This window comes from Poecilia reticulata, chromosome 10, assembly GCF_904066995.2.
Source record: "Poecilia reticulata chromosome 10, P_reticulata-male-v2, whole genome shotgun sequence".
Classification (NCBI taxonomy): Eukaryota; Metazoa; Chordata; class Actinopteri; order Cyprinodontiformes; family Poeciliidae; genus Poecilia; species Poecilia reticulata.
Genome location: NC_088839.1, coordinates 18,313,748 through 18,377,216, shown reverse-complemented (window position 1 = coordinate 18,377,216; position 63,469 = coordinate 18,313,748). Strand labels below are relative to the sequence as shown.

The 63,469-nt window shown below is 38.0% G+C and overlaps 3 protein-coding genes across 5 annotated transcripts; 1 reads left to right on the top strand and 2 right to left on the bottom strand.

Annotated features, from left to right (window-relative positions):
* Nucleotides 1–5,330: 5,330 nt before the first annotated feature.
* On the bottom strand, nt 5,331–38,707 carry LOC103471386 (neuronal acetylcholine receptor subunit alpha-7-like). Its single transcript, XM_008420351.3, has 9 exons — nt 38,363–38,707; nt 23,665–23,804; nt 22,363–22,407; nt 22,031–22,140; nt 13,105–13,352; nt 10,502–10,696; nt 9,914–10,000; nt 8,699–8,808; nt 5,331–8,606 (listed from the first exon to the last, which is right to left on the bottom strand). Exons 1-9 carry the CDS (start codon nt 38,430–38,432, stop codon nt 8,004–8,006), a joined length of 1,608 nt encoding a protein of 535 aa, XP_008418573.1. The 5' UTR covers nt 38,433–38,707; the 3' UTR covers nt 5,331–8,003.
* Nucleotides 38,708–45,193: 6,486 nt separating this feature from the next.
* Nucleotides 45,194–50,060, top strand: LOC145553068 (uncharacterized protein C3orf85-like). Its single transcript, XM_081611530.1, has 5 exons — nt 45,194–46,955; nt 47,070–47,105; nt 49,124–49,248; nt 49,428–49,513; nt 49,736–50,060. Exons 2-5 carry the CDS (start codon nt 47,072–47,074, stop codon nt 49,812–49,814), a joined length of 324 nt encoding a protein of 107 aa, XP_081467656.1. The 5' UTR covers nt 45,194–46,955; nt 47,070–47,071; the 3' UTR covers nt 49,815–50,060.
* Nucleotides 50,061–50,171: 111 nt separating this feature from the next.
* Nucleotides 50,172–62,948, bottom strand: LOC103471384 (neuronal acetylcholine receptor subunit non-alpha-2-like). 3 transcript variants are annotated; one of them, XM_081611529.1, is made up of 6 exons: nt 62,557–62,948; nt 61,181–61,329; nt 52,757–53,043; nt 51,268–52,183; nt 51,166–51,195; nt 50,172–51,084 (listed from the first exon to the last, which is right to left on the bottom strand). In XM_081611529.1, the coding sequence occupies exons 1-6, from the start codon at nt 62,618–62,620 to the stop codon at nt 51,028–51,030; spliced, it is 1,503 nt and encodes a 500-aa protein (XP_081467655.1). In that variant the 5' UTR covers nt 62,621–62,948; the 3' UTR covers nt 50,172–51,027. The 3 variants fall into 3 exon arrangements, with proteins under 3 accessions (XP_081467655.1, XP_008418569.1, XP_081467654.1); XM_008420347.3 differs by having other exon boundaries at nt 50,172–51,195; nt 52,757–52,866; nt 52,999–53,043; nt 62,557–62,932; XM_081611528.1 differs by having other exon boundaries at nt 50,172–51,195; nt 62,557–62,941.
* Nucleotides 62,949–63,469: the final 521 nt, after the last annotated feature.

The window sequence follows — 63,469 nt, the reverse complement described above, 5'->3', positions numbered from 1 at the left end:
AGGATAGGATTGTCCATGCTATGGTAACGTTTGACAGCTGTTCTAAAACCTCTCTGCTCGCTTGTGCTCGAACTCGGAACAAAAAAAAAAAAAACACCGTCTCCTGGCAACCTCTGAGCCAATAGAATGCAAGTGTTAAAGAGGACACATTTGTTTCCCCCGCCCGCCCGATAGCGTCAGAATTTGAAGTATCAAGGGTTGTCATGGTGACTGGCGAGCATTGATCGACAGCGTTAAGCCCAGTTCACGCAAAACGATTTTAGAAATGTCGGCCGATTTTCAAAACCTGAGAGACCACATACTAGCCGACCAAATTCGTAGGTATTCGCAGGTTCGATCGGGCCCGATCGTGCAACATCTGTGTGAAATTATGATTAACACACATCAGTTGTTGTGAGGGCATGCTGGTAATTAAGCAGATGTGCACTGATATTACCAACTGGGGTATAAACAAAAAGACTCATGCAAACATCTTTATGTAATTGCCAAACAGCTAACACTTTGCTTAAGAAAGTTATATATATATATATTCACCACAATGAATAACTGACTTAATCCAAGGTCAGAGCCAGGAAATGCTGGTGTTTTTGTCCTTACTCCTGCTGTATTCTTTTTTTCAAATTTCTACTATTTGTTTCTACTATAGTTGTCTACTATTTTTCCTGAGACATACTCTGCAGAATAATATTTTTATCTTCCAGTTCATGCTTGCTTAAGTCTGAAAAACAAAAGCCAAACTAAAAAAAACATTTCGCTCTCTCTGAGCGAAATGTTTTTTGAGGTTACCATGGCTCAGAGACCATTATTCATTTCTTTTGTTAAGACTCAATTACATAAAGGGAAATAAATATTTGATCCTCTGGTGATACTTATTTAGTTTTCTCCTTTACAAAGGAAATAAAATATGTAAATTATTAATTGTAATCTTTTATTTAGAGAAACAAGATAACAACCAAAAATCCAGAAAATAATACTTGACATGAACGTTAAAAATTGAGTTGCATGCCACTGTGGGAAACCAGAATTTGATCTTCAAGTAAAGCATGGAGATCTCTATTTGTAAAATCTCTGTTTGCAGACACGGCACAAAGACATTTCTGTATCTGAGTTTGCCCAGGTTTGCCTACATCTCAGAAGGACTTTTGGCCCACTCTTCTTGATAAAAACTCAAAAAATTCTTTATATTTTCTGGTTATCATATTTCAAAGCTTCACCTGCCTTCACAGGTTTCCTGCAGATCTGAAGTCTGGAGACTACATGACGTTAATGCAGTTTTACTTCATTAACTTGGTGGTAAATTTTGATGTCTTTGTCTTGATGGAAGAAACGATTTTTGTCTGAGATTTTATGGCACATTTCCCTGTCCCTTGGTCTCTCAATGCAGTTAAGTCCTTCTTTGCCTCCAGCAGAAAACCAGCCCCAAAGAGTAATGGAGCTTACCACAGGGTCCGCATTTCATTGGCTAATGCCCATTTTACGTCACAGCGCAGCTATCACGTGGGTTACCGGCTCACAAACTCATGCTAATATACATTGTGGACTACCTGACCGACAGAAAGTTTTTGCGTCAGGACTCGAAAAAAAATGGTTTTCCATCAGTGGGGTATCTGTACAGGCGATGTCAGGTATCCTGATCGTGTTTGTGGAACTAAAATTTACAGATTTCCAAAATCTGAAACGGAAAGCCTTGCTTGGATTAACACTTGTGCACGACCGCATTTGCAGCTCAACCGTCATAGGATCAATAAGAACAAAGTGTCTGCTGGCGTAAGTACTACTGCTTTGCTTTCTTTGTGTTTAGTGAATGAAAACAATAAAGTCAATAATAAACACATCCATTATGAAAACCTTTTAGCCAAGTACAGCATTATGGCAGTATCGATACAACTTCTACATCCTGAAGCCTGTCTGTTACAGTCTTACGTTAGTTGAACAGCTCAATATGCAATGTGTACCGTATCTGACATACATTAAAGATTTTATTTCACCTGAAAAGGCTTTTTACTAAACTGTTAGCCATGCTAGCTTTTACTAAGCTGTAATCGTGTTAGCCACGCTAGCACAGAGTACCGTGTATTAGGCGTAGGCACATTTGAACCCTCAAAACCATGAATGTCCGACTTACCCAGCCTTGCAAGAACAATAGGCATCAGTGATCTTGTCCACAGCTATATTTATGCTGAGGGTCTGAGGATCTGCTTTCCTCATCGACTGGTAGCATTTAGCTGCAACTCGCACAATGTTAGAGGCATCGCGTGGCTAAAACATCTTGATGTCGTCCAAAAAAGATGACATGAACTTGTTGGTTCCCTTGTCCATTGTCGTGGCTGATATTTTGTGAAAATCCAGCAGAAATGCTAAACTAATCGACTCAGAAATACTCTGCAGAGTCAGTCGAAACGAAAAATCCCATAGAACCTAAGCTCTGCGAGGAGGTTAATGTGAGACATGAAGTCAGGTGGGACTTTCGAGGGGCGTTTCTGGGCGGAGCTTGGTAAGGTCCATGTTTCTTTAATTCTTCAGGTCACAATCAGCATTCCTCCTCCAGCAAGCATGGTGGGTGAAGACAAAGGGTTCAATCTTGCTCTCACCTGGCCACAGCACTTTTTCCCAAGCATCTCGGACTCATTTAGATGTTTAATAGAAAGCTGGCATGCCAGTGCTTTTGTCTTGCCCATGAGATTGGAATTAAATAAATTATTGTAGGACAAGTATGCTTTATACACACACACACCCACACACACGCACACGCGTACACACACAATAATGCATTATTATTTATGATGTGATTTGTGTCACATGGACATTTAAAGAATTTGCACTAACCCAAATTCTGGGCTGTTACTGAAATACTTTTCGACGTATTGGTGTAAAACGTTTACAATTCTAAAAGCAAAAGTGACAAAAGGATAGAATGAGGACAGAAAGTTGTTAACTTTTCTGTTTTCTTTCAGAGCAGACAGGTGGCCAGAGCACCTTTCAGGGTTGTTTCTTCTCTCCACCCTCAGAGAATAGTCAGGCTGCTGGACTGATTGGGGTTGGAATGAGAAAACGTGAAGTGGGAGCAAGAGAGGTTGTAATGACCTCAGGTGACATGCAGCATCTCTGTTTTGGGAATGCAATAAGATTTAACTGACAATAAGCACATGCAGTTTCGGTCTCCAATAGAATATCTGCCACTCACAAACAGATACGAACCGAGAGCTTTATTTTACCTTTGAAAATAACGCAGGGTCAGCAGTTCTGCAGACAGTGGTCAATGCTATTTGGAGCTTCATTTTGAACTTTGAAACAGATTTCGATACTTTCTTGCCTTTTCCTTGTTTCCTCCTGCAACTTCAAGCATCTACCTACATGGTTTGCATGTAAGCAAGCAGAGTTCACCTACATCAATCATGAACCTTCACAAGCAATATTTCAATCGGAATTGCTTTAACAAGGTAATGTTTGTTTTGGTTTCTAACGTTTTGAGCCACTGGAAGGAATATTTAATCTGTGTGCTGAGCTCAGCAGTTTGCCAAATAAAATCTGGTGTCACTCAAAACGCTACTGTGCATGGTTAGTGTGTGAAAATGGCTCTGTTGGCAGTGCAAAAGTACTTTTCATTAACCTTTAAACATAAGGCACTCTGACACTTCGATTTAAACTCAGTACCGTGTGTCTCCATTTCCTAATGAGATAGAACTGAAAAAAACAAACACAGCCATGACTTCATCATCAGGTGAGACAATTTCTTTAACGGTCTCTTGGTTGGAGAGTTTTAAGCAGCCGTACCAAGTAGCATGAGTCCTTGTTTTCTGCTGGGAGTTTTTAAATGAATGCTACAATATGTCTGGTGATACTCGTGTCTACTTTTTTGTTTGTGTCAGTGATTTATTCAACCAACAACAGCAAGTATTTTTAATGATGTACGGTGGGAAAAAATAAGTATTTGATACAACACTGGTTTTTCATGTTTCCCCACTAACAAAGAATGAAGAAGTCTGTAATGCTTCTTATGGAGCCACTTTTAAGTTGCTCTGGAAATGTTTGACGTCATTCTCATGCCATGAAAACCCACAACCCGTCTTCAATAATCTTACTGAGGAAAGGAGGTTGTAACCTGGAACCCAAAATGTAACAATGGCCCATCTATCCTCTCCTCAATATGGTGCAGTTGTTCTGTCCACTCTGCAGCAACGAGGTTCAGCAAGTTGTTCCTCATAATGGCCAACGCTTGCATAATTGGATTTTAATGGACTTGAGAAGTTTCTGTGTCAACTCTTGCATTATTTCTTGGTATTTTGCATAACAGAAATGCAAATCAACCCTTTGTAATTGTAAGTGTGCAGAAACATGTGTCTTTAAAGTATTTCTCTGAATAAACAGTACCAAAGGTTAATTGTTTTTGATACTTGTTTATGCAAGACAGGGATTCTCCTCATTTGTTTTGCTTGTAGAGTATGTATGTGGCTGGGGTAGTACTAATACGGGGGATGTTGTTTTTCATATCCATATTTCAGATGTGGAGACAAACCTTTATGTGGGAAAAGAGGAAGTCCCGTAACTTAACTAGAGCAATTTGGACTATTTCTCTACATGTTGTGTGACCAAAAGCAGAAGCTGTTACTAAACAAAAAGATATTTATTAACAATTTTTTTTTTTTTTGTAAAACAATTTCAAGCTATACCGAATGTTGTATCTCTAACCTTTGCAATTGATGTCTAGATTTCAGTTGTATTTGAATTAGTTTGGTGAAGATTACAGTGTCATGAGGGAATGGGCTATGTTTACAAGAACATGGTTGGTGCTCCAGAAAATGTTTTTGGCTTGTAAAAAAGAATTAGACATTGTATTGCCTGAAGTCTGTGTCTTGCTGATAGAGGCTCATCCACTGTTGCAAAGATGTTTTTCTTGGTTATGTAAAAAACCAAATCAAATCATATTTATTAGAACAAAACAGGAGAAAATGATGGCCTATATTAATGTTCTTTTGGTTTTTGTTTAGTTGTTTTGTCCTACTTTACCTCTTCCTTTCCTGAGCCACTATTGCACTTTTCTGACTGCAGAGTAGTTGTCAAATTTCTTCTTCTCTTCCAAATTCTCTTTTGTCAGTGATGAAACCATCCAGTTTCTTTCGGCGTGGCACTCTGTCGCAATCAGCATGTCTCTGAATCTTGGCTAAAATCGTCTCATGTTACTAGCAAAGTTCTTACCATTAATACTACTTTAAATACAACGATGACATGCACTTTAATACTTGCAGAAGGGGAGCAATCCATCTATCGTCTCTTTTTATGTATTAGTATTCATCATATTGTATATGTAGGACACATTCACCCAGAGCCTGTTATAGACAGAATAAATACCCTTTATTGTCACAGTGACGAATGCATGGTTAGAATGACAGAGATGAACAGAACAAGGATCGCAACCACAACTGAAACTACAGGGTGGAGATGGATGCAAGCACATTTACAAACTTCACTCATTTTTTACTTTCTCAGCTGAATTTGCAAAACAGATAAATCATTTAAACTCCAGAAAGTTTTTTTTTTATATGTACAATATATGGTGCAATAAGAGAGTGGTACGTTTTCTGTCTACTGTTAAGCCCTAAGCTATACTGTCTGTTTTATTTAATGTTCAAAAGTTAGATTACTCTTCATGTCCAGAGACCATTTAGAAGGCTTGGTAAGTCATGTGTGTCCCCATATCATAAAGTTACAGATAAATCACACTCAGAGAAGCATTGAAAGGGATAATTGCACACTGCTCTGCTAAGCAATTATAAAAATTACTCTGAAACCCTGAGAGCTACATTTATTGGCACCCCGTTAAAAATGTGTAAAAAACAAATAATTTTTTTTTTTTTTTAATTCCCGTAGCCTAATCTCACGTTGAAAAATGTAGAAAAATACAAGCTCTAATTAGTTTAAGAAATTGCCTACAATTGTCTACATCCATGATTGTCCAGCAGTCCTAAACCCTTTGAAATTAAATGTAAGTGACACATTTTTATATTCACAAGTTACTTTTTCTGTTAATTTGAACTTCTAGAAACTTCTCATTATTAATCCATGACTTTCTGCCTCTCTCGATACGACATGACAGACGGTCATTTCTTTTAGCCACTGGCCACGACGCTGGATAACGAGGCATATTTATCTTGCCTCCATGCACAATGAGTAGGATGATGAGGGAAGTAAAAAAAATAAAAAATCCACAGCTCAGTGCTGCAGCAAAGAGATACATTTATGTTGTCAACCACACTGCAACCGTCATACCGTCATATCTGCTGTATGTGCTAACAGATTGTTTGGGGTCAGAAAAAGCTTTTTCTATACGACCAACACAAACATAAAAATGTAGGGATTGTTAAGCTAAGCTAGGGTTAAAATTAACTGGGAACATTACTTAGAACTCATCGTATCATAATAGATTAATTTATCTAAGGCTTTTTACACATAATAATTCACCATGGGTGCCAATAAATGTGAAGGCCCTGGATGCATTTTGCTGTTCTTCGTCCGTTGTGAGACTTTTAATTATTCCTATTTGCAGAAAAAAAAATTGATACTTAGGACTTTAACTTTAAAAGTCAATAGAGTCCCATTAGATACCAGTATGTTGTTTAATACCATGTGTGTTTTAAGACCGTTTCCCATTGGATATCTTTTTAAGCCAAATTTATCAACCAAACTGGATTAAGATCGTCGTTATGGATTCTTTCAATAATTTAATTGTTCTTATAGATGCTTTTTTTCCGCACAGCTATGATATTTGATTTGAACACAATTATCATTCTAAAGTGAAATTATTAGATTCCGCTATTTATTTATGAAAATGCATAATCACAGTTAGTTTCAGTGGTTAAATTAAAAACTTGGTGAATTGACTGATTTTATATTGTGCCTTTCAAGTCAAGCACACAAATATATATAGAGTACAGACACATTCACTGATTCATACTCACACAGTTATACACCAATACATGGATCAGGAGGCAACTTAGGGTTAAGTACTTTGCACATCAGCATTATGACAAGAGGAATCTGAAATCAAACATGCAACCTTTCGATTAGAAGATGACTGCTCTACCACTGAGCCACAGTCACACTAATGTGCTCACTTGTTATGATACATTACACTGGGAAACAATTGCATAACTTTACTAGATTTAACACAAATGTTTGTGCATCCTGTGTTATGGCCAAACATTTGAATTATTAATAAACATTGTCAAAGTGGTCTTATGATATAGTATCTATGTTTTGGCATTGCTTGTTGCGGGAGCAAAGTCTGATGCAAAACACAAAGTGGAAAAGTCAACAGCTATTTGATAACCCAAATTAAAACCATACAACATTCACAGTGATCTGATAGTTTCCTTTGTTTCCAGTCAAAGTCTTTGGTCTTCTTTTCTATCCTGTGGTAGCCTGGTAAAAATCTGACCATCATTCCACTCTGAATCCTCTGATATAGACACATGATTGCTTGCCTAAGTTTTAAAGAGGGAGTAGGAATGTCAATTCATCTGATCAGCAGGGCAATATATCAATAAACTGAAGCAATAGCTTCAATTTGTTTGAAGCCACTGCCATATTTCTGTAAGTTGTTGATAATATTAAAATTGAGAAAGCAAAAAATGCCTAAAAATAATTTTTCCGTGTATCAACATTGCATTTAAGATTTACATCATTTGCAAACAGCTGAATTTTATGTCTTAATCTTACGTACATACTAAGTTTTTAATAACAGGATTGTATTTTGTTTATATCTTCTCATATGTTTAAGTGTTTACATTATTTAACAGTTGCTTATTATGACATGATTTATTTACAAAGTTGCTGAAGAAAATATTATTTTTCTAATGAAACACTACAAGCCCATCTCAAAACAAATGGCTGCCAAGTAGGTGGGTCAGGGAATACATTTCTCACTGTCTTTGATTTCCTTTCCAAATCTCCCTTTAAAGTCTGATTATTTACACCTCCTTCCTTCTCTGTCTTTCAGCAGCCGGTTATGTGAAGTCCTTGGAAACGGCCTCAATGAAGTTAGGAGCTGACATCAGGATGGTGAAAGTGCAAATGATGGAGAAGAGAGAGAAGGCCACCAGACACAGTCGGTCCACTACGGCAGCTGCAAACTTCCACTCGCTGCAGATTGCCTCAGCTTCGTCCTGGTCCCGAAACCTCTGTGCAATGTACGACACCTCCTCCAAGATGCGCACGATCTCCGGTGGGGGGATGCCAACTCCCATCCCAAGACTTCCAACACCACAAACTCCCCCCGGCGGCTCAGCCTCGTCACCCAGAGAGCCATGAGTGCGTCCGCCCAACGTGACTCCTGAGTCACTGGAAGGTGGGCAGTGTGGACTCTCCATGGGATGGTAACTCCCAAAGTAGAGACTCATGGAACCATTGGAAGTGCCTGTTGTGCAGGGTGGGCATGACGCCTGTGACAGAGGCACCGTGAGGCTTGGCATTGTGCCCATCTCAATGGAGCTGGTGCTGGAGTGATGCTGGGAGGTGTGGCGATACTTGTACTGTGGCCTCTTGCGCTCATCACCAGGTTGTTTCATGCGGAGGAACCAGGCGCACCAGTTCAACAGAACCACACGAACCTGAGAAGAGACAGACAGTATCAGCATTTTTTTTTATGTCATTGATATCCTAGTGCATGATTTAGCAGATATGGTTTGCTCCACTCACTCACCCACTTGGGCATCTTGCCCCCATGAGGGTCGTGATGATGAAACTGAAGGACTATGACAGTCACCACCACAGACATTCCCACAATCATCATTGTGCTGGCAAAGTACTGAGCTGTTGGGTAGAAAAATAGTTCTATAAGTTTTACTGCAAACTGTACAGTATAGTAAAGTTTTTCCCAATTCTGGTTCTTGTGACGTACCACTCTGGAGACTTCAGATACTTTATTCTTCAACACACGAGTTAAATGTTATATTTTAAAAGAGGCTTTTGCAGATCTTGATACCAGACGGCTGAATAGATTTACTCCACTAAATTAATTACTGAATTTGGTGCTGACGTTACGGTGCACCTTAAACAAAAATTAAGGTGAAATTTTACACTATAGATAAAAGATGGACATAACTCTAGCCACAGCATTGCTTGAATGCATTTGTCAGCCTAGACTTAAGCATTTTACTGTAGCCAATTGTGTATTTTCTGAGCCAAAAAAGAAGTGCAGAGTTTTATGCCAGAACCCAAGGGCATTATGTACTTGGGCAGCAGTCCTGAATTAAAAACAGACCTGTCCATGATAATTATTTCATCTAGGCTTAAATTTAGGTTTCAGGCCAACCTTTACTTTAGTAAATTATTTAGTTTATTTAGTAAACTAAATAAATGTTATGCAAAGGTCATGCTGTTTCCATCGGTGACAACAACAAATATTGGATGCATGAGGTGCATTTTTTTCTTCTTTTGACCCAAAAGGAGACTCCCAAGATATATTGACTGTAAATTTGACATTTAAGATATGATCAACTAAAAGCTAGGTCCTCAAGAACATCCTGAGTCAGTCACACCTATCAGTCACACCTATGACTTTCAAAAACTGTTTGTCTGCTTTACATATTTGTTTTTTGACTACAACTTCCTATTCTTACCTCTAAGAATAAGAGGTAAGAATGATAAGAAGCAGAACTGCACAACAAAATGTCAAGTACCAGACTGAAATTTGTGAAAAGAGCTCATGCTTACATTAAAATTATTGCTACGTTGAAACAAAGTATAATGAAGAGGTGAATAGTTTAAAAGCTTTGGACAGAACTACAGAAATATACCAAAAATACCAAAGTCAAAAAAAAGTCTCTTTCCTTAAATTTTGCTTGATTCTTTCCATTCTGTATTTACACAGATGTAAAAACACTGTATGCACAAGCAGACATAAAATGAAACCCACCGATAAGCGGTACAGAATCAGATGTGGCGGGCATAATCTCTGCTACCAGAAGCATGAAGACAGTGAGCGAAAGCAGCACAGTGATGCCTGTGTGACAAAGACAGAGAGACACAAGGGAAGAGAACAAGATCACAGCAGCTGAATATGTGATCGGGGTCGCTGGTGTGTGAAAGTCTTCCTGTAATTACATATTAATGCAATCGATTTTCATGACAACAGTCATTTGTCAGTTTGTGGCTACTTGATGTGCCCAAGGTTGCTTAAAAAACCCCAGAAACACTAACATGATGTTTATGCTGATGATTTTCAGAGAGGATTTTACTGTGAAATGACCACCATTACTTATAATAATAACAGTAGCTATTATTATTATTATTAGTAGTAGTAGTAGTAGTTGTACTATTCGTTTATGACTTTCTGTTGAACATATGTTCACAATGTTTACACTGGACAAGCAAAGTGGTAAGTCTTCATTTGTAAGTTGCTTTGGATAAAAATGTCTGCCAAATGCTCCAACATAAACATTATCTGATATGTTCACCGCATCTAAAATATGGTTCATTTGTGCTTCCAGTAATCTCCTCTCACCCAGAGAAATCTTTTCTCCAGAATCTGCTGGCAACAGGAAGACCAGTAAAGCCAAGCCAGAGATCAGCACACAGGGAATGAGCAGGTTTAGTCCGTAATAAAGAGTCCTGCGGCGCATGGTGACTGTGAAGGTCACATCAGGATAGGGCTCCTTACAGCACTCGTAATACAGCTCATTACGCTTGGCTGGCACACCTGTGGGAGAAGCACATCCACAGAGGTAACGGTGTCTTTTACAGCTGTGGTAAAGTCATTTAGGTCAAACATTTTGAAATAAATAAAAATTGAATCTAAATGTGCTAGAAAGACCAGCAGAAACTTTGAAACGGAGAACTAAACTGAAATGCATAACTTGTCACTTTTGCAGTACCATTGTGTTTAGTGTAATGTACCAGTTTAAATTGGTGGAAAAAAATATATAACAAACATATATGAAAGTGCAGCAAACCGTTAACCTCAACATACATGACTTTGGTACATGTGAGAAAACACGAGAGTTTGGATTAAATTAAAAAGCAGGCAGAGAACGTGTATTTTAGTAGGTCTGTTGTTGGGGATTGAACCAACAGTCTGAAGGTTTAAATGCCAATTATCCGCCTGCTATCCAGCATTTTCCACCAGGAGTTAATCCTTTCTATTTACCTACACCTTAAGGTTATTATTGATGTAATAATGGATGTCTACCCAGAGAGAATGTTATATTCCTATACATAAATAACAACCCTTCATACAAATTCTGACCTTAATCGGATAATTTTTAAGGACACACTGAGATATTGGCTGGTGAAAGGAATCTTCTGAATCATTGCTGTCCTAATCGGTGCACAAACAGTCTGAAACTAAAAATTTGATGTTTAGTCTCGTCAGAGAAAGCAACTCAAACTACGTGTTAATTAGAGGCATCAGCAACACCATGCTTTAGTGGGAAAGACTCAAAATGAGCGTTTCCAGTATCTCAGTATCAGAAGTGGCTATGTATAATTTATGGTCAATATGAGAAACCCCTCCCTCAGATCACTGAGCTGAATCTTATTTCCTTGACCCTGAAAACTTTCAAGTGAAGAACTCTGAGTCTGTCAGTGATGTAAGCTTCACCTTGTCCTTATTTCAACTTTGTATTAAAAAGTTATAGAGAGAGAAAAAAAGAAGTGGCTGAACCATTTCATTTTTGATGGAAGAACTCTCTCACCTTCAATGCAAACTCTTGAGATGGGCAGTGCAGAGCTCACATATGGTGTTGCTACATGCCTGCCTGAGTGTCACAAAATCCCATTGCATACCATCTGCCCCTGTCTGACACCCATTTCCCGCTAATTGTTACAACAGGGGGTCTTGACACAAGGATCATCTTCTGAATTGTCCAGGGTGGAAAAAAAACAGCATGGAGGGTTTTATAATTCCGGTCATATTCATTGTTTGTCAAACAAAAAAACCCAGCACTAACACATTTTTGTGATGAATACTAGATATGTGTTATTTTGATTTTGAATAAAATGGCTTTCCACAACCCACACTTTTCCAAGCATGGACACTTTGGAAAGTGTCCAAATCTCCAACCATTTCTCCTTCCTTTAGATTACATATTGAGAACGTGATGCTGTTTTTCCTCCTCTTAAGTATGTGATGGAAGGAGTTTGTTGTTCTTCCTGAGCAGTGAGGCTATAATGAAGCACTTCACAGTTTCATGATTTAAAGAAGGGGTGTACCAAATGTGTTTCATCCATCCATCCATCCATTTTCTTTCACCCTTGTCCCTCAGTGGGGTCGGGAGGGTTGCTGGTGCCCATCTCCAGCTAATGTTCCGGGCGAGAGGCGGGGTACACCCTGTACAGGTCGCCAGTCTGTCGCAGGGCAACACAGAGACACACAGGACAAACAACCATGCACACACACTCTCACACCTAGGGAGGCCAATTAACCTGACAGTCATGTTTTTGGACTGTGGGAGGAAACCAGAGTACCCGGAGAAAACCCACACATGCACAAGGAGAACATGCAAACTCCATGCAGAAAGACCCCAGGCTGGGAATCGAACCCAGAACCATCTTGCTGCAAGGCAACAGCTCTACCAACTGCGCCACTGTGCAGCCTCAAATGTGTTTCAGTTCCAAATTTTTAAAGACCCATTCCTTTATTTTAAGTTACAGAATTATTCAATCAGATGCAATAAATTTGATTTTATATGTTACTTTTATTTCAGTAGGCAGTAGGGAAACACATTATGTAATTACACACAGATATTATCATATCTGTTAGTTATGATAGCAACATTTATGGTTAGGCTACTTATATCAAAAAACATTTTTAATACAGAAATATAAGCCTGATCATAAATATGTTTATATCAGCATGAAGGTTGTTATTTTCAAAACATACTTTTAAGCTGAAAACGATCCTCGCTGGAATGCATATTCTAATTTACAGATTGTGACTGTGCAGAGGGGCTGATCTACATTTATTCTTTTTGAAGTCTCACGTTGCATTTTGATCTGTGTTGATTTTTATTCAAGGCTTTGGCCCGTGTAAGAGTTTAGACAATCTTTAAAATTATCTCTCCCCACTGCTCAGCTCCAGCGATGTAGCAAACATCGATGCCCACTTACCCACGAGGTCCCACTCTCCGTTGGGTATGTAAGTGGATGTGTCCACATCGAGCATCTGCAGGTCCAGTAGCCAGCCGTTGTGAGTCCATGAGCCGAATTTTAAGTCACACTTCTGCACGTCAAAGGGGAACCAACGCACATCGATGTAACAAGTGCTCTTCAAGATGCCCGGGGGAATGTACTGACAGTGACCAGAAGCATTCACCAGGACATTGGTGTGAAATGTGGCATCAAAGCGCTCATCCGCACTGAGAAAGGACAGAAGGAACCTTTGTAAATTTCCTGTTAGCTGATGTTCAAGGTGAAGTTCAACATATTTAACCCTGCAAAAACAAGATGTGCCAGTCATCCGTTATAAATAATAAATTTATTTAGTTTTTTTGTGCTTTAGGACAGATATTTGAAAACTCCAAAGTAATTTTTGTTCAGATTAAACAAAAATGTCATTATTTGTTCAATGAAATCCACTGTAACCAAATCAGCAAAACCAGATACAAAAAATTTCCCCAAAGAGCTGCTGAAACAGTAAAGGGTTAAAACTGATCTGGTCTCATTTGCATAATTTTAAAACATGAGCCAAAATAAATTATTTACCAGAACAGCGACTAAATTGTATTGGTATTAAATTAGCAAGTAAACAGTCTGGGTTATGCAGTCGCATTGGAGAAAAGCCTTCAGATTCCCTCTGCTCTGGGACTCTGGTTAAACTCTAATTTAGCTTTAATGAGTTGTTCTGCTGTTGCCGGTGAGAGTTTGAACCCTGAAGAACCAAAGAAAAACTCTGAACTTCACAGTCCACAGACTAGAAAAAACTTGAAAATATGTAAAAATTACATCACATTTCTACTTTAAGACAATAATGTCACCAGGGGAAAAAAAGCAGTGCTGGAGTATTTTGTTCTATATTACTATTTTTCATATATTTGGGTGTACTACTATGCTGAAAATAAATATTCCAACTCACTGTTAATTCCCTATCAAGCAACTTTTAAAAATAATATGAATAAAGTATGCTTTGAATGGGCAAAATAAGAAGGTCAAATGTCTATATTAAGGCAGTAAAAGGTAAACAAGGTTATTCAAAATTAGTAACAATATTGATTTGGATACTATCATTAAAAACTGCTGCATATTTGCCAATGGCTGTATGAAGACATTCAAATCTGATACTATTTGTCTAAACTCTGCTTCTCTTGCCATTAGAGGCATCTTTTTTATCTGCAGTGACATCTTGTGTTCATAAAGAGACTGCAGTTAGTGTGATTCTCATGCGGAAACAATATAAAATGGCAATTTCAGTTTCTCAGATGACTGGCTTGAAACATTGAACTTTTACGCAATATTTTAATTTTAGAGATTTTTTATTTCCGTTCAAGACCCTTGGGTTTCGACATAAAGTGCTTTTTTTTGCAATGTACACATAACAGGTGTTAGAAATGCAAATGGACAAGTGATATCCCTGAGAGAGTGGGGAGCCCAAAACCCCCCACAGACACACTCACTGGAGAAAGAGCACTGTGAAAACCTCAGTGTGGAGGAAGAGGGAACCAGACGCTGATCCACAGTGACAATGGTGGTAGTGATGGTATCCTGCACTGTGGGACATGAGTCACCAAACTCCTCTCTCACTCACTCAGCACTCGCTGCTATCCACACACACACGCACATGCACACACATGCACGCACGCACATGCACACACACGCCCACACACACACACACACGGTAGGATGTCTGGAAAGCCAGAAAGGTAAATTCATAACAGCCTTTTCAATTGAATACACACTTTCCAACATTTCTGTGATCCAATGTGGCTCAGATGGTTTTACAGAGACGACCATAAAGAGTCTTAATTCAGTATAAAGACGGCTTTGCATTATTGACCAGTTAAGAATAATTATAATAACAACAGTAGTATTAATAGATTTTAAAATGAGCTTTCTAAGCTTATTTTATCATATATATGTGGGTTTGTATATGTGTGTATATTAAGCTGTAATGATTCCTCAAATGATTCAAGTATCTCGATTATTAAAACTCCTCAAGGAAAATCTATCTGGCTTGAAACTTCGTTAATTTATGTTTTATTATTTGGCGCACCATGTCCAACCGGGTATTATTTGTGCTGCGCAGCGCTCTCACTTCCGCCTGAGTTGTTGATGAAAGCTAAGTGTTAGTAGCATAACATCCAATTTTCAAGTTTTCAAGGATTTTATTGATTGATAATAATGTTTGGGTTTGTATCGTTTTTTGAGGGACCTATAAGAATGATAATGTTACGAATATCTTTAAAAGTTACCCTTCTAGCATATTTCTTAACCATGTAAGCCCTAGAACGGTGGGTTTCTTTTAACACCGTAATAGATTAACGTTTGACAAAACAGAGGTCCATTATGTACAAAATTTCATATCACCCTTAATTATCCAGTCTGTTAACATAGGAGGGGAAGCATTTTAATTTCTGAGCTTGTCAATATCTGCATCCCCTGTCTATTGTCCTATTGATGTGAAACTTATACCAGTAGCTCATAGAACAAGTAAGATTATGTAGCAAAGGTGAAATCCCTCTTAACTCTTTATTTCTTCAGGTTAGCAGGAGGGTGAATTTTTTGGCAAAACAAATTATTAGCCTCCCAATATCTGCATGCCCTGTCTATTTCCCCCAAACATTGTCCTACTGGTATGAAACTTATACCAGTAGCTCAGAGAATAAGTGTTATTATGTAGAAAAAGTTATTTCACCCTAAACTCTATTTCTCCATGTTAGCAGGGGATGCATTTTGACAAAGCAATTTATGAACCTGCAGATATCTGCATGCCCTGTCTATTTCCCCTATTGATATGAACTCACAGGGGATGCATATATTGGTATGCTAATAAATTGCTATGTCAAAAAATGCATCTCAAAGCTAACATGTTACATTGTTACAGGTTAATTTTATAAACTATATAAAAGTAACTGTTATGGATGCTCGAATATGAAAAATTGGTCCAATGTTGATATCCGATAGTGATACTGCTGTTATGCAGGATTTATCAATATTTTATTTTGGTACATTTTTTAATCCGATTACTCAATGAATCATAAGAATAATCGATAGAACACTCGATTACTAAAATATTTGTTTACAGAGTTTAAAAACTTTAGACGTGGAGCAGATTACCAAGCTAATTTATTTTACATAATTTCTATTATAGTAATACATACTAAAATTTACTTTCTTATTTAATGTTGTATCTGTTTGAAAAAATCTGTGGCAGTTCTTTTCTCATTAATGTTATTTATCTTTTGAAAATGTTTTCAGTTTTTTTTTATTAAAAATGGGGGAAAAAAAGACAAAAAAGAGGGTTTTATTTCTTCCTGGGAGCTTCCGGTTTTTCATAGCTGAGAGCACCTTGAGGTCAGTGCCTCCAACTCAAGGCTGCGGTTTTGTCAGAACCATCCATCCATACATAACTCAAAAACTAAACGGCCCTCTGGGAAACATGATGTGAGGCATTCTGTCTGACAGCCTTACGGTGGCAAAGTTCACTAGCTGCAAGAACAAACTGCATAGACAATGAGAAAAATGTTCCCAACTTAAAGTAGGAAATATTTAATCCTGTAGATACAGATCCGTAGAGCTGAACGGCTTAGTTTTATCTTAGAATCACAGAGAAAGAGCAGGAAGGGAAAATAATGATTAGTCAGGGTAAAGATCTGTAAAAGTAAATGACCCACTCTTTTCTTACGGAAATCCCCATTAGGAGTGCTCATGCTATGACTAAAACATGAGCAGCAACTTGTGTATGTATCACAACTTCTTGTGTGTACTGCAAAGCTTTTAGATACAGCCATTCATCCATCCATGCAAACTTCATGCAGAAAAAGCTGAAGGCAAGATTCAAACCCAGGACCTCCTTACGTCGAGGCAACAGAGCAACAACTGTGGCGACAACAGCCTGATTATATAGTCAGGCATAAACTCAATTCTTCTTTTTGGTGCTATAAAAAGCACATTCCTGACCAACAACAAGCGTTTTTTGATAAAAGAAAACAAATTGAAATAGCTACCTTAAAAATTTGTGAGCCTTTTGCCAAACCTTTCTATCACCTGAACAGAAATAATCTATATGCTCTACCGGAGCTCAACGTCCTTCATGTGCCTCATCGATCTCCAGTCAAGTGAAACCATTGACCACTGACATTGGAAAAGGACATGAGCAGCTTGCATGACTGTTTTAGAAGCATATACTGTACTTTGTATGCAAGCATTTACTCCTGACACACACGGGCATTCAAAAATAAAAGTCCAAGCATGGACTCCCGGACATCAGGAGCCAATGTAGGGTTCACTGTTAGATCTATTAAATGTAGTTGAAGTTGTAGTTGAATGTAGTTGCCAATAAAACCCAGAGGAACCTTTTTCTTAATTCATAACTGGATCTCAAAATGTAGGCTGCTCAAATCTGTATTATAATATCACATTTGCATCACTCAGTCGGGAAAGAAAAACGAAATATCTTCCATTCTACTTGTCAAACTGAGTCATTCTGGCATCAGATACACAGTAATTACTGAACTGGAACATCCTGTTTGATAATCGTAAAGCAGAAAAGATGCAAACATGGTGATTAACAACATATTTTCCCCAGGCAGTATGTATAGACTCGTGGTGATTAGCCATATGATTTCTCCAGGCGGTACATGGACACAGTGTGAATGGTAAATGCATGACTCCATAAATGCGTTAGAACCTTCCTTGCATTAAACATCATTGTGTTACTCATAACAACACAGCTGTCACGTCAGGACAAAATAGGCAAAAATGAATCAAAAACATTATTTCCATCTCGTTCTGCTTTTAACTAAAACAAAAGGCCTTTATTGGGTCTTTATTGGGATCGATTCTAAAGTTGTACTGAATAAGCTAAAGTAAAATTCCTTTGTCTGGGGTTTGCCTAATTAAATTAAAATGCTTACTTTTTGTAAATACAGTACAATGTAAAGCATGAGTGCAAAAGTCCAGTCCTGCCATTCTTCAATTTTTAGATCTCCAACAAACCTGAATCAAATGAACTGCTCGTTATCAGCATTCATTCTGTGCCTTGAGAAAATTTAGATATTTGATTCAGGATTGTTGGAGCAGAGATGCATCTAACTCTATGTTGTAAGACAGTAGCTCTCGAGAGCTGGACTTAGGCACCCCTGAATGTTATAAAGCTTAAAGATTATTCACAAGTACCCATGACTTCAGAACTTTACAGTCACAAGTTTGCATTTATGTAAACAATAATATTGTGATGCCTTGGCACTAGCTGGCAATAACACTTGCATCAAAATTTCAGGCAAATAACACATAGAGTATGACTAAGGTTTCTGAAAGAAGAAAAGGAAGAAATAGAATATACTGTACATCCAAACTATTTGGATAATTTTGAGTTGTTTTCAATTTAGTACCGCTATCTACTGACAGTTATGGTTCTGTGGGGTTTTTTTTATGTCAATAACCTGACTGGTAAATAAAGGACCCGTTTTCAGGTGTAGGCCCATTTCCACTGAAAGCTATTACACAAACAAACTTGAAAACAGAGCTAATAGATCAGTTTTCAACCAATTTTCTGCACCAATTAGTTAGAAAGCACATTTTTACAGAGTCCTACATCTTAAAGTTCTACATCTCTGCAATCTTAAATACTGGAACACATCAATAAGATGGAAAAATCCCCACTCGGGACGGCATTTTTAACCTTTCTTCGCCTTTAACAGTTTTCTGTATAGTAAATAGTTTTGCTACGTATGGGCAAAATGTGTAATTTTAGCTTTGCTAATATTAATGAGAGCATAGTGTGTGGGTATGCTCTCACTAGTTCAAAACATCATCACACATTGTAATCACTTTAAATGCACTTCCTGAATTGATCTCCAAACTGAGCTCTATGAACATCATTAATTTCAAATTAAAAGCGGATCAATGAGTAAACTGATTGCGAGTTCTCATCTGAGCAGCCTAACAACAAGTACATCTGTCTGTTGTTCAACACAGTCACACTCCTTGTTATTAGTTGCATTCACTGTGTAATGATGTGTGGTGTGTTATTACCTCCCGTAATTGCGTTATAATTCATTTGTATACAAGGAGCAGGTAATTAATTTGTTCCATGCAAAAAGCTTCTTCCACATTTCTGTTTATGTGTACAATCAGATTTTAAGTGTGAGAAGAGTTTACAGTGAGCCTTCATCAACAGCCCATATAAATGCTGAAAACAAAAAAAAACTTTCATTTTCTACTAATGGGAAGCTGTGACCTCGCTGGCATGACTGTAAACTAAATGTCTGCCTGTAGTCTCAGTTCCAAGCAACCATTTGGGCCAAGAGGTTTGGCCAAAACCAGTACTAGAACCTTCAGAGTCAAACTGAAACTGTGCCTGTGGGATGAGGTCATATTTTCCAAATGCGAAACTAAAAACGTTTGGCAAATCCAAGACTGAATGAACTAAAATTATTTATCTGGACTGACAAACACATATGCAGTTAAGGGGTTAAATCAATCAATAGGTGAGTCACGATGACAGTAAGCTGCTTACAGGCATTACATAAACACACGGCAACCAGTTGTCCCTGGTCAACATTATGATTATCACCTTTCATATCTAGACTGTGTCATGAGCAAAAAGCACCCAGGATGTTATACTTGAGACATCTTTACATACTTATATAAAAGTTTAACTTAATTAAACTCGCTGTAATGATTATGAGCAACATAAAAAAAAATATCTGCTGCCATTTACTGAGAAGGTCAACATTTCCTGAAGTTTGATTTGTTCTTTTCACATCCAAGAAGTTAGCAGAGTAACAACACAACAGAAGCCATCTGTGAAACAAGAAAGGTTGACCACAAGAGGAGAGCAACAGTAAAATGCTGACACTTTGATAGGCTCAGTTAGATGAAATGATTTATAAAGGTCAGAAAGAATAAAATATGGCGCAAAACGCGGATTGAATAGAGTGATTTATAGCGAGGGGGTGATTCATGAAAGAGAGAAGGAGAGAGACAAAAATAGATTGTGATGAAAAGAGAGATGGCGAAGGAGGATGGGCAGAGTGGGAAAGTGAAGGCTCATGGTGAAAGGCAGGGATGGGACAAGAGAGGGGTGTAAGCAGAGAGATTATGGTAGGTAATCCTCATAGGTCTAAAAGCTTTGCTTTTAAATGTGGGTTAATACTCCCCAACCTTTGTGTTTTTCCATGTGATGTGCATGTAGAAGTGTGTTTGTTTGGGGGAGATGCAGACATGGAGAGACTAATCTAAGGCATCTTTCATTCACTCAGCAACATCAATTAGGACCACCTGCAGTGAACTCTCTTTCAGCTTCAAATGGCTTCTTCAAGTTGAATCATCTTTAGTCATACAATTTCCACTCAGCTAATTGCCAAACGCTTCATTTCCTCCTAGGCATACGCTGTGTGGGAAATACCATTAGCTCTTTTGGAGGAAAATGACCTCACCTGACGAAAAGCACCAACATGATCAGAATCTCAAAGTGAAGGGAAAACTCAGCATCATTAATAACAATAAGCATATTCCTTCCTTCTTTCCTTCCTTCCTTCCTTCCTTCCTTCCTTCCTTCCTTCCTTCCTTCCTTCCTTCCTTCCTTCCTTCCTTCCTTCCTTCCTTCCTTCCTTCCTTCCTTCCTTCCTTCCTTCCTTCCTTCCTTCCTTCCTTCCTTCCTTCCTTCCTTCCTTCCTCCCTCCCTCCCTCCCTCCCTCCCTCCCTCCCTCTCTCTATAACTCCTTGATAATTCTACTGCAGTAAATACATAGTTTTCATTATTCTGGTTTTCATATCTAGCAACAGTAATATTCACTACTAGTTTATTCAAAAGGAATAAAAAAACATAAATCATGCATAAAGAATAATGATAATCAGGCAAGAGGATCTTAAAATTGTTTCATTTAATTTAATTCAATTTATTTAAATTGTTGCTTGTTTTCTCTACTGAGTTCATATTGTCTTTCCCTTTTTAAGCTAAATTAGACTAATTGTCTACAGCACTAAAGCACTGTCCCATTTGCATGTAATTTACATAAATGTAAATTTTCTACAGATTCTTAAATGCATTTCTCAGTGGATTTGATGCAATTATTTATCGCCTCAGATCTAAACTATACACATAATGTTAATGTTTGCGTTCCAAATACTTGCAGAAACCAGCAAAGAAAACTGATATACCACCAAAGAATAAGCTCACACAAATATTGCATCCACAAAGTGATACTTTTCAAAGATATTGTGAAAAGTTAACAATTCAGTGTTTTTGGATTCTTATTGAATCCCGAGTAACTGCTTAGATCATCACTTTGTCCAATCCTCTGAATTTCATTAACGAGCAAACAATTTCTGCGACAAGTAATTAGCCCTCAAGACAAAGACACAGCATTAAAAGGTGGACAACTTACAACTGACCTCATCAAATAATTCCTATCCTACTTAACAACTAAACAACACAAATTTAATAAATAAACACCAAACAAACGCCAGTGAGTGTGGATAGGAAGAGGTCACAAGGTCATCATAACATGGCGCAGGACTTCACAACTCATTTGAGATAGTAAAATGAAACAGGACATGTAAATGTAAATAAATCATAGTAAAAAGCTAACAGAGCATTTTGATATGAAGGCTCTCACTCTATAACAATGAACATCTAGGTTTCACACATCTCATATTTTCAATGATTTTGGATTGTACTTCAAGATTGCAGCTGAGCTGTTTTGCCAACCACAGGGTGATGAAAACTGGAGCAAGAGCTCCTGACATCACACTTCATTGGCCTTTTCTAATTCATTACCAAGCAAATATAATAGTAAATAACTCTAATCACATTTTTGTACACTAAAAAGATTAATTGTAAAGAAACAAGGGGTCAAGAAAGGGTGGTCCTGACCTGTTGTAAAGAAGGATGTCAGGGGTCCAGATCTGGTCAGACGGGAACCGCAGGTTCTGGACACCAGGGTAATTCTCTGGATTCCAGCTTAAGTAGACGTCTGTCCAATACTGAGAAAAACAGAACAAGTTTCACCAAAGGCAGAGAGGAAACGATATTGTTAAACGTTTTTAAAGAATGAAAACATGTTTGAATTAACACAGATTTCACTAACACAATCTTCATGAGGTGACGGCATGATCACACAAAGCTCTTCAAAATTATTGTGTCATAAAATGTAACTGAAGCACATTCAGATGTTGGTAATGTGTCCCTAAGAAACTCTGACTCACCAGCTGCAGCCACGCATTGGTCATGAGCACTTGGTTTTTCTCATCCTGTTGATGGGAATAAAAGCAAAAAAAAAAAAAAAAAGAAAATAGATGATTTGTACAGCAAAAAAATGCCATCAGTAAGTCAGCACATAGTTTCTTCAGTTCTCTCAAAGACAAACTGTTAACATGGCTGCTCTGTTTCTGGGCATTGCAATGAGCATTGCTGATCCCAAAGGATCTAAGCAGTAACGATGAACTGCAGCAGTTGTCTCCACAGTAGCTAAATAATAGAAAAAGCAATATTCCAAGGATAACAACAGTTTCACACATGAAAAGCACAATGCTTATGTCACTTATGAATAGAGTTAAAAATATGCATCTGTCCCTTTGGCACATAAAAGTTTTACATTTTCACTTTTTTCAGCATTTTTGCAGCATACAACATCAGTCCTAGGAATGCAATGTTTTCCAGATTGTTGTGTCTTTACTAGCCTAAATGGATAGTTTAGTTCAGGCTATGAAATAAGTTAATAATTTACACATGGCAGATATATCTCTCATATCTTTACTTTTCATATATCCACCTTCCTAGTGGCAACATCATGCTGTGGGGATGTTTTTCAGCAGCAGGAACACTGATCCGAGTTGAGCCATGGCGATAAATTCTTGAGCAAAACCCGTTTCAGTCCATCAGTGATTTGAGTCGGAGTTTCACCTTCCAGCGGAACAATGACCCAAAACGTTCTGCTGAAGCAACACTCGAGTGGTTCAAGGGGGAAACATGTATTGGAATGACCTAGTCAAACTTAAAGATTGCTGTTCACTAGTGAAAACAACGTAACTTGAAGGAGTTGGAGCAGGTTTACCTCTAGGAATGGGCAAAAATCTCAGTGGCGACTTAAGGGGAACTGACAGAGATTTATCCAAGGCAACTTGCAGCTGTAATTGCAGCAAAACGTAACGTGGCTCTACAAAGTACTGAAATTAGGGCAGTGGATAGGAATGCAGAGTGAAGCTCTCTGTTATTTTGGTCTACTTGTTGTTTGTCTCAGACTAAATAGAAAATGAAATATTCAAAGTTGTTGACATGTTCTGTCGGTGAAACTATTCAAACCCTAAAATAATCTCTTTTAGTTCCAGGTTGTGAAAACACAAAAAGTTGCCAACGGGGTGAATATTTTCACAAGGCATATTCATCTGACAATAATAAATATATTCAATTCCTAAAAATTTTCACTTTAGACTCACATTACAAAGCTGATCTTTACTCTAAACTGGCCAAACATCGTTTCACATACACAAGCAATCAGTTTTCCTCACCACGTCTATAATCTGCAGCAGCGTGAGGCCGAGCTCCACCAGGATAGGAGCTGAATCATTAACAACAGGTCTCTCTAATCGATTGTAGTTCGCCAGCAGCTCCTTGTAGAGCTTCCTCTGGTGTTCCCCCTGCAAGGAGCCTGTGAAAATAAAAGAAAAATGAAGTGTGATTGGAATTTTTGCACCCATTGCATTTTCAAAACAAGCTAATCTATTTCAATAGAGCAACAAACGGCGTTATGACTACTGACTCTTCTGTTATGGACATCGCTTAATTAGCTAATTCCTAAACCAGTAACCCATACCCAGATCAACAATCATTAAGACGATGATCGTTTTTCTAAACTCTTCAGTGTTTTGGCTTGAATTCTGCCTCTGTTTCCCTTAAAAAGCTCTGCTGCTTAATTCTAATCCAGAAAAGTGCTTTAATGGTTCTTTAACCTTTTATCCTTTGCTGTCATGCGCCTCCAGATGGATTATAAATTACTTGGTGAATTTTCAAACAAGCTGCCACTTTTACTCCACCTCATCACTTAATCTATAAAGACTGGGGCAGGATGGGTTTTGATGTTCTATTCCTGTATGTTCCTGTATGATGAGGTCTGTATGTGTTGAGGCAGAAGTTTTGTTGAATAATGAATAAATAAACACATGCTGACATTTGCACTAATATCTGCTGACTGTAGCACCTACATGTGCACACAGAGTGGCAGGACTAAGAGTTAATATAATCTTACAATCTGTGGCGATCAGGATGATGTGTTTGTTGGCTTGCCTCTCATCACCCCAACAGATCCTCTTTTGCATAACTTTCCATACTGTATTTAGCACCATGACAGACTCACACACACAGACTGTTTTCTGTTACACAATGCAGTATGCGTCTGCGCTCTTACTTAAATCAAGGCTCCCAGACAGCACTGGAAAAGTTTTTAATTTGTTTTTATTGTTTTCCAGTATCCAAAGCTGCATTCGATGTTGCTTATGTGTGGAAATATGGTCTAATAAAGCAGCACATTACGAAGCATTTGCTAAGATAGAGCGAGTTCATTTGTATTTTATTGTCAACGTACTGGCAATAGAGCGGCACGCCTGGTGCCATCTACGAGAGAACAGAACCTGTTTCTCAAACGGGTGGTAGCATGATTAAATCTGCAGTGTGTAACTTTTATGAACAATATGTTTTTAACACATTTGTTCAAACAATCACAATGTCAAGACACTACTGTATAATATGAGACAGATAATCTGTGAAAAAAAAAAATCGAGCTGCCCTGTGGTCCTACTGTGATCTACAGAGAGACACTGTTAGAAACAGCCAATCAGAGGCAAGAGGTTGGCCTTAGCACTGCCAATCATGCTCATGTATGCAAGATTTATGGATTTATTTCATAGACACACTATATTCATCTTTATATTTTAAAAAAATAAACATGACTCAACATGAGTTTATTATTAATAAATATGCTAAATTTAGCCTTAGAGGCTACGTGTCCCTGGTAGGTTGGTGATATAGGACAGGATTAAACATTAATAACATTATTGTGAAAAATACAAAATAGTACCAATAGGATGCAATGCTTCTGAAAAAATGGTCAACAATTTCCAAAAAAACACTGCCAAACACTGCAGAAAGCAAAGGACAAAATCTGAGATAAGGAAACACATAGATGTTTTAAATCTTTAGATATATTATACAATATCTGACTCTTTGTTCTAAATGGCATCTGAATTAAATGTTTTGATGCTCGTGCAACATGATTTTGGGAAAATATCATAATCACAATTATTTCTGGCATTTCTACATTCACAGAGCTTCAACACAATGGCTAATTTAATTTGGAAAAACACTGCTTTTAATTTGACTAAATCACAAAAACCAGGGACACTTATAACCCAGAATGAGGCTAAAATGTTTACTAATAATTATTATTAGTCGACTATTTTGTTTCTGTTAGCTGTTCCTTAAACTGAATTCCAAATCTGATAAACATCATATATTCCCAGATTCTATGACACGAAGTTGGGTGTATCGCACTCTGTTTCCCCCCCCAAAGACTAAGAAGTTTGTGATTCAGGAACTGGCTCTACTGGCCTGCTACCAAATGGCCACAAGTCTTATGGCAAGAACTTAGACTTGCATTGCTTTGGCATGCCTGAGGATTTTAATATCGCTTAAAAAAAAACTTCTGGGTGTATAATATGTAATCGATAGGCGGACAACGTCGGCTCTTGATATTAAAATTACAGTGCTTCCTGCACACACACATCCAGCGAGCATTTTGTTGATAAATTGTGGGTGGGAGGAAGCCAGCCAATCAAAAATAAACAGGATATCATAGACAGATAACAAGTATGAATGGGAAATCTGGGCAAAGAAATGAAAACATAGCAGTGAACCTGTGGAGAAAAATGTGAAGAGACATGTGCCTTTGGCCTGCGTGGTGCTGATTGGTCCATTAAGATCGTAATGAGGAGGGTTATAGCAGAACAGAGCCTAAGGTCAGAGACAGAGGAGCTATGAAAGGCTGCTGAGCACAACAAAACCTCTCTGGAAGCTCTTAAGAAGCCACTAGGTGTTCTGTGGAAGATGGATTAAGACAATTCACAGAGTGATGCAGGAAGATATTTTTGCAGCATTTTCCTCGGTCTGCCAGTAAACATGGTTGGGTTTGCAATAATGGACAAGTCCTTAAGACAGTTTCTCATTTAATTTTTGGAAAGACAAAACACAATTACAAGCTCTCAGCAGAAGGAACAATCATAAATTTGCCCATAAACGCAGAATAAGATCTGCGAAGACACATCTACACAAATTCTAATGACACCTCATCAACAGTTGCCATCCTGCCAACATCCCTCCTGCGTCTCTGTTGTGTTTTATTACTGTGATATGTGAACTGGGGGCCAGGAGAAAAAAACCCCCTAAACTAATAAAGTCAGTGGAGAAGAATTGAAAACTCAGTCTCTGGAGCCGCTTGTATCATAAAACTGTGTTCAATGGGAATTAAATAATTGGATAAAATCAACCACGACAGCAACTTTAATTCAAAAACAAAACGTGTGCGCCAGAAACTCAGGATGAAGAAAAAGATCTTGGAGTGTTATTTTTAATCAACCCTCTAATGAAGCATCTAACATAAAACATGACCACAATCTCACGTGCATGTTTACCAAACCAATAGAGCCTAATAAAAAGCAACAAGCTAAAGTCAATGAAGATACCATTTTAACTACAAGGACTCCCAGTGAAACATAATAGATCCCAAACATGCCAAAATCTGGTCCATACTTTATCAATGATTTGAAATTATTCAGAAAACATGTTAAGATTCTTAATATATTAAGGTCATCTCAGGAAAAAAACAGTCTTTAAGTCAAATTGTTTCCACACTTTGAGCGTAGAGTCATGACAAAACTACAGCAGAGCTGCTCAGGCACAAGCTGTAAATGTGCAGAAATGAGCTCTAGAACTTTTATCTAAATTAAATCTGTCTATTTTAATGAAAAATCTACTTTTTAACATTTAAAAAGTCTTGAAAAGATGTTTTTTAATGAAATATTAACATAGCAGAACTTTATTCTTTGCTTAATAGTTTTGGATCCATCACTGAAACATCTGGGTCAGACAAGTAATTTTAAACAGTTTAGATTGCTCTTTGTGGATCGTTCGGCTAAATGAATTTTTTTCAATATTGGCTGTTAATATCAATATAACTGTGAGAAGCCAAAGCTGTGACCAAGATTATAATTCAATTAACAGTGCAGTCCAGTGTTGGGGGCAAAGTAATAAAACAAAGTTCTTCTGTGTTTCTCCAGAGAAAACTCACAGAAACAATTAATTCAGCTTCTCTGGTCAAGTTTTTCTTAACAACTGGGGCTCCAAAAAGACCAAACAAGCTAATTGATCTCCATACATTTTTAATAAAAACTGGGCAATGTTTAACACGATCACTATATCATCTTTTATTGTCATAGTACAAAGTGCAACATGTATAGATGTCAAGGTGGAAAGCATTCTTTCCAAGCTTTGCATTCTAAGGATAAGATCATCTGTCCAGCTAATTGCTTCTCTTTTTATCTACAACTTTCTAAAACAAGCTTTAAGGCTCGAAATAAACAGCGTATAAAGGCACAGAAATATTTTATCTTTTATAGACAATACAAATTGTCTGTAAACGAAGGGGGAAAAAATTTGAAAAAAGTTTTGACTGACAGCCAAACTACGATTCCCTTCCTTTTTTGTTATTATTGAAATATTTTAATTATTTGATAACGTCACTTTGCATAAACCTTCAGCGTAACTTTATCCCTGACCTGTTTTCATAATATTGTTTGTTCTCTGTTGTTCTCTAATACTCTTTTTTTCCAAAATCTCTTTCTCTTTCTTACTGTTTATTCAATGTCACACGCTATTTTTATTTTTTCTTTAATTATGTAAAGCACCTTGAAATGCCTTGCTGCTGAAATATGCTATACAAATAAAATTTGATTGATTTGATTGATAATAAACCCGTATTTATGATGAGATTACAAGCAGGTGTACTCAATGACTAATGAGCAGACTTAAGAGGACATTGGTCAGAATAAAGTCTTTAGATTTTTATTTGTGAAGAATTTTGAAATCCATCCATCCTTTTGCTTTCGCTTCACAATTATGGGCGCCGTCAGAATGAATAGGAAGGACAGGCAGCTGTGTTCAAAGTGAGATACAGATGACAGCAGCAACCTTTAAAGAAAAAAAGCATTAAATCCATATCATAAAACTTTGATCTATTACCATCTGAAGTAAGAATAAGCACAACAACAAGAAGATGGATGGATGGATTGAAAAAAATCCTTACCTGATTCAAAACTCTTGTTTATATGATTATATGAACAATTACTAAGGGATACAAATAATCTTTAGCATCTTTAAAGTGAAAATCAATAGTGGGTTATCCCCATCATTTCTCTGTTCTATTTCTGTCAAGCTTCCCATCTCTCACCATCAGTTTTTTTTTTATACCATCTTTATTGCCACTAACCCTCACTCGCCATGAACAGTAAATCCCTCTTTCTTCTTTTTATTTTTACAGCATCCCTCCCTCTATCTCAGGGTTTCTTATTCTCCTTGCACACACTTTTATGTCAGCTCTTCAAACTTTTGCCCTTATTTGCAATTGATGGGAGCATTCTATGGGAAAAAATAATTACCAAAAATATCATAGCTAGAGCTTGTAGGAAAAAGTAAAAAAGGTATACGGCACTATCAAAAAATGGTCTCATGCCATTTAAAAGCCGAAACTGCATTCTTTCTTTTAGGGGGCATCTGCGTATGCACTGACTTCTATCAGTCACACTCTCACAAGAAAACAGATACTGAGAAATCCAGCTTGGTGATTTGGGCCAATTTGAATATTCTTTACTGGGTCAGTGCATTCAGATGAGGCTTCTAAACATGCTCATCAGGCAGCCTGGGGGACTTTTTTCCTCTCTTTTTTCTCTCACACCACATCATGGATAAACACCCAAACAAAAAAACAAAACAAAAAACAGCTATTGAATGCTATTTTAGGGAGAGCACTAAATGACCATCAGGGTGTTTTTGTGCACCCTGAAGCTCCCAGCTGTACCCATCTACACAATTACAGGATGTTCTTTTCTTCCTTTCAGTACAGGTGATGTGGCACGTTCATTTAAACCAAGTAATCCAAACATTATATAAACCTATATAAAACAATATTTTCTTTATGCTTTGGGTAAATGAAAAGATTGCCACCAGATTTCTAATGCGGATAAACGCTTAAAAAGCTGCCGAGCAGAAATAAGGGAGTTGTTTTGATTATGTAACATTAATATTTTCCGTTCCTATTTGAGATATTCAGCGACTACTAATCCGTGTTTAACGAAACCATTAATGATACAGAGATTACATCTTTTTAAAGATCTTTTAAGTAGGTTGACTGGTTCTTATGCAAATTAGTGATTGCTGCCTCTCTGGGCTTGATATTTTCTTTAAAATACACATCGACAGTTATTATTCACTAACTCTTTCGTTAAACAATATTACTGGTATTTTTAGGTGCATATGCATTGGTGTTTACTTGATAACGCCTGCATCTGATGCACAATGCAGATAATAACCCTTATAAAGCTGATAAAGCGGTTTGACAGGCTCTAAAATATGTTACATGTCATTTAGTTATTGTGAAGATGCAGGTGGTGAAGAATGAATAAATAACGGTTTCGATTCCTATGGAAACCATATCGTAGAAATCTATATGCCACATGAAATTATGTCCAGGATGTACATACATGTGCCTTCTTTCCACACTACTGGGGTTAAGAAAATTGAACAGATGTCTTATTGTACTTTGAGTCACATGTCCATGTTGAACACATGGTGAAACTTGTGAAGCTGGTCAATGAGGAAGGCCGCTACATCTACAAGATCAAACTGATTTTTCTTTATACAATAATTGTACAGTATAATTCTCCTATCATAACATTATAGTGTTCAAAAACATTTTTCTCCCAGTCATAAACAAAAAGAAAAGCAGCAATGACTTCATTGGTCACTATCAAAACTAAATCTAAATTTCTCATCTATCTATTCAATATTTTGTGCAATCCACCACTGCTTACATCTGTTAAAAAAAAAACAATCTGTGCCATGGCAACAAGACATACAGCAACAGCAGTAACATGGTTTTTGTCATTTAGTGCTCTGATGCATGTTTTCAAACCTGAAAGAAGCTTTTAGCTTTGCCATATTTGAACAAACAATGAACCCATTTGTATCCATTTGGGGGATGTTACCACCACTGGACAACAAGAAACCTAAAGTAATTTTGTATGTCCTATGCATTGTTTACTGTAAGCAAAGTGATTGACTCCAATAAATCATATCTACCATCAGATGAATGGCAGATATGACAGTTACTTAGAATTTTTCAGGTCTCAAGCATTTTAATTGTCTCCATAGTTCAATGTAGGCTGTGAAATGGAAGTAGAACGGGATGAAATGGCGACTTAAGATGGAAAGTAATCATGAATAATAAGGATAATCTTTAGGCCGTAACGTTTTTCTTAGTTACTTTGGTTTTGCATATTTAGTTTTCACTTACATTTTGCTTTCTAATGTGTTCAGTCTAATTGTAATGTTTTTCTTTTGTTTGGATTTGAGCCTTTTTGAGTTCTCTAAGTGGAGGAATATAATGTGTCATGTATTATTATTCTTCCAGGTGTTAGAGATATTTTCTCATTTGTAATCATTCTCTCTTAGCACCAGTGCTGCCAAAAACCTCTGCAGCCAGGAATTACATAGAGGCTCAAAACAAATTTTTCTAAATTCAAAGGAATAAACATAAACACAATACAGATTAAATGACTAAGGGCTTTGGAAAATTGGAGAGCTGAATTGCTTTCAAGGAAACACATTTGCTTGATCATTCAGCTAAAGATCTAATGTGCTTTCAGAAGTCTTCCTTTTTAGGTCGACCTCAGAAAACAACATTAGAGACCAGAGAGGAATTTCACGTTTTTAAAGTCGCTTGATGAATATCAGGAATAAATGCAAAAGTCAAATCTTTTATGCAGTTTGGAACATGTAAGCAGGGGTGAAAGTAAGGGGGTACAGTCGGGTACTGTGTACCCCTAAAAGATTTAGCGGGGGTACGCAGTACCTGCAAGAGAGAGGAGCGGCTGTCTGCTGTAAAACATGAATGGGTTCACTGTGCAGCCGTGAGTTCACCCACTAATCAGCCGTGACTGATTAGATTTCCAAGAACAATCTAAAACACAACTTAATCAGTTAATAAATAACTTTTTTCCCATATGTCGATCGCGGAATGTTTTGAGTTGACCTCGGCATTAGGTGACAAACTGAATGCCGCCAGGACGCTGAGACCAGCACGTCCTCTTCTGATTGGCTTATCAAACCATTCATAACTTTAGAACAACAACAAAAAATAAAAATAAACAAAACATGTTCAAATTAATGACCCAACAGCAACAATAATCTCAGTGATTATTGTTTCAACAAGGTGTTGCGTAATTCTGTGCGTTTCGGTTCCATTACCAAAATAACCAGCAGAGCAGGAGTTTAAAATTAACTAATCAACCACCGCTGTGTTCATGAGAGGTTTATTAATGACCGCAAAACAAATATCAAGCCTGAAAACCTGATATTGTAACGGACTGAATGTTATATTTTTAGCGTAATCTCGGGTTGGCTTGTGGGGCGCAGGAGGTTGCCATGGAAACGGGTGTGCTTAAGTGAGAGAGAGAGAGAGAGAGAGAGAGAGAGAGAGAGAGAGAGAGAGAAAATGTGCGAGTGGTTTTGAGTTGATCATCTGTTCGGGTTGTTTTACCTTTGCTGTGGCTCTTTACAGCCGCTGTAGTTTCTGAACGTTCAATGAACGACAAACTTGGACTAATTACCTCGTTCTTTATGAGTATATGTCATTTACAACAAACATCAAACACGGTAAGTATGTTTTATTAAATATTTAACAAACAAATGGCTTCTACCGCGATAATTGTGTGAAATTAAATTAATTGTCTAATTATACAAAAAATTGTTTGGGGCTGTCAGGCTCAGAATCTAAGAGGCTTTTCCTTAATCAAACAAAATTTTTTTGCCTCTTTTTTAGTGGAAATATTGATGTTGATGATACTTTCTCCAAAATAACTTTTTCTAACTTTTATAGCTCCACTGTTGAAAATAAGGCTCTAACAAATGACAATCCCAAATGACATTGAAATAAAATACAGTCCAACATCTGGTTTGAGGTGATTCCTCTGGAACCTGTTGGAGGAAAAATATCCCAACTTCAGAAGATGAGCTTTAACCTAATAGAGCTCTGTGGTTCCTCCTGTCAGTGTGAGAGTCAGGATGAGGAGTTGCAGGATCTTCAGAACAAACAGGTCATGATGCTGGGCTACTGATTATCCCTCTGTCTGGACACTGGATCAATATAACCAGTTTAAAAGCTAAAATGAATGGTTATATGCCAGACATGGAAAACTGGGATGCACTCAATGCCATGATGTTCAGGATTTAGGTCTCATGGCATCTCAAGGTGTCAACATTGCAGCCAGTGGGCTGAAGGAAATACAGCTTTATTTTGTAGCAATTCAAGAGTAACCCAGCTTATATATATATATATATATATATATATATATATATATATATATATATATATATAGGACTCTAAGACTCTAGGACTCTAAGAGCCTTCATTGCAAACTCGATGGGGCTGTGGAAAACCACCCTTGAAGCCAACTGCAAACCACTTGCACAAGTGTCCATCAAATGTGGCATATACCAAGGAGATGCTCTGTCCCCACTGCTGTTCTGCATAGGCCTGAACCCTCTCAGCCAAATCATCAACAAGACTGGCTACGGATACCGACTCAAGAATGGGGCTACGATCAGTCACCTCCTCTACATGGATGACATCAAGCTGTACGCCAAGAGCGAGCGAGACATCGACTCACTGATCCACACCACCAGGATCTACAGCACTGACATTGGGATGTCATTCGGACTAGAGAAGTGTGGTCGGATGGTTACAAAGAGAGGGAAGGTCGCCCACACAGAAGGGATCTCAATCCCAGAAGGAACAATAGCAGACATAGAGCACAGCTACAAGTACCTGGGAATACCACAAGCAAATGGCAACCTCAATGAGGTCACAAGGAAAGGAGCCACAGCCAAATACCTCCAACGAATAAGGCAAGTACTGAGAAGCCAGCTCAATGGCAAGAACAAGATCCGTGCAATAAACAGCTATGCCTTACCAGTAATCAGATACCCTGCCGGAATAATTAGCTGGCCAATGGAAGAGATAAAGGCCACGGATGTTAAGACTAGGAAGCTACTAACCATGCATGGAGGATTCCACCCCAAATCCAGCACCCTGAGACTGTACACGAGCCGTAAGGAAGGAGGCAGAGGACTAGTGAGTGTGAGAGCCACTGTCCAGGATGAAACATCCAAGATCCATAAATACATCAAGGACAAAGCCTCAACGGACGATGTGCTCAGCGAATGTCTCAGGCAATGGGGAACAGAAGACAAGGTGCTGGAAGTACCATCATGGGAGGACAAGCCCCTACATGGGATGTACCACCGACAAATAACTGAAGTGGCTGATGTCAGGAAAACCTACCAATGGCTGGAGAAAGCTGGACTCAAGGACAGCACAGAGGCTCTCATCCTGGCCGCCCAGGAACAGGCCCTAAACACCAGAGCAATAGAGGCTCAGATCTACCACACCAGACAAGACCCAAGGTGTAGGTTGTGCAAGGAGGCCCCTGAGACAGTCCAGCACATAACAGCAGGGTGAAAGATGCTGTCAGGGAAAGCATACATGGAACGACATAACCAAGTGGCGGGCATAGTGTACAGGAACATCTGTGCAGAATATGGACTGGAAGCCCCGAGATCAAAGTGGGGAACACCCCCAAAGGTGGTGGAAAACGACCGAGCTAAGATCCTGTGGGACTTCCAGATCCAGACAGACAAGATGGTAATGGCGAACCAACCGGACATTGTGGTGGTGGATAAAGAACAGAGGAAAGCCGTTGTGGTGGATGTAGCAATACCAAGTGACTACAACATCAGGAAAAAGGAGCATGAGAAATTGGAGAAGTACCAGGGCCTCAGGGAGGAACTGGAACTGGAAAAGACCTGGAAGGTGAAGACCACAGTGGTGCCTGTGGTCATCGGGGCCCTCGGGGCAGTCACCCCCAAACTGGAGCAGTGGCTCAAACAGATCCCAGGAACAACATCAGACATCTCAGTCCAGAAATGTGCAGTTCTAGGTACAGCCAAGATACTGCGCAGAACCCTCAAGCTCCCAGGCCTCTGGTAGAGGACCCGAGCTCAGAGGATGAAACAGACCACCCGCGGAGGGTGAGAAGGGAATTTTTATATATATATATATATATATATATATATATATATATATATATATATATATATATATATATGATGTAAAATAAAAAATGTACATGTTGTCACCAATCAACATGTCTATCACCTGTGTAATACCACATTATGATCGTAGGTTAAAATCCAGGCTTTAAGATATTTGTAATTTGAAGTTATTAAATAACCAATCAAGATCCAGTGTACTAGAAACGAATAAAAGGTCCCTTTTGTTTTTTTTAAAAAAGATTTTCAAAATGTTATTTTTTAGATAATTACAAAGATAACATTGAAATTTAGCACCAAAGATATTTTTCAACCTCCAACCTAGAATTTGTCATTCCTATATACTTTACATTATTTACATTACTTTGCATTCTTATTGACTTTGTTGGCTACAACTTTATAGATGCAGGTAAAGCTCTGCACTATCCTCTAGCTGAATCAGTGAAGTACTGGATAGTGCTGAGTGTCTTCCACATCTGTGGTACTGCCATGCAAATGTTGACTATACATCTCAAAGTTTAAAATGAAAGTCTGAGGTGAACATACACTAGAAAGGGATTTATTCCATCCAATCTAATAGAGACATTTAAAGATGCATATTTGGATAAAAGCTAATAAATGTGAGTTTAATTCGTAACTTTACAAAACACAAAAGGCCAACGCCTTGGCAGGATTAAAGAAATGAAACTGAAGCAACAATTTATATAATTCTTTACTCGTTTCTATCTGTCCTTCAGATTGTAAAGCCACTTAATTATTGGTAACAGAAGTTTTAGCATTGAAATGTCAATGGGATTGGAGCAAACATATAAAACGTGTCCTTTAGTGTGTGGATGTGTGTAACTCTACAGTTTTTATGACAGCAGGAAACAAGTGTTTAACAAAAAGAAAATAATCAAGAGAAAAGAAAAGTGTTTCCTTTTCATTTTAGAATTCTAGTTATCTGTTGTAGACAGATTAAAGTCTACAATAATTTAGACGCCATGTTCTAGCGCCTCATTATTTCAGTCATAATCATTTGGAAGAGGAATGAGTCTGTCGGGGGAAAACAGCACGGAGGCATACAGATGTTCAGATGGTAACCCAGGTGGTCCGCCCGTTACCCAAACCATTTTAAAAATACAGCATGAGACACGGAAAGAAGAGCAGCCTTAAAGTTCTGGTTGACTGGAGCCGAGTTGAATGGACAAACTGAGTGGAACCACACAACCAGAGAAGTGATGATTCAAAGTTTGACTGTGTCATCAAACGTGATTGGAAATCTCAAATGTTTGGCATAGGTTTTGTTAACCTTGTGTACTTCAAAAAGCAAAATATTAGAGATGCACCATCGGGAGACACAGTATAGTCCCTGTTCATAAGCTATAATCTGTTATTGAACATCCATTGATTCTTACCACCATTTTTCTGAACACGTCAACCTTTTTTATGTCTTGTATCTCTTTGAAATCAAATCAGAATCAGTAAGGCCTCAGAAATCAGCACCAACAAGGGAAAAACCCGATTGAGGCATCAAAAAGGTGTAACAACTACACTAAAGCTTAACATACTTTAGCTATTTGCTATCAGACTAATAGTTAGTGTACTTCTAATATGTTTGAAGATTAATATATGTAAATTTTTTCTTTTATCTAGTCTCTCCCTGCAGAGTAGAGCAGGGTGGAGCCCGTCACCAGGCCATCACAGAGACACAAAGGGCAGTGAACATGCACACTCTGAGCTGAGGGCAGTTCAGTGACCTTACCCATGGGTGTGTACATAAAATGAATAATTATGATAACACATTTTGAAATGCAAAAAAAGACATTTTAATCAAGGTTTAAATTAATATTTGTTGGTAATTATACAAAAATGTAATATGTCAAAAATGTCACATGCATATTTTGTGTACCAAGGTACACAAAATATTTAGCTTTGGAACCAGGTTACTTAAAAAGAAATCTAAATACATTTAAAATTGATTAAAATAAAAATGCAACAAAATAACACAATAAAAATTACTGATCATTAAGGTGGTTAGTTGTACAGTTTATTATTTCTTTCATGAATATTTAATCCAAATAAAGTTTCAAAATTAAAACTGATTTACTAATTTACAACTACTATGAAAATTTTGACATTAAACTGAGTCATGGCCATACACTTTCCTCTTCTAGATGAGGCAATAAAAAAGTTCAAGTCTCACATAAACTAAGACAAAATAGTGTGTAATGTTTCTTAGAAAAAATAAAAAGTGGTAAAGTCAGTAATATTCATCCATCTATTTTCTTACACCCTTGTTCCGGTTTTGGGAGGGAGGAAGATGATCAAAATCTTTCTTTTGGGAAACATGAGATAGTGCTTTGTTTTTGGTCATCGATGGTTTCTGCATTGCAGCTTCCCAATGGATGCTATTTTTGCCCATTTTCTTTCTTATTACTGGATCCTGAATAATGACCTCAACTCAGGAAGGCCTGTGGAGCTTCAGATGTTGTTATGGGTTCTTTTTGTGACCTTCTGGATGATTGGTTGATGCGCTCTTAGAGTCATTTTGGTAATTTGGCCATTAAAGGGAAGATTTATCACTTCTTCATGTTCTCTCCTTTTTTGCATACTGCATCTCACTGTGGTTTGCTTTACTCACAAAATCAAAAAAAAAATAATGTTTTTGCAACCCTTTCCAGACGGATCATTTTCAGTCTTTGACTTTATTTCTTACCATTTTTTTAATTTCTTAAGACTGGAGCATAATGTGAACCATTTTTAGATCTTTTACTCTACTTGATATTATTAGACAGGTTTTGCTTCTCAATCTCTGGCATTAAAGTGCGGCGTTATCACATTCCCAGTTGATTCATAAGTTAACATAATTCAACATATTACTTATTCACTTAGAACCTGGCTGGTTTGGATAGCATTTTCGTATTTACTTATCTGACAACTAAGTATGCTCTTGGTTCTTATAGCTTTGTCACTTTTGTAAAAATGAACACAAAACCTCAAATGTACAATATTTGTGAAACTTTAACATCTACTAATATACTCTATTGAAAGTTACCTCCAGGTATGCAACAGAAAGGCCTGTTGACATGAGTTTAGATGTGATTTGTGTCTATTTATTTTGTGCATTCGCTTCCCTCCGTCTTCCTTCCCACAGATTGGCCACTGACTGGGTTTAACAAGGTGAGGAATGAGCATTGGAAGGTGTGAGGACCGGTCAATATATAATTTTGTGGGTGGCAACGCACACTCACACATTGAGTTTGAAGGTGGAAATTTAATAAACCTCTCTACTACAAAGTGGGAAGAAAACAGCCCAGATGTTGAGGATGAGGATGCTGCTGCTGATGATGATGGAATGGAGCTTAGTAGAGAATTACAAACCCATGCATGCACATCAATTTACACATGAATAACCAAACCCAAATGTGCATGTATGTAAGCAGACGTGTGCACAGGGTTTGAAAATAAACTACTTGTGATAATTATTTGCCCTTGTTTAAATTAGTTAAGACCAAACTGATTCAAACTGTCCATGTAGAGACTCAGAGAGCATGCAATATAAAACTAAGCCATATTTTTTTCAGTTAACTTGATAACTCCTTAGTAAACGCATCACAACACAAAAAAGAAGCTGCTAAAATATCAAATTCTAGTAAAACTTGTAGCTTCCCAGCCGCAAAAACTACAACAAGGCTCATTCCGATGAACAAAATATTACCTTGGGTTTGAATTAAAACTCATACAGCGCTATTTAACCAAAAATAATCTAAATTGACTCTAATTCAAACCTACCTTTAAAAAGCATGGCAGTACAAATATAAAATCCAACCGAACAGGGACCCCAAAACTTGTGGCACCGCATTCTCACGCTGTACTCCGCTGCCCGGCCGCGGGCTCTCCGTGTCGGATCCTCGAGGAAGGCGCTGCGGCTCTCCGGCGGAATGAACGAGAGGCAGAGCAGAGACAAAGAGGAGGAGGAGGAGGGAAGAGAGTGTGCGGAGGGGGGAAAGGCTGACAGACGGCAGAGTGGAGTTCAGAATGGCGCCGTCACGCAGCACCAGGTACAGATTCACTCACACACACAAGCTGGTTAGCAGTCTGTCTCTTTGCAGTCGTGCTTTTGTGAAAAACACGCAAAACTTTGAAGTGAAGAGAGATAGCGCTGTATGAGCTGTTAGTGATTGCACTCACTTTTCAACAGAGAAAAATATTTTCGGCTTTGCTTTGATTATTATTATTATGTTGTAATTTCGGTTTACAATTAATGACAGTTCAGCCTCATAAAACCATTTAAAAAGATTTCTAAAATGAATTCCTAAAGAAGATGGCTGTTCCTGTAGTAGTGTGTCTAAAGATATTAATAGAAAGTTGAGTGGAGGGAAAAAAGTGTTGGTGGAGGACTGCAAAGCAAAACCCGCTCAAGAGATGGAGATCCTTAAAGGCTTGGGCTGGAAACAGTTCCCATTTCAGATGGAAGTAAGTTTTAAATACTTTTGGAAATCAAAGTCCCTGAATCTGGAGGAAGAGTAGAAAGGAACAGAATCTATGTTCATTTTTAAATAAAAAATTTAAATCCATTGTTTGATCGTGCCTCTGTTTCCAAAATGATTGGACACATTTGGCTAAGCTACCTAGGATCCTGAAAATTTTTAAATTGTTCCATATCTGCCAGACCATTTATTCTTTAATGTGGGTAATTCTCTATATTTCTTTTGCACCACTGATAATTTAAACTCTAAAGATTAAGAGTTTTTATTTTATTTTACACTATTATCGCACTGAGAGGCACCAAGAGACATATTTGACCTAGAAACATATAAATTACGTTAATGGCCTTAAATGTATGGATTTTCTTTTGTAGCTCCAGCTGAAGAGAGCTCCCCAACATTTCCTTTTGGTTCCTTCTAAAGGTCTATATTGCCAAAGTAACAAAGGAGCTCACTAGAAACAAGTACACAACCTCATACGCACAGAATATTTAGATGTGCAACAGAATAAATTATTCACCTGCAGAACATCAGAAAATCTTTTTAAGGTCAGGAAGACAATGGCAACTTACAGAGAAGTTTGAGCAAAGACTGGAACCTGTCACATTCTGTCTGGAGCACAATGACACTCTGACAAAGAGAGTCTAGGTTTTTTTCACTGAACATTAAATTTAATGAAGGAATGCAGTAAAAACCCTTGTTTGTGATAAGCAGCTATAAAATGTAAAGTCAAAGTTGTCCTCAGTGCACAAACTCTGCATGCAACGGCTGCAGCTTTTCACTGTTATTGTTTATGGTGTTCATGGACAGAATCTGAAGACGAAGTAGTGGAGAGGATGGTGTCTTTTTGGGAAACTCATATTTTTTATAGATGATGTGGTTCTGTTGGTGCATTCAAAATATGAAATTCAGCTCGCAGTGGAGAAGTCAGCAACTGAGCAGCCCCTGGTTGAGAATCAGTTCTTATAAGGCTGAGCTTATGTTTCTCAAGTAGGAAAAAAAAAGGACAAATCTCTTCCTAGATGGAGGATTTTTATTACTGATGGAGCAGCAAATGGATAGACAGACAATAAGAGGCCTTTTCTGCAGCATTACTCTGTGATGGATTGAAGGAGTCGAGCCAATATGTCTGTATTCATGACTTCTTCTTCCCATGTTTATAAGATATCAACATGAACAAAAGAACCTAAGCTCAGAAGTGGATGAAATAGGCTGATTGAACTCAAACTTTATTCACTACGCTTTCTCATTAAAAAAACAAAGTTGAGATGTAGCAGTTTCTGGTTATAAAGCTTCTTATGAAGGTTTTCCAGCAAGTGGAGACTCTGGAGACCCAGAACTTGCTAGAGTGAGCATTGATGGGAAGAAACGCCTGGGTTGTATGTATGTAATGATGTATGGATGGACAGATGGATGGGTGTATGGACATTTAACCCTACTGTTGTCCTCGGGTCAAAATGACCGAGATTTGTATGTGTTTTCCCTATACACAGAAAATGAGGACAACAGGATGGTTTTAAGTATTTCATAGTGTTTTCTTTTACTTTACTTGCTCTTCACCAGGGTTTGTTTAAAAATCTGGTATATATGTTTTTTTTTGTTTGTTTGTTTTTTTAAACAAATCAAATGACATTTTCCTGTCAAAAACAAATCAAAGTCTGTTGAGTGAAAAGGTCAGAGTTGAAATCAGGTTGGTGCTCAGCCAGCCTGGAGCCAGGAGAGAACAGATTGTGCAGCTTTCTGCAGTTTGTTTCTTGACTAATTGGCTTCATCGTGCTTGTTAATGAATCAAAACAGCCTCCATTCTGCAATGAAAACAAATGTATTTTACATAGTAACTGCATATGTTCAACACAGTCTGAAATAAGCCCAATTAAAACGGCAAAGGACCATTTCATGTACACTTAGCGTGTTGGTAAACAAATAGTATGTAATGAGTTTATTGCAGTGAGGTAAGAGTCCTGTAGTTCTGGACAGCTTTACTGAAGAGACGTGATATAATTATATTGGCACCACATATAGAACAGAATAATTATTTGCCGTTAAGAGTAAAACACTTACTTATAATAGCTACTCTTATTGTTATTCATTTAATCAAAAAAGCTGAATGAACTAAAATGTGTGAAAGATTATTTTGAGAGTTAATTTAAAAATAGCTCCTGTTGATTTGTATTAGAAAATAACAGAAAATAAAAAAGGAGAAAAAGAGAGAGAGAGAGATGCATTCTCCATAAGTTCTGTGTAATGGGCAGAATTAGTGTCTCCAGTTCATAAAGCAAGCAGCCATCACCAGCCGACCCTGCTTGTCGCACAGCTGTCGACTGTTTTTCTATAAACGTGCCATGTGTCGCTTTGCAATTTCACACTTCCTGGTGTTACAATGAGGTTCATCAACTGCATTTTTGTTGTATTTGTCTCCGTTTTGTGCCAAGCCGGCTCACAATCAAGTGACCCATTTATTCCAGTCCATAAATAATTTCAGATGAAAATAGGGCCCCACAGGCAGAGAGCAAGAATACTGACTATCCTTCCAAATGTTCTGTCTTATCTGTCTCCATGTTGTCACTCTTTCCAGCAGAATAGGGAGTTTTATCTAAAACGACGTGTTGAGTCTGTGGTATCTAATTCATTCATATCCATGTATTTTGCCGTGCCTTACTTATTTATGATTGAGGAAACTGTATCAAAGGACTTTAATTTGCATGATTTCACTCCAGACTGTAGATCTCCTAACTCATAGTGAGCTCAGCCATTAATCATCTTCATATTTTCAAAAACATCTGTTGACTTAGAAAAAGAAAAATCCAAAAGGAGTTGTTATACATTTGGAGGCTAAAGTAGCAGATGTTTGTAAGAGCTCGGTCTCCTGTGCATTATTTAGTCATTTAATGTTATGAGTTAAAAAAAAAAACAGCTACCTAAGGAGCCCAGAGTATTTGGCACCACATGTTGTCATTACACAAGTCCTATATTCACTCCCAAACCACATGTGTTTCTGTTTCTCCATAACTAAGCAATCAACATTTTTTGGCTGTGTGAGTAAATAGAGGGGAAAAAAAATATGCACACATAACTGCAGGATGCAATGTCAACACTGAAAGTCCTATATAACCTAGTCATGAATTAAACAGGAGACCTACCTGCAAGGCATTGCAGCAAAAATATTTCATTACCATGTTGTAAAACTTCAAAGGATTTCAAACAACTTACTCTTTTCTATTTAATTACATTGACATATCTGCTTACTTTTATTTTCTCTTTGCTGTCAAAACTTGGGTTAAACCCTTTTTTGTATGGGCGCAGTTTGTTTTGGAGTCCTTGCATGTCACTCTGTCTTTCAAGACACATTGTTCCGAAAAACATCTAAAGGCCAGCAAGGACATTTTGCAGTGGTCAAGAGAAAGGAACCCAAAGATCAAATCTTATCAAACACGTTTGCATAACATCAAGAACTTAACAGCCTTGGTCACAAGAGACTGCTGTTAGTTCCTCCGACCCCTTTTATTTTAGTTTTCAACCGTTGTTCTCTTCTCTTTTTGCAGTTTTTGCATTTCAAAATTGTATTTGTATTTCATTTGTTTTTCCATACTTTGTGGTTTTCCTTTATGGATTGCTGTGTAAATATTTATTGGAAAGCTGTACAGAAATAAGTTGTATCTTTTTAAAATATTTACACTTATGCATTTCTTTGACCACCTTATCGGCTACATATACAAAACCAATATTTCAGAGTGGAAGCTGCAAACATGAGAGGTACTCTGCAGTGACTCTATACATGCCCCACTGTAGCTTATTTTAGAGTCACTGGAAGACTTTCCTCCTTGACTGCTCTGTATGTGACTTTATCCCCAGAGGAAGGAGTGGCAAACAAATCCTTTGTGTTAAAAAAGTATTTCTGCTCTAAGCCAGATGAAGAATAAAAACATCTCTCTCTCTCTCCAATGTTTGTTTGGCCCCAAGCAAACTCATAACTGATGAGGCTCTGTGGCCTCACTGCTTGTTTAAAGCACATGGCAATTAAAAAGAAAAATAGCACCAAGAACAGCATCAGAGAGATTCCCCCGCCCCCCTTATGTTTGTGTGAGCACAGGTAGAGAGTTTTATGGGCGGTTTTGTAAGTTTTTATCTTTATAAATTAAAACAAATCTTGTCAGCAGTAAAATATTTATAAGACAACGCAACAATGAATGTGTTGAGAGTTGCAGTGCGTCCGGAAAGAATTCACTGCGCTTCACTTCTTCCAAAACTTTTTGGTTTAAGCATTATCCAAAATTGTCATAAATTAATGTCATTCTTTGAAAGTCTATAAATAAATACCTCATTTTGACAATGTGGAAAAATACTTTTGACAAAATGTATTGAAATTAGAGAACCAAGAAATCTCATTTACATAACTAATCACAGCCTTTGCTTTGTGACATGTTGATCCACCTTTGGCAGGAAATACAGAATCGGGTCTTTTTGAATACGATGCAACAAGCTTATCATACCCATTTTCAGGCAGTTTTACATTTCCAAGCAGTAAAAATGTTTTTGGGCCTTCCCCAGATTTGTCTCAGAGGTCATTCCTTTGATTTCATGCTTTGTGTTTGACCTCTGACCTGCCTTGTCAAACATGGGACCGTATATAAATAGTTGAATGCCTTTCCAAATCAAGTCCAATCAACAGAATTAACCCAAGTGGAATCCGTTTAAGGTGTCACAACATATCAAGGTTAATGTTTGTTAACAGCTCAATGTTGAGCTTCATTGCAAAGGCTGTGAAGTCTTCCATGAATGTGATTTCTTGCTTTCCATTTTTAATACATTTGTAAATATTTCAAAAACCCATTTACCCAAGTAATAACTTCAAGTATTAGATGAACAGTTTATTCATTTTGTTGCAGGAAAGCAGGTCAAAGGCAGGATTAATAATATATAAATAAAATAAAATAAAACATATGTATAAATAATGTATTAACCGATCCAAAGCCAACATTCTGTCAACTTGCTCAATTGAAGCAGAAAATGTGTGACATTGCTTGTTTGCTTGTGATACATCTTTGTTAAAGTGGTGAGAGCAGATGGGAATGTGGAGGGCAAAACTCACTGTTGATGCCCTTTATAAGCAAAGTATTCTGCTAATGTTCTTCTTTGTGTATGTTTTTTCAAACCATAAGAAACAAGCAGATGCACTGATTGACATCTGTATGTGTGTCATGTTACTGTGAGAATGCATGCAAGAACCGCTGTAAAAGCAAACAGCAGAGGTTAGCCTATATGTTGGTTCTATTTTTATCTCTGAAAAAAAGATGACAGAATAACTATTTTAAGCTTTCTGCATATTATCAGAGACCCAATCGCATCTCTCCATGTTTCTAAATTAAATATTTGTTTAAAAAAAATGCACCCATCCCAATAGGGTGCATATGTGTGCAGGTGTTTGATAGAATGAGGTCAGAAGAGTTTTAGTTCTAGTTTGAGTTTGAGCACCTTTGATGTGTGAAAGACACCAAGGTGTGTTTGTGCATTTCTCTGTGTCTGTTTGCATATAACATTTCCTGAAACATGTACATATTTGACTTTTATTTTTGGCAGGAAAGTTTGAAAAAGAAAAGAAAATACAGGATATGGCTTTATTGTCAAATCCGAGTGAAGATCTCACAAGTGACGTAGTGCTCCTTCCTAGTGGAACCACATCAAACTAGTGCAACCTTAAGGGTTAACTTTAGCAAACTGCTTTAACCAAATGGGGGAAAATTTCTTTAGTTTAGTTTAGTTAGTAATGTATTAATTATTTTTATATCCACAATATTTACATTGAAATGTTTTCTGTCACATTTCCAGACTAATGAGTTTTTCATCACCCTGATGAATATTTACACAGAAGCCCAAAAATGATCTGTTTATAGAAAGTCTGAGTTAGGCACTGATTTTGAAGATCAACATGCAGCTCTCTCACTTGAAAGTCATTCTTTATTTTCTGTCCTATTTTAAAGTGTGATTATTAGGTCTTATCTGTCACATCACATTTATACCTGAGTAATAGGAAAACATTGATTCTTATTATTAAATAAATCCTCAGACACTTTGATTTTTCTAATTTATAAATTGAGAAATGTTTCAGTTATTTTGCATCAGATGTGTAAAACTTTTTTTTTTTTTTACATGCAAACAATACAGGTTATTGTGGTTTTATATTTTTAATCCTTTTCATCCAGTTAATATCTGTACAAAGTAGATTTGGTCCTATTCATTTTGGCACTAGTCCCATCTTCCTGGAAATGATGTCTCATCTCAACAGTAATGTCACCTAAAAGCCTGAGACTGGCACGTTTGTCTTCCAGAGACGGCGTCTCCTGTGTCCTCTCACTGCAAGTCTGCAAATTTGTTAGTCTGTGCAGGTACTGACTCTGTTTTTTTAATGGAATGTCAGTGAAAGGTCAAATCTCTCACACATACTTTAAAATTAACTGTGGAAAAGGTCAGCGGTGCCGTTACAGGTGAGGAAGGTGTCAGAGTCAACCAGTTTGGAAAACACAAGCAGATCTGCAGAAAGCGATCTGAGAGTTTAGTGATTGTGTGGGTGGATTAAAAGAACTAGGAATCTTCAAAGAGCGACTCTTACAAGTGTTACACCACCCCAGGTCATCGTATGCACATTTAGCCTTGCTTAGGTTCCTATTTAGCTTGATTTAATATTCAGATTTTCTCTGTCCTGTGTTTACCACTACTACAAGTGTGAATTAACTCTGATGGCCACTTCAGTTTTCCTACGGCTGTGTTTATGCAGCTGCAACAGCAATTTCAAAATGCTGCAGATGCAACATGATGCAAATGATTCATCTGAAATCTTTGGCTCGTTTTTAAAGTCTTTGGAGCTTTATCTCAACAAGACGTAATGCTGAGACCTCCTGGGACTTACTTTGATATTTATTTTAAGTCTTGGCCTTTGATTTGAGCACAGATTTTACATCCCCCCCCTTCATGTGTTAAGCCTACATTATGCAGTTTAGCCTCATGATAAAATCATGCACACATACTGTGATTTAGTTTAGTCAAATGGTCAAACAGGTGAATAAAAAAACCCAGCATCAGCCACCAGTTCTAGGTGGTGAATTCTCTTTTTTCTTTTTTTGCAACAGCAATGTTTAAATTAAAGCATTATGGCCAACTGTAGGAAGATTAAATTAGTTAGAAATAAGAATTAGGGGCGAGTGGTAAACAAAAACTGAACCACTTTGTCAGACATACACAACGTTTTAGCAGATAATATATCCTAAACATAATATTGTCTTGGTTCTACTTTGATAAGTTTTACTTTAAAAGAAGTCAGTCGTGTTTCACTCCGTCAGCGTGGATTCACTTTCATCTCTCGAAATGTAAAGTAAACTGACCAAATCCCTCCAAACAAAGAGTTTGTCCTGTTTAGCTTGACAATTACCCCAACTAGTGGCAACATTAGTAAAGTGCACAAACGAGACCAGAATAAATGCTCTTCTTCTGTTCAACGCTGAGCAGAAGTTCATAGTGAGCAGATTTTCTGCACAAATGCAAATAAATAAAAAAACACACTTGATTAATGTATCCTTTTGTAGAAAGTGCTGAAAATGTGAGTTTGCTTTTGCTAATGCTTCCTCCAGCCAGCAACACCTTTCTGCTGAATCTCACGGCCTGACTTGTTCCCGTAAGTCTCCAAAGTGTTTATTTGTGTCTCTGCCCAGAAGGCCTGAGCGATCACTGGCAACATATGAGTGCTGACTTTGGGTGAGCGACTGTGCCTGATGCTTGAGTCCTTTCATTCCTCTCTCATCGCTGCTAAAAATCAGTGAAAGAAACTGCTGTTTCCTCCAACATGCTGACAAGCTCTTAGCTCAGAGAGCAGGCATTCAGCTGCCAGCTTCACACTCGGCCTGCAGGTAAATCTCACTCTCTGCCACTTTCTAGACTGTGTGCTTATTTAGAAAGTCCAAAATATTTCTTGAATTTTGTTCATTTTTGTTCTGCTATAATTTGTGTTTGATATTTGTTAGTCATGAAGTATGTGATCCTGCTGGTGACTTTAAGTGGTGAGTGATTTTTTTTCTTTGTTGATTTTATGTAATAAAGTTGCATAGAGATTTAAAGCTCAGACTTCATTTCAACACACACAAACTGCTATTAAGCTATTCAGCTCTGAATGAATTTAGATTCTTGCAACATTTAGTACTTCTGCACGTTGAGCTTTTATCTTCAGCCACATTTATCTTTTTCTATTTCACCAGAAAACTCTCATTGAGATTAAAAATCTCTTTTGAGAGAGAATCCTGGCCATGACTGGCAGCAGCACGCAGAGCTTTTATTGGGACTTTTTGTGTGTGGCTGATCAAAGTTCAGTAGCACGTACTTATAAAGTGGAAGAAATTCAATACATGTGCTTCAAATTTTGTTTCAACAAATAATTCTGAAAGCATATCACTATGTGGAGCCACGTTTTACTTCATTTGCAGCTGACGGTATTTTGGGGTTTACCACTACCAGCTTTGCACATAAAGATTTTTTTTTTTCCTTAAATAACTCAAACTCAGCAACAGTTAGATGAAGTGCATCTGTTAACAGCAGTTTTCAAGTCTTGCCACCAAATAGCATTTAGCTCTGGTCTGTCGTTGGACCATTCTAACACCTAGCTTTGCTTTTATTCAAACCACTCCAATGTAGATATTCATATTGTGATCGTTGTGCTGTTGGTACATGAATCTTCATTCCAGACTGAACTATTTTGCAGCCTCTGAAATGTTTTCTTGCAAGATTCCTCCATATTTAGCATCATCTCTTTTTCTATTGAAACATCTTCCCTGTCCCTGATTTTTTTTTTTTAAAGCATCCTCAAAACATGTCAACATGTTTCACAGTGGGAATTGTAGGTTCAGGGAAAACTCTGATCTCAGTGCTAATTTCCCATCACATGCAGGGAAATGTTTGTTTTTTATCTCTCCATGAAATAAGCACCTTGTCTGAAGTCGATTTCTTATAGCTTTCTTGCAGAGAAAGCTTTTTTTTTTTTCCTTTACCAGCTTTGCAAGTTGCACAGATAAGCTTTGTCATGTTAGGTTTCCCTCACCTGAGCTGTGAATCTCTACAGCTCCCCCAGAGTTACCGTAAATCTTTGGCAGCATCTCTGATCAATGTTCAATTCACAGTACATTTGCAGTTGTCCCATACTCTTAATTTGTGGATGGTAAATTGAACTGTGCTTTGTGAGATATTGAAAGATTGAGAAGTTGTTTCATAACCTAACCCTGCCTTGCATTTCTCCACAACTTTATCCTTAGTATTGTTATTCTAGTTGTTGACTAAAGTTATCTTACAAACATCTTTAATTAACAGCAGGGTTTTACTGAAAGTTGATGATATTGGGATGGACAGTTTTAATAAATTAGGTGACCACTAGGTGACCACCTTTCTTTTGCCCCCAACAATTAAAATGCAAAAATTTAATTATGTGTTAACATAATTTGTATCTGCACCACAGCAAAGGGATGACAACTCCCCATTGTCTGCTCATGCATTAAAACAACGGGGCACAACTGCCAGATATGTAAATATTTTTCAATCTGGTTCTCGCTCACTTCCTTTCCTAATGCTGCATTGGCAACTGACCATATTGTCCATATCAAATATTGCCACAGATGGTGATTTTTTCTACTTTGCCTGATTTTACTAGAGGATATCAAAGTAAAGGGGATGACAACAAATGCAATCCACACTCTTAGTTTTGATTGTTTTACATTTTTATTTGTAAAATATTATTTTGAGTCCATGTATTGTTCTGCTTCCACTACAAATGTATAAATTACTTTTTGTTTATCTGCTGCTTAAAATTCCAATTACACATTCAAATTGAGATCAACACACATTTTTACAATCTATACGTTCTCTATTTAGCCTAGTTTAATGCATGTTGCAGAACAACTTTGATTCTTTTAATGTTACAGAACAGATACCTCAAAGAAAATCACACATATTTTCTGTAATTCGCTGCTTTTTATTTATAATATGTTAACCCTCTTTTATATTGAAAGCAAAAGTAATCTGCTTTTGCTTTCAGGGGTGTTCGCTGCTCCGTTTATTAACGAAGAGGTGGCTAAGAAGTTCATCAGGTTGAAGAGACAGGCGGGATACTGGGATCCACACCACTCCCAGAACATGTGGGGTTTAACCATCCAGGAACAGGTAACGCTCTGCTGAGTCGATGGTACAAAATTCAGTCAAAGCGACTCCAAACATCTCCTGCTCAGTTAAAATGGAGACATTTAAACTGTACTTCTACTTGTTGGTACAGCAGGTTAGCCAGAGTTGTGGTTGTTTTTACAGATGCAGTACAAACAAACTTGAATGTCTTTGGTCTTTAGGCCAACGAACACTGGACGGCAATTCGAGACGGAGCTCAATACTACATGGACATGGGCCACCTGATGTTTGACCCCTCTGTGGCTGAGTGAGTCAACCTTCACAGTTACATCTCTGCTACATTTTTTATGGAAAACAATGAATGAAGTTCACAAGTTTTTAAGATAGTTTTGAGCATCATCTGAGAATATTTTATTTAGACCAGCTGTTTCAATTTGCAGCTCATAATAAAGTCAAAGTGATTGTTAACCTTTTTTAAACGACTCTTTAACTTAATTGATTTTCTTTTTTTACTCTGGGTGTGTTGCAGTGAAAATACCAGGCAGTTAATGGAGATGCTGCGAAACGCACAGGCTCACCTGGACAGCCAGACGGGCCGACACAGATAGACAACAAGAGAGAGGAACTTCATGATGTGGACACATTGAAGTTCACAACTTTGGAAGGGCAGGATTTTGATCCTACTGGGAGTTACAGATTGTAGTGCAGAGAGTGCTTTACAGTTTGGTTTGTAGAAGATATATTTCTTACTTTTTTAAACAAGAAATAAGTTTTGCAACTTTTTTTTACTGAAATGTAGCCAAAATATCTAAAATGAATTTTATTTTTCATCTAATAAAACTTTGAGAGCAAACAACCCTGTCCTTGTTTATTTATTTTCACAGTATTCTAAAAAAAAAGATATTTGCAAATTAAATACACACAAAACTGCAATGGAAAAAAAATGTCTCTATTACACATGTCAATACAGAGTAACCTTTTTATTGTTTTCTTTAAATAAAGTCTTAAATGTTGTCTATGGTGATTTTTTTTACATTATTCTTGGTGTTTAAATTTTGCTTTACCTGTTAAGTTTGTCTTAGGAAACATTTGTATGTTGTGTTCTGTTTTACCACCAGGTGGCGATATCAGCATCAAAAATTAATTTTCTTCAGGAGCTGCCAAATATCATCTCTGATTTCTTTGTTGCAGCACCTTCGTTTATAGGCTTAGATTTCACTGCATGATTTATTGAAAACAAATTGGATACAAATCTTATCAAACAGAAAAAGGGCCAAAAATGCCATTAACTACAACAACTAAAAGCTCAGCTTATTTAAAACGTTTAGTGAAATGCGTTATGCAGCAAGTCAAAACAGAACTCTTTGGGAACTTTACTTATATTTTAAATGAGTTTACTTTTAGAGAACATAAAATACAGTTAAAACAAGGGTTCTGACTTTCCACTAAGATAAAACTAAAGGTCTTGGTAGTGAACATGCATGGTAAAAAACAAACATCCAAATAGAAATTATTTGAGCAAGTGATTTAAATGCATAAATCCAGCTTTTACACTATATGCATATCTTTTATTCTGTTTTGCTCTCTAGTCCAGTTTATCAGCATTCATTCAGTCATAAAGAGTGAGCATGTGTGACCATTAAAATGCTCCATCATCGCTTTGTGAAATGTTATTTTGTGCTTGAAACATACATATAACAACATATAAATGTGGTCAGAGGACTTTATAGTCTTTGATGGTTTCTTCTTCTTGCTCACTTGTAACTTCTTATAAATTTTGGAGTGAAGACCTTCAGCTGCCAGAGAAAGAGATGGTGATGTTTACTGGTGTAGAGGCGGCTCCTCGGTTGCAGTTGGAGGAGGGACTTTCAGGAACATCTGCAAGGCAGGAGTGAAGATGAGTATGGTGCCCAGAATAGAGACGGTAAGGAAAGCCCAGAGGAAGATCCGGTCTAACACCTGGGCAACAAACTTCCAGTCTTGAACCACCTGTGAAAAACAGAAACAAGACATAAAATAGGGGAAAAGAAATAGAGTGAAATTAATGATACCTATACGCACCTCGCGGATGAAGTGCTCTTTACGGATGTGTCGGCTGATGTACCGCACTGAGTAGATGGCTTTCTCCAACATGGTGGCCCAGGCTTCTTCCTCCTTCCCATCAGAAGCTGCCTGTCCACATGCTCCGCTGTTCGTCTTACAACCTCCCCTCCGACTTCCAGAGCGAGGCTTCAGTTCAGGACTTTCCGGAGCCAGTTCCGGGTAGTGGTACCGGTCCGTGTGTCCTCGCATGCACAGCAGTCTGGGCAGTTTCTGCAGGAAGAGACTGCGAACCCATGGCGACATTGGGTGATAGGTGGCCGAGGAGCGGTGGTGCACATTGATGACAAAGACGGTGACGATAATCGAAAGGGTGACGAAGATCATGATGAAGAGCAAATATTCTCCGATGAGAGGGATTACTTTGGAGGAGGAGGGGATGATCTCCTCTATGACCAAAAGGAACACAGTGAGGGACACTAGGACAGATGTGGAGAGTGACAGCTTCTCTCCTTCATCAGAGGGAAGGTAAAACACAAGGACAGTAAGAAAGGACAAACCCAAACAGGGAATGATGAGAAAGAGCGTGTAGAACAGTGGCAATCTCTTCAGGATGAAGGAGTAGGTGATAAACGGGTAGGAGTACAAGCCATCCTTCCTGTTTCCTTTGGCTCCAGTAGCACTGAGAATCTCCCACTCTCCATTGTCAAAGAAGTCTTTCCGATCAACGTGGTTGTCCATCAGGACCAGGTCCACCATGTTGCCATCGTAGGTCCACGACCCAAACTTCATGGAGCAGTTCTGCCGGTCAAAGGGGAAGAAGGTGACGTCCATGGTGCAGGCAGACTTGTAACTGGCGGGTGGCGTCCAGGTGATGGCACCGTTGTGCTTTACAATGGCTTTGGTCATCAGGGAGCCCTCGAAGCGTCCATCAGCGCTGAAGAAACGTAAAGTCAAAATTAGGAATGGTTCATTTTTCCAACAAAATTACAGTACGTTGTTTTATTTATGTTAGTGGTTAAACCTCCATCCTATTTTATTTTTCATCAATGCAATAAATTAAAATAGAGAAGTGAAAACTGAATGCAATCATGGCATGCTATTCAATGTCACAACAATGTTTTGTACATTTTAAATAAAATAAGCATCATATACATATTTTTAGTGTGCTTTCCATACTGATATGGAATCCAAGAATTAAACTCACAGGAGGTTTAAACTAAAACCTCCTTTCATTAACTTCTTGGAGCATATATCTGTTCTGCAGTGGTGGTAATAGCTTAAGCACAAGAAGGAATGAGATTTTATTTTTGCTGCATTACTTTTATACAAACACTCTACGTCATATTTGGCGTTTCATCTTCAATAATCAATTACGATGTGATTTGCTGGTGCTGGCGTAAACCTGCTGTATCATTCAGTTACCACCAGGTGGGGCTGAAGGGTACAGAAAGGGTTGCACAAATAGTGGGAACAGTGAGATGGTGTGAGGGATTTTTGTACGTCTTACTTCTCGTATAGGACAATGTCTGGGAGCCAGATATTTTCTGAGGGAACTCGGATGGAGGTGATTCCACCAAATTTATCTGGACTCCATCGCAGCTTGTAATCAATCCACTCCTGGTCAAGATAGACACAAAATACATCATAACTCTGGGAACCTTGCAGAACATTACACAACTCTGATAACTGATCGTTTATTTCAGGAGGGTAAACGGTGGGTAAATTCATGATGAAATTAGCAGGGCTTACCTGAGTCAACCAAACGTTTGTTGTCATAAGCTGGTTTTTCTCATCCTAAAATATAGGGGGAAAAAACAAGCAAAAAAAATCTAAATATCTACTCACGAGAAAAAAACTATGAAAATGGTAAAAGGCTAAGTAAGAGAGGGCTAATGGAATAAGATGCAACATATAAAAATACCATATTTTTTAACTGCAATAAGTAAAAACAACAGTTAAGTAACACTAAAAGTGATTATTTTATTTGTTTATTTATGTGACACATTCAGATGATGTGCGAAATTATTCATTATATTTTACAGATCTGAAGAAAACATAGGACATTTGCAGAGCTTGGAAAATTTGTCTAATTTCATATGTACATCTTATATTATTTTTTTAATAAATCTAAATAACATATTGGATTTTGCATTAACATAGTGAAACTGTCAAAAAAAAACACCTCTTTATCCTTTCAGGATATAGATCCATGTCAGGTATTTGTGCATATTTAGTTTATTGATCTAGCTACAACTTTTTTTCTACATACTTATTTATGCACTTTGTTGTTGTCCCCTGTTCAACTATTTTTGTTGCGTAAAAGAAATCACTTCTTTTCTGGAAAAGAACCTAATTAACTAAAGCATATTAGCCGTGGACCAAACCAACCCAGTGCAAATAGTAAACAAAGGACATCAGGAAATAACATGTCGGATGTAGCTAACTTGTTTTCACATCAGCAAAGGCAGGTTTAGACGAAGGAGAAAGGTTGTGGAGGGATAAGTGTTGCATTTGAAGGAGATGTATCCAAACCTGCAGCAGATCATCCAGTCCAAGCCTCAGCTGTCAAAGTGGGTTGGATGTTTTGGTGATCACACAGACCAGATGTGAACCATAATCTAATACTGAGCCATGCAGCAGCCCAGGGAGACTCTGGGGACATAAACAGTGAAGCAAAGCTGCAGTGTTTACTGTTGGCTCTCCTGCCATTTCTCTCTCCAAGCCCGGTTCAGCAGCCGAAGAGCCTTGAGAGGTTTTATTCACTCATAGCTGTTTCCGGTGCAAAGACCAAGAATAGTAAGCTATATTTAAAATGATTTAGATAAATATTTCAAGCAAAGAAGAGTGCTTCCTCCATCAGCATTCCCAGTTTTTTTTCTTCTGAAACACCTAAATCATCTCAACCTATCACAGATAGAAGCTAAAATATTTAAAGAACACCACAGTAAGTAGCATTTATTTTAAAACCAGGTAGAGCTTCAATGGTCTGTTTGAATTCAGCTCCCCAGGTAGAGTTATTGTTGAAACAAAAGGTCAAAGATTTTGTGGAGGATCCTCCATCTTTTCCTAAGTGTTAGTATTTAAGTGTTTCATATAATATATTTAGAATTTCACTTTTTCTTTGGTGGTGGTTATTGCATTAGGTTGTTTACTAATTTGGGTGCACACAGTTAGTAAACGCCTTATGTTTATTTAAGATCATTAATATTTTGTTTTGCTGAGTTTAAGGACTGGCTGGCAGAAGGGGGTTGGCTCAAAAGAAAACCAGGAAGTGGAACAATCCATCAGGCTGCTGGAAGCAGGGGACTTGTTTCACATCAATCTGCCTCTCTCCACTAATAGCATAGCCTCTCTCCACTAATCGCATAATTGCTAAAACCTTTTTGGTATTAGTTTATTTTGGTTTTTATAGTTGTGATAAAGTTAAAATGTTTAGTTTAAATTAGTCATTTATGTTTATACATTATTTGTCTTTGTCTCCTTCCCTACCCCTCCTCGTTTGTGTAGGCTAGCCTGTTTGTATAAATCCCTCTGTGTGTTCATTGTTAAGTGAGTCTTTTGGTTTGTTATCTTGAGTTATGTTGCCTCAGTTGATTTCTTTTGGGCCCATTTTGTTACATTTTTTTAGATTTGTTGTTGAACCTTTTTGTTAAGATATTCTTTGGAAAAAATAAATAGAAAATATTTTTTTATATATGCCTTTGTCCTTTTGTTTTACTGGTCGGACCATCACAGTTGGTGTCAGAAGTGGGATCCACCAGTTAAGGACAAAGGTATATTCGCAAATTTTTTTTTTTTTTTTTTTTTTTTTTTTGGAACCAAAAAGAAGAAGAAAAAGACCTAAACCATGAAAGGAGCCAGAAGTGGTAAAGGCAAGTCGACTCCATCAGATAAGGAAGCACAAACGGAGCATGAGGAGTGTGGTGCAACTTGTGAAGCTTGTGAAGAGGATGAAGAGGGGAGAGAGCCAACCATATCCGACTTGGCGGGGATCCTTCAGGCCCACATCGGACAGCAGAAAGCTCGAGAGGAACAGTGGGAGAAAGAGATGGCACGTCAAGATCACAGGTTTAAGGCTTTCCAACATCAGTTCATTTTATTTCAAGAGGAGTTTCAGGCCCAGTCTTCTGAGCACCTGAGGCCTTTTGTGCAAGACCACGCCCCTTCCTCTGCAGGCTCGAGGCCTCATGATGTAGATAGTTCACCACCAGAACCTGCACTGTCTGCTGTTACGCCAGGTGACTCAGTTTCTACACGTTCTTATAAAGAACCAAAACTGCAAAAGCTAAGTGAAGATGATGACATTGAGCATTTCCTTATAACTTTTGAAAGGATAGCATGTGCTTGTAGATGGCCAAAAAGCGACTGGGCATTTAATTTGATTCCACTCTTAACTGGTAAAGCCAGGAGTGCATATGTACATATGGATGTGGATGAATCAATGAACTATGATAATGTGAAAGCGGCTATTTTACAGAAATATGAAATTAACAGCGAGACTTATCGTCAGAGGTTCCGCTCCCTTCATGTGGAGCCAAATGAGTCCCCCAAGGAGCTCTATGTGAGACTTAAAGAACTGTATGGCAAATGGGTTCAGCCCCGAGGTAAGACTGTTGAAGAGATAAATGACGTCATAATTCTTGAACAGTATTTCCGAATGTTGTCTCCAGAACTCCAAGTTTGGATTAAGGAGCGAAACCCAAAAGATGCAGCAGAGGCGGTTTCCCTGGCAGATGCCTTTGTGGCTGCTCGTAGGAAAACCCAATCATGGGCTTTTAGAGCTGCAAAAAGGGAGTTTATGCCGATTCCAGGTAACACCAGTCATACTGGAAATTTGAGTAAGCAGTCTGGAAAAGAAAAATGTTTTTCCCCCAGTCAAACAAAACCTGTGAAAAAACTTATCTGCTATTTATGTGGGCAGGAGGGCCACACAAAGCCTATGTGTCCTCAAAATCCTGCGAAACTCTCTCAGATGTGTTTTGTACCCAGAGAGAGCCATGTATTAAACAGACAAAACCGGCCACTGATGAAGACCACTGTGGAGATAGATGGGCAGAAGGTCAAAGCTCTGATTGACACAGGAAGCACCCAGTCACTGGTACACCGCAGGTATGTCCCACCACATAGTATTTGCACCTCTGAAACGATACCCATCTGCTGTGTTCATGGGGATGAAAAACAATATCCAACAGCAGACATTTACATGAGAGTGCAAGGCCATGTTTACCTGTTAAATGTGGGTGTTATGGATAAATTACCTTTTCCTGTTGTCCTAGGAAATGATCTTCCAGTTCTCACTGACCTCATAAATGCTTCTAAAATGTGCAATGTTGTGCTGACACGATCCCAGGCAAAGACCTCAGGTGTAGATGAGCCCAGCTTAAAAGCCTTGCCATTCTATGAGGCTGAGATTGAAGGGTGTCGTACTAAAGATCGTAAGTCTCGTGCACAACGCAAGCATGAAAAATTCAAACATACCACAGCCTCTCCTGTGTTACCTGAACCTGAGGTACAGCTAGACTTCGAAATTCCTGATAATATTGGTGAGCTGCAGCACCAGGATAGATGTCTGGCTGACCTTATGAAGAAAGTTGAAGAAGGTGAAACTGCAGAGGAATTTTACATGCAAAATGGCATCCTCTATAGGAGACATGGAGAATTACAGCAGCTTGTGTTACCCAGAAAAGTCAGAGAAACAGTATTGACTTTGGGCCATACAATTCCCTGGGCTGGCCACCTGGGGAAACATAAAACGATAGCCCGAATCCAACGGTGTTTCTACTGGCCTGGATTACACAAAGATGTTGCCAGTTTTTGCAGGAGTTGTCCTCAATGTCAAAAAACATCCACCAGATTTGCAACGAGAGCGCCTCTTCAGCCTCTTCCTATTATAAATACACCATTTGAACGTTTGGGCATGGATGTTGTGGGTCCAGTGGAGAAGAGCAAATCAGGTAACCGATTTATGTTGGTTATTACTGATTATGCCACAAAGTATCCAGAAGTGTTCCCCCTGAAATCTGTTAAGGCTAAGACTGTTGCCTTGTGCCTGGTTCAGTTTTTTTCACGAGTGGGGTTTCCCAAAGAAATACTGACTGATCAAGGGACAAATTTTATGTCCAAACTGCTGAAGGATGTGTATAAACTGATTGGCATTAGGGGACTGAGAACCACCCCATATCACCCGCAAACTGATGGACTCACAGAGAGGTTTAATCAAACTCTTAAGAACATGCTTCGGAAGTTCATCAATGAAGCTGGGTCTGATTGGGATCAGTGGCTCCCTTACCTCTTGTTTGCATATCGGGAGGTACCCCAAGCCTCTACCGGGTTTTCCCCCTTTGAGTTGCTTTTTGGGCATGAGGTGAGAGGTCCACTGGCCCTTTTGAAGGAAAGGTGGGAGGGGGAGAAACCTGCAAAGGAACCTGTTAATACAATTTCTTATGTCCTCCAGATGAGAGAGAAGTTGGAAAAGATGACCTCATTGGCTCAGGAACATATGCGTGTCTCTCAACAGAAGCAAAAAACCTGGTATGATCAAACTGCTCATGTAAGGAGTTTTGAACCAGGTCAAAAGGTATTGGTACTGCTACCTACTGATGACAGCAAGTTTTTGGCTCAGTGGCAAGGTCCATATGAGATTGTTCAAAAACTGGGACCTACCACCTACAAGATCTGTACTCCAGATCAAAGACGCAGTACTAAAGTTCTTCACATTAACCTGCTAAAGGAATGGGTCTCAAGGCCTGAGGGGAAGCAAGATGTATTTTTTATCAGAAGTGTATCAGATGAGGAGGTTGAGGAACAATACCTGCCTCTACCATCAGCTTCTGCTCTTGACCTGAGTCATCTCTCCCCAGAACAGCAGTTGCAAGTGAGAGCCCTTTGTAACATCAATGTGTTTCAAGATAATCCTGGACGTACTGATTATATTGAACATGATATTCATCTGAAAGAGGATGCAGTTGTGAAACGACGGAGCTACAGAATCCCTGAGCGTCTCCTTGGCCCTTTAAAAGAAGAGATTGAATTGATGCTTTCTCTGGGCATCATTGAGACTTCTCACAGTGACTGGTGTAATCCTATTGTCCTTGTACCAAAAAAGGACGGCACCATGAGGTTCTGTATAGACTTCCGCTATTTGAACTCTGTTTCAAAGTTTGACTCGTATCCAACTCCTCGCATCGATGATTTGATTTGCTGTCTTGGAAAAGCAAAATATCTTACCACCATTGATCTCTCTAAAGGTTATTGGCAGGTTCCCCTTACCACCAGGTCTCGTGAGCTGACAGCTTTCCGGACACCTTGGGGCCTCCATCAGTTCACCGTCATGCCTTTTGGGCTTCATGGAGCACCTGCAACCTTCCAGAGACTTATGGATAAGGTACTGGGAGGTCTTTCAAATTTTGCATCTGCTTATTTAGATGATATTGTCATCTACAGTAACAGTTGGGAGGACCATATGCAACATCTTAAGGCTGTTTTTGAGTCTCTTCATGCTGCAGGTCTGACTGTTAATGCAGCTAAATGCACCCTGGCCAAGAAGGAAGTGCAATATCTTGGACATATTATTGGCAATGGAGTCATCAAACCTCAGATCCAGAAGGTTCAAGCAATTCAGTCATGTCCTCTGCCACAGACCAGGACACAGCTAAAATCCTTCCTTGGAATGTCGGGTTGGTACCATAAGTTCATTCCTAACTTTTCTGCCAGAGCTGCTGTGCTTACAGATATGACCAGTCCCAAGAAACCTAATCAGCTTCAGTGGTCAGAAGAAGCAGAGAGAGCTTTTAAGGACATCCAAGGTGCCTTGAGTGGACCTCCAACATTACACTGCCCTGACTTTGACCAGCCATTTATTTTGCAAACTGATGCATCAGGACGTGGGCTGGGTGCAGTGCTGCTTCAAGGGCCACCAGGGGGACGTCATCCAATTGCTTTTATAAGCAGAAAGCTCTACCCAAGGGAAACTCGATACTCCACTATAGAAAAGGAGTGCCTAGCTGTGAAGTGGGCCTTGGATTCACTCAAATATTATCTGTTGGGGACACGATTCGTCCTAGAAATGGATCACAAGGCTCTGAAGTGGCTTGAAAGAATGAAAGACTCAAACAGCAGAATAACTCGCTGGTACCTGGCGATGCAACCGTTCCAGTTTGATGTTCATCACATCCCTGGGAAGCTGAACTCCACTGCTGACTACCTGTCACGCTGGCCCATGGAGTTTCCAGAAGAGGGGGAGTGTGTGGAGGATCCTCCATCTTTTCCTAAGTGTTAGTATTTAAGTGTTTCATATAATATATTTAGAATTTCACTTTTTCTTTGGTGGTGGTTATTGCATTAGGTTGTTTACTAATTTGGGTGCACACAGTTAGTAAACGCCTTATGTTTATTTAAGATCATTAATATTTTGTTTTGCTGAGTTTAAGGACTGGCTGGCAGAAGGGGGTTGGCTCAAAAGAAAACCAGGAAGTGGAACAATCCATCAGGCTGCTGGAAGCAGGGGACTTGTTTCACATCAATCTGCCTCTCTCCACTAATAGCATAGCCTCTCTCCACTAATCGCATAATTGCTAAAACCTTTTTGGTATTAGTTTATTTTGGTTTTTATAGTTGTGATAAAGTTAAAATGTTTAGTTTAAATTAGTCATTTATGTTTATACATTATTTGTCTTTGTCTCCTTCCCTACCCCTCCTCGTTTGTGTAGGCTAGCCTGTTTGTATAAATCCCTCTGTGTGTTCATTGTTAAGTGAGTCTTTTGGTTTGTTATCTTGAGTTATGTTGCCTCAGTTGATTTCTTTTGGGCCCATTTTGTTACATTTTTTTAGATTTGTTGTTGAACCTTTTTGTTAAGATATTCTTTGGAAAAAATAAATAGAAAATATTTTTTTATATATGCCTTTGTCCTTTTGTTTTACTGGTCGGACCATCACAGATTTCAATTACTGTTTTCATTTGTGCTTTAATTCATTTTATTCATATATTTTTCTTGGCTAAATAAGTATTTCTTAACACATAAGTGAGTAGAACTTACCTGTAAAAAATATTCTCTTTATCAAAATCAACAATTTCTGTCCCACACAATAGTAGTTTCTTAAAATAATCACAGTGCTCATTCACATGCAAGTCAAAGTTATTTCTGCAGGCCACCCCAGTTTTCCATAAATGTCTAAGTTTGATTGTCTATTGTTGTAACACAATCAAAAATGTATTTTATTCAAATAACTAAGGTTAGCTAAAATACCCAAACATATTGCCTTAAACTGTTATCAAGTCCAATCAACCTAATTAATCACTTACACAATACAGATTATTAGCACTTGTAAAATAAGCTTGGTTTTACAGTTTGTATTACAAAACTAGAATGCTGTTAAGTTTGTCAGAGAAAGGACCAATTAAACACTGGCTTTGTACTGGAGTATGGGGTGAAAAATAATTTAGTTGAGACTTAGGATTTAAGACGCCAGATTAGACCTTTAAGAGGACTTTACAGATATGGAGTTTGATATGTATTTAAAAAAAATTTATTTTGCTATTTTGTGAAAAAAAAACCAACTTGCATAGAGTAACTTTCAATTGTTAAAAAAAAAGTTTATATATATTAACAAGTTGATTTGATGCTTGTGTGAATATTTTTGCTTCAATTAAAACTACATTCCTGTGTGAAATTATCATAATTATTCCATGAAAATAAATTAAAGTATTGGAGTTAAATCATTTTTGATACAGGTAATTTTAAACCAGTATTGGACACTAACCAATGTTTTTCTTCATTTCACATTCTTGAAGATTAATTTGGAAAACATCCAGAATGTTAGAAACGTTCCTTTTTTTTCCACTTTAGATTAGACTGAGATAAAAATTAATGAGCTGCTTAAATGTAAGAGGATGCAAACAAACAATGTGTTCATATAGTTGGAGTCATCTCACCACATCAACCAGCTGAGAGATCTTGAGTCCAAAGCGAACTTTGACGGTGTCGTTGGCTCGCTGGATAGGCCTGACACAGCGCTGATATCCCCGGAAAAGGTCCTTAAGCAGAGCGTCCTCCATCTCTGCAAACTTACTGGGAGAGGAAGCTAAAACAAAGAAAATATTGATATGCTTTTCAACTATCTTGAAAAAGGGAGTTTTTACTATCTTACAAGCCTCTGAACTTGAGAGGTGGATGCATGTTAAATGTCGCATCCAGATTTTGCAGAAATCCAAATTAACTTTACCTCGTGATGCTTTCCCAGTGTGACACGAAAGAGCTTTTAACAAAATCTCCACAAATGTGAAGAACACGGAGATGCAATGGCATGTTTACAGATATGATTTCTCTAGAAGTGTTTATAAACTGAAGTTCAAGGAAATCAGAGTAAACATGTTTGCTGGAATACATTAGGCAAGTAAAACTGTGCATAATGTATGAGGATAATATAACTGTGTCCATAAAATGGATAGTCAGCATATCGGTCAGTAATAGTAGGTCTCTGGAGGAACAGAATCTGTAACACTGATATGAGTCGGCTCTAACATCCGACACAGGAGAAAAGAGAGGGAGGTAAATGGAAATCCTAAGGAGAAGATGGAGCATTTTCACCTTTCACTGGCTTGCATCTAACTTTCGTCATCTGATGGCGCTTATGAGTAAATATCTATCAGATCTAAACTGTGTGGCATTTATTCCCATGAGCACATGCTGCACATTCGAGGGCAGCTGCAGGAGGCGCTGACACTGAAATTGGACTCTTTTGTTCTTGTTTAACTGATGAACAAACAACTTTAACAGAGGTCATCATAATGCTGTGCAGTGCTGTTTTGAAGCGAACCACATGCAGGATGCAGCAAAGATTGGCAATACAAACTTTAACAAATATTTCAAATACATACAATCTATTTTTTTTTTTCAGCTGAAAGTACACATTGGTTATTTCTGTTGCATTTTTTTTATTCTTTAACACTTTTACTTCAAAGTCACCATTATATTTTTATAACCATTTATCCAAAAAAAAAAAAAAAGAAAAACGATTAATTTCAGTGCTTTAAAATAACTGCGATTAAAGTTACATTTTCAACTTTCTGATAGCCTTGAAAACAAAAGCTGTTATAAGTAAACTGCTTTTTTGTTATATGTCTGTAATTTTAAAATTGTCACTTTCCTGTAAGATTGTGAGAACTTCGGTGCACCTGTCTCGGAGGATCTTTGCCATGACGCTTAAAATAAATAAATAAATAAATAAATACTATTTTCTTTTTACATGAGGCAATAACCTGGCTAACACTGAAACAAGCACAAACACTGACATAAAGAGTTTCCTCACCGGCACCGTGGCACACAGGACACACCGCCAGGAGAAGCAGGAGGAGGCGGACCACCAACTTCATCTTGTTTCCCAATCCAGTCCTCTGTTGTTGCTGTTATTACTATGTCCCGTTAAGCGGAGGACAATGACTCGCCGAGGTTCCCATCAGCAGCGTGCGTAAAATCTCCTTTAGTTATCCAGCGGGCAGAGGCCCGGCTTGATTGTGCGTGTGCCTGTTTATTGCAACTCCTATCGAGGCGTTATAGGAAGCGGCACAGCGGGAAGTCTCTCTGGATGGGGAGGAGGAAGAGGAGGAGGAGGAGGGAAAAGAGGGAGGAGGGCGAGTGGTGCAGAGATGTGGAGCTTTAAAATGTCCTCTAAACCGCGGGACTCCGGAAGGCTGTATAGGGGATAATTTTAGCCTTTTAAAAATACAAACAAAAATCTAACAAAAAATTATATATATATATATATATAAAAAAAAAAAACAGGCGTGTTAGTGTGGTCGGGAATCTGTACGATGCTCGATTTGTACACGTTCACAAGTCAAAGCGTATAAAGGATTGATATTTATAGCCTTCCTGAAAACTTTAGTGACTAATGTTCTGTACTACATTGATGACCTCAGCAAAAACAAATAAGAGTCATAGGCCAAGTTCACAACACTTGCAACTTAATATTTTTGGCTTTTTCCACACAGAAACATTTACAAAGATATATTCTTACCAGAAATCAGTTCACATGCCTGACTTGCGGTTCCTGATATGGCATTTCGTTCAGGGCATCATGGACTGAGGGGCGCCACAAGGAAAAACTAAAAAACTGCTGAACTGAACACGTATGGTGTGCAAGATGAAAGTACTGTAAGACAATATAATAATACATCTCTTCAGCTACATCACATGGAGTCTGATTTGCATATTATGATTTG

What these genes read in the sequence shown, in the direction of transcription:
- LOC145553068 (XM_081611530.1), top strand. Translation starts at nt 47,072, where the DNA reads ATGAAGTATGTGATCCTGCTGGTGACTTTAAGTG. An exon ending in CCTGCTGGTGACTTTAAGTG is followed by an intron (nt 47,106 to 49,123) that starts GTGAGTGATTTT and finishes TTTTGCTTTCAG; the next exon opens with GGGTGTTCGCTGCTCCGTTT. An exon ending in GTTTAACCATCCAGGAACAG is followed by an intron (nt 49,249 to 49,427) that starts GTAACGCTCTGC and finishes TTTGGTCTTTAG; the next exon opens with GCCAACGAACACTGGACGGC.
- LOC103471384 (XM_081611528.1), bottom strand. Translation starts at nt 62,620, where the DNA reads ATGAAGTTGGTGGTCCGCCTCCTCCTGCTTCTCCTGGCGGTGTGTCCT. An exon ending in TCCTGTGTGCCACGGTGCCG is followed by an intron (nt 61,330 to 62,556) that starts GTGAGGAAACTC and finishes TCTTTGTTTTAG; the next exon opens with CTTCCTCTCCCAGTAAGTTT. An exon ending in TCTCTCAGCTGGTTGATGTG is followed by an intron (nt 53,044 to 61,180) that starts GTGAGATGACTC and finishes CCTATATTTTAG; the next exon opens with GATGAGAAAAACCAGCTTAT.
- LOC103471386 (XM_008420351.3), bottom strand. Translation starts at nt 38,432, where the DNA reads ATGCGGTGCCACAAGTTTTGGGGTCCCTGTTCGGTTGGATTTTATATT. An exon ending in TACTGCCATGCTTTTTAAAG is followed by an intron (nt 23,805 to 38,362) that starts GTAGGTTTGAAT and finishes TTATTTTCACAG; the next exon opens with GCTCCTTGCAGGGGGAACAC. An exon ending in CGGAGAGTGGGACCTCGTGG is followed by an intron (nt 10,697 to 13,104) that starts GTAAGTGGGCAT and finishes CTTCTCCCACAG; the next exon opens with GTGTGCCAGCCAAGCGTAAT.